A 60,948-nucleotide genomic window follows, 5' to 3' on the forward strand; every position below is an offset into this window, starting at 1 on the left:
ACCATATATATCAGTCTGATATTCTCACTTGCACTGGTTTTGTTAATCTCCTGGTTAAATAAAAGTTCGATTCATGCTAACATCTTGTATACAAATTACACTTATATTTTGAAATCATACATTAATGCCTGCATAACTTGTAGAAAATCATATCAAAGGACATATGCTTTCCATTTTTAGCCTGGTTGGTTACAGATTGAGTGGGAAAAAGGAGAAGGGCAAGAAGAAAACGTTTCAGGAAGTATATTTGTAGTTTGAAGAAGCAAACTTAATATTATAATATTTTAAATTTGACTGCCATGAATAAGCTTCATAAATTTACTGTAGCTGGTGGGAATATGTAGGTGATAGCAATGATTTTCAGTAGGAGCAGGAGAATTTTATGTTTATCAAAAAAGCAGTTTTGGATTCAAAAACAATACAAAACATTCCTTTAGGAAATTGTTCAGTATTGTAAACCTGAAAGCATGATGCAATGTTCTGTTTATATTTGCTTTATTTTTTAAATGTAAATTAAACAAAATATTGTGCTTGTCACAAATATACTTCAAGACTTTATCTTTTGGTGTACTGTAAATAAGAATTTTGTAGTTACTGTGGTGTGTGACCAATTAACTCAGCTTGTTAGTTACTGTGCTAATGAGGCCAAAGCCTTGGATCTGATCCCCAAATGATCAAGCCAGTCTTGCAAATTCATGCTGTGTCATTAGTCATAAGAGCAACCTGATGAAGTCAGAGAATCTCGATGAAGTAGCACAAATCCACTGGCCCCAAAGGAACTGCAGTTGTATATCCCAAAGTTCAGAGGTTGATCACATTCTTTATCATGGTATGGCAGCTACGGAAAAATGTTAAACCTGGAGCTGATGATAACCAATGATTCCTTTCTTGTGCTTTTTATCCTTTTTAAAAAAATGAATGAAAGATAAGAATGTTCATCATCAAATTTCATATAATGCTTTAGTGTTAATAATCCATTCATCAGGATACAAGGAATCAGAGGTGTGGGAAAATTTAAAATCAGATGATCAGGCCTGGCGCAGTGGCTCACGGCAGTAATCCCAGCACTTTGGAAGGCCAAAGGGGTGGGGGTGGATCACCTGAGGTCAGGAGTTAGAGCCCAGCCTGGCCAACATGGCGAAACCCTGCCTCTACTAAAAACACAAAATTAGCCGGGCATGGTGGCGAATGCCTGTAATTCCAGCTACTTGGGAGGCTGAGGCAAGAGAATTGCTTGAACCTGAGAGGCGGAGGTTGCAGTGAGCTGAGATCATGCTACTGCACTCCAGCCTGGAAGACAGAACAACACTCCATCTCAAAACAAACAAAGAAACAAACAAAAAAAACCAGAAATAGGATGGTCAGAGCAGACATTGCCAAGAAAGTGCCATTTAAAGAAAGCAAGTGAATTAGCCATACAAGTGTCTGGAGAAAGCACCAGACCAGAAGTGACCAGAATGGGCAGTCACTGTGTAGTTTTTAGGTGGGTGTGAGCACAGAGTCCATCTTTCTTTCCTTCCTTTGTTCTTCAACTTTGCTTTCTCTTTCTTTCTTCTTTCTCTTTCTTTCTTTCTTTCTTTCTTTCTTTCTTTCTTTCTTTCTTTCTTTTCTTTCTTTTCTTTTCTTTCTTTTTTTCACTCTTTCTCTCTTTCTTTTCTTTCTTCTTTTATTTCTTTCTTTCCTTCTTTCTCTTTCTGATGAAGTCTTGCTCTGTTGCTCACGCTAGACTGCACTGGCATGATCTCGGCTCACTGACCTCACTCCTAGCCTCAGGTTGTCCGCCCACCTCAGCCTCTCAAAGTGCTGGGATTACAGGTGTGAGCCACCATGCCTGGCCTATAAATCTTAAATTGTGCTTTTTGTTTTTACTCATCTTTAGGAAGGTATAATTGACAAATAAACATTATATATACTTGTGGTATAAAATAAGTAAATAAAATTTGAAAAACAATTCACCAAAATATTATTAATATCAGTTAAGCTAGATCTTCTCTTGTATAGAAGAATTGTGCTCTGTCACTTGTTATAAATTGTAGCTTTATCTGACACTGACCAACCCTCAGGCTTCTTTTTAACTCACTCTGACTTATTTGTCTTACCCAGAGATTGTGGATTCCCTGTCATCAAATCAGTCTAAAGGGTATTAAAACCCCTATAGCCCTTATTTCTTTGCCATAGGCTTTAGGTGACTAAAAAAAAATGTACTGTCCTCTCACTATCTAAGGACTACCTTCCTTAGTATCTTTACGTAAGGAAAAAACTGGTTTTTCTGTTTTATCTGACAAAAGGGAGACATGAGGGAGAGACTGAATTCTTTCTTGAAACAGAAATATTCCTATCTCTTATCAAGTATTTTTATTGTTTAATTTCCTACACTACGTACAACAGGATTTTATACCAAAAGCAGTAGCTTCCCTAAAGTGTACTTGGTACTTGTTTTTTGTCAAAGTCTATTCTGTCTTAAAGAGATCATATTTTTTCAAGCAACATTTTATACACATTCGAATGAGAGAAGCTTCTCTCGGAGGCTTTGTGCATATATCAGGCAATTTTCTCACTCATGATATGTGCTTCTGTGTGATACACGAAGCAAAATACTAATGTTATTCTTTTATTCTATTTTTTTGCAGTGCTTCCATGATTTTTATTTTTTTATTTCTTCTTTCTATAACTAGACTCAGATTCCAGAATGTCTATTTTTAAATTCATGCTTGCTACATGCTTTCATGGTAGATTATGTGCATATCCCCAAGAAGATTTTGTCAAGGGATAATTTCAGTAATTTGTTTTAGAAAACAATAGGAATACTGCATTTTAAAACATGTGTTGCCAAACTTCACCAACAATACACCCACAGGATAAACACACTCTGTGTGAACCGAACAATGCCCCTTGAAAACCTACACTCCAAACGTGTACATTACAACTATCGTGCAATAAGTAATTTTCCCAAGTTACCATGCTCATTGGTTTCCACAGGACAGGCAACCTAGCAAGGCATTCCCTCCATGAGGTTACGGAAACACATTGCGCTCCTGTAGACACACAGCACCCTCCCCCATTGTGCTTATTGCCAAACACTGGGCTTCCCAATCGCTTTGTGTTCAGTCAGAGAAACAGGAAATCCAAACCCGGCCAGAAAAATGCACAACAGCTCAGCAGAAGCAACTTTAATAGGAGCTTAGGGAACCTTCCATTGCTCCCATCCTGGAAAAGCATGTGTTGTGGCAGAAAGAGCACAAACTCTAGCAATGGACAGGCCTCAGGTCATATCCTGGATCTGGCTGGGTTGCTGGGTTACTGGCTGGGTTGTCTCAGATAAGGTCATCTCTGGGTTTCATTTCCATCTTTTCATCTCTTTGTAAAATGGAAATTATCATCATACTCCCTACAGTGGAACCCACTGGTCAAAAGCCATTGCCAGGTCTGCTGCTGTTAATTTCAAGTGGGAAGTCTGAAGGATTGCTGCGGACAGTTTATGTAGTGGAATCTTTCTGGCTTGAGCCACTTCCCCAGTGATTATTAACATTATGCCCTTTTTTCATCTCTAGATACAATCTAGAACCCAGGAACCTAGTTCTGCATCCTCTCCACTACAGCACGTTGGGAATCCTTTTGTATTTAGCTGCTTGGATACTAGAAGAGGATTGAAATTCCAGTCCAGTAATTCTCTTCCTAGTTCTTCCTTCAATATCATCAAAGCGGATTCAACATGTAACAGAATGTTCAACTCTGTTATTTTATTGGAGAAGATATAATAAGTTAAAATCACCTCACATATAAAATTTAGAGTATATTAGATGGTGATAAGGCTTTATATAGAGGAAATTGTGCAAGGAAGGGAAAGAAAATGCAGGAGAATGTGAAGCGGTTTTGCAAATACTTTAATAACTAACTCTCTTCTCCTTCAAGTCTTTCTTTAAATATCATCTTAATGAGGTCCCCTGATAACCAGATTTTTTTTTTTTTTTTTTTTTTTTTTTTTTGAGACGGAGTCCCTCGCTCTCAGGCTGGAGTGCGGTGGCGCGATCTCCGCTCACTGCAAGCTCCGCCTCTTGGGTTCACGCCATTCTCCTGCCTCAGCCTCCTGAGTAGCTGGGACTACAGGCGCCCGCCACCACGCCCAGCTAATTGTTTGTATTTTTAGTACAGTTGGGGTTTCACCGTGTTAGCCAGGATGATCTCAATCTCCTGACTTCGTGATCCACCCTCCTCAGCCTCCCAAAGTGCTGGGATTACAGGCGTGAGCCACCGCGCCCAGCCAACCAGATTCATATCAAAAACCTTTACTTGTGCGGTGTCTCACGCCTGTAATACCAGCACTTTGGGAGGCCGAGGTGGGTGAATCATTTGAGGTCAGGGGTTCGAGACCAGCCTGGCCAACATGGTGAAACCCCGTCTCTCCTAAAAATACAAAAATTAGCTAGGCATAGTGGCGAGTGCCTGCAATCCCAGCAACTTGGGAGGCTGAGGTGGAAGAATCGCTTGAACCTGGGAGGCGGGGTTGCAGTGAGCCAAGATCACGCCACTGCACTCCAGCCTGGGCAATTAAGAGAGACTCCATCCGTCTTAATAATAATAAAAGCATTACTTCTGGTCCTCCATAATGTGCTCTACTTTTTCTTTTCTCCTTATGATGATGCCTATTATCTGTCTCCACTTGCTCCACGAGGACAGGAATATTTGTTTATCCCTAAGTTTCTAGAATATCGCACGGCACAGAGTACTCAATAAATATATACGGAATGAGTGGAAAGTGTAGTAGAGGACAGCCTCTCTGAAAAGTTGACAGCGAGGAAACATGTGAAGTTGGTGAGGGAGTCAGCCCTGAAGGAGGAAGCATGGCCAGGCTGTGCAGGCAGCAGAGAGTCTACTATGGTGGCAGTGGGGCCAACAAGATGGTGAATCATAGAAGAGGGCAGCGAGGGACCAGAGGGCATCAGTTCTGTAGGTTATTATCAATACAAGTACTTTGGCTTTACTGAGAATGAGAGGGGAAGCCACTGGAAAGTTTTAGAGCAGAGTGTATTATGATGGAATATGTTTTTAAAAGGATCACACTGGCTTCTCTGCTTCAAAAAGACTATAGTGAGTAAGGATAGAAATAGAAAAGCCAGACTGGGCACAGTGGCTCACGCCTGTAATCCCAGCACTTTGGAAGCCCGAGGCAGGTGGACCACCTGAGGTGGGGAGTTAGACACTAGCCTGACCAACATGGAGAAATCCCGTCTCTATTAGAAATAGAAAATTAGCCGGGCATGGTGGTGCATGCCTATAATCCCAGCTACTAGGGAGGCTGAGGCAGGAGAATCGCTTGAACCCAAGAGGCAGAGGTTGTGATGAGCCTAGAACGCACCATTGCACTCCAGCCTGGGCAACAAGAGCAAAACTCCATCTTGAAAAAAAAGAAAAGAAAGAAAGAGAAAGAAAGAAAGAAGGAAGGAGGGAAGGAAGGGAAGGAAAGGAAAGGAAGGGAAGGGAAGGGAAGGGAAGGGAAGGGAGGGGAGGGGAGGGGAGGGGAGGGGAGGGGAGGCGAGGGGAGGGGAGGGAAGGGAAGGGAAGGGAAGGGAAGGGAAGGGAAGGGAAGGGAAAAAGCCATTTAAGAGGCCTTGCAATAACCCAGGAGGGAGATGCCAATTACTTGGCCAGGTTGATGGCAGTACATAGTGGCTAGAGTCTATATACCTGCTAAAGGTAGAGTTGATGAGATTTGCTGACAGATTAGACATGGGGTATGACAGAAAGATGTTTAGGGTGACTTCAAGGTATCTCACAGAAGCAGTGGTTGAATATAGGTCCCATCAACTAGATGTAATGGCTGTGGGAGGCATTCTTGAGGGAATAGAACTAAGTGTTGGGAATCAACACATCTCTTCCAAATTCCCCCATCTCACACACACACACACACACACACACACACACACACACACACACACACACACATCACCTCTGTTGACAAGTGAAGCTACAAAGGTAAGGATTAAATTCTAGACCCCAATGTTTAGCCATCCTTTGAACTCAGGCTGCTTGGCAACAGCATTTCTCCACTTTTTTCTATGTGCTTGTTTCCCTAGACTGATAACATTGAGGACTTCCAGCAGTAATAGATATTTAGAGCTAAATGGCCCTTCATAAATCATTCTAGCATGGTACTTACCACACAAAATTGAATTTCCACATCCAATCAAAGATGCCATTGATTGTAATATGCACCATTATTTTTTGCATTGCTAAGAAAGAAAAAGCAGCCATTTGAAATATGATTGATATTTTCTTATTTATCTATGACTTACTTGGACATAGATTTTTAAAAATTCATATACTCTTATGCATATGTAAAAAGGAAAATATAAGCAAAGTAAATTAAAGTATTTCTAAAATGTTTTCCTTTATTAGGTTATTAATTACATTTTATTCAATGTTATAAAGTCCTCACTTATGCAACTAGAGTTAGAACATTATGCCCCTAATTAGTATTAAGTTCATCAGTTTCATCAATAAATTACAAGAAACATGGATTAGACAAAATAGAAAATAGAAAGTAGAAAATAGACCAGAAATTAAGGAGAGAAAATAGAAAATAGGTTTTGCCTCTCCTGCTACCAAGTTATGTTTAAGTCTAACACCTATTTTAGATCCACCATTAAAACTAGATAGACTAACTTTAGTCAGTTTGGGCTGTAAATAAAGCATGCATAATTGTATGAATGCCTATGGGCCCTGCAACTTCCTTGTATTCAGAGTCCAACTCCTCTAAACACATTTCATTTCAAACCTATATTAGCTTTATAACAAAGTACTCTCAAGTTCAGAAGCTTAAAACCACAAACGTTGATTATCTATTTCTGTGGGTTCCAAGTCCAGGAGTGGTTTACCTGGCTGGTTCTGGCTGGGGGCCTCTCATGAGGTTGCGTCTCACTGTCAGCTGAGGGTGCAGTCTTCTGCAGGATTGACCAGGGCTGGGGAATTTCCTTCCCAGCTCATCCACATGGCTGTTGGCCAGCCTCACATCCTTGCTGGCTATTGGCTGGAAACCAGTTGCTGGCTACTCGGGCTTCTTCAGAGGGCTGTTCATAAAATGTCAGCTGGCTTCTCCTGAGCCAGTGATCCAAGAGAGAGGGAAAGCAAGTGACAGCCTGAGATGGAAGCTGCCCTGTCATTTTCACAGTATGTTACGGGGCCCACCAACCAACCCTGCTACAATATGAGATAGAACCACCCAAAGGTGAGAAGATGGAAGACGAGCATTACTGGGGACTATTTTGGAGGCTAGCTCCCACAAATTTAGTTTTTTCAATTTCCATGTTTCACTGCACAATAACTCCCAGTGTACCATGAAGATAATTGACAACATGGTGGGGCGCGGTAGCTCATACCTGTAATCCCAGCACTTTGGGAGGCCAAGGTGGGTAGATCATGAGGTCAGGAGCTCGAGACCAGCCTGGCCAACATGGTGAAACCCCATCTCTACTAAAAAAAAAAAAATTAGCTGGGCATGGTGGCACGCACCTGTAATCCCAGCTACTCAGGAGGCTGAGACAGGAGAATTGCTTGAATCCGGGAGACAGAGGTTGCAGTGAGCAGAGATCATGCCACTGCACTTTAGCCTGGGCGACAGAGCAAGTCTCCATATTGGGGGAAAAAAAAAAAGAGGGAGAGAACTGACAATGCAATATTTGCTAAAAGGTTGTTTCACTAATACTTCCTTCAATAAGGAAGCTGGGAGAAAGGACTTCTGCTAAGCTACTGACAGCCATTTTGCGTTCAATGTTGGCACTGTCTGGATCTTGGCAGGTATCATTGGAAAGCTTTTTTTTTTTTTTTTTGTGAAAACTACTTATTTACCTTAATGTTCCCAGAACCAATCTATGTGCAAGACACATGGTAGGTATTGTATAAATATTTGCCGAATGAATGAACTTTTCAGATGATCTAATCTAATTTCATTTCAATATTAGCCCATGGTTTCTCAGCCCTTCAAAAACCCTGGCTATCAAATCAATCATAATTCCTACTTACTAGAATTTCCTGGTCATCACTGGCAGAGGGAAAAATATGTAAGGCAAGAAAGAGGTAGGCGTAAGGATGCAACACAATAAGGGTGGAGAACATATCCACCCCCACAGCATTGTTGAAAGGTGTTGCAAAGTCCACCTCCACCAAAGTATCTTCTCTTTTGATACCAACTAGCACTATGACCTGATCTAAAAATGGGCATTGCCTTTTTAAAAGGAATAAGTACTTTTGAGAAGGGAAGGAAATGAAAGGATTCTACCCTAGCTTTGCTAATGAATCAGGACTGATCTGACAAGCATCACTTTGAAATTTCGAATGAGTATTGGCCTTAGGGCAATGAGATCAAAATGAACACATTTCAGTAAGAACCAAAAAGAGGGAGCATTAGGAAGACACGAGGCCAAGAATGACAAGAGCATAGACCCACTGTCCCGCTGTGCTGCTTTCTCCAAAAGATTGTCAACACACGCTAAAAAAGGATATTTGAATGGTTTATAGATACTCTATTCTGAAGTTTTAGCACATTTTTTATTTTTTATATTTCAATTTTCTAAAATTAGAATGCACCTTAATGTGGAATGTTATACGTCTCCTCAAAAATAAGAACAGAATACCTATTCTCAGCAACAACAAAGATAGAAAAGCAATGGCACACATTAGAATTCCAAAATTCAGTGGTTGCTCCTTTCCAGGCTGAAATTTATGCTCCAGGAAGGTGTCTTTTATTTATTTGTTTATTTAGTAACACAGTGTGGCTCTGTTACCCAGGCTGGAGTGTAGTGGTGCGACCTGGGCTCACTGCAACCTCCACCTTCCGGGTTAAAGTATTCTCATGCCTCAGCCTCCGAAATAGCTGAGATTACAGGCATGTGCCACCACTTCCAGCTAATTTTTGTATTTTTAGTAGATGTGGGGTTTTGCCACATTTGCCAGGCTGGTCTTGATCTCCTGAATTGAAGTGATCCTCCTGTCTTGGTCTCCCAAAATGCTGAGATTATGGGCATGAGCCACCGCGCCCAACCCAGGAGGGTGTCTTTTAATCATTAGTTCTCTGTACATAATTAGCCCAAGCGTCCAGACTTCAGAGTAAGAAAAGGCAGTTTCAACTCTACCATTTCCTGGTATTGTGACCTTAGAGCTTCTTCAGGTCTTCATTTTCTGCATCTCAAAAATAGGAGTAGGAAGAGAATGTCCATCTTTGGGTTGTAATGAAAATGATTGATAAGAGCACTTCATTAACTGGAAGTCATTGTGCAAATGTAGTTGGTTGTCCTTGTCTTTGAAATTCTGAGTTGCTACTGATGCCCCAGGGAACAACCTTTGCCACTCCCTAGTGGTGGTGTGTTCTTCTGGGAGCACAGCTCCTAGAAATAAATCAACCTCCTTCATTACCCTTTTTGGAGATGCTTCTCTGTGGATATGCTTAATATTTTGTGTGGAACAACTGCATGAACACATTGCATAAAGAATACGTGGAGAATAATCTAAGCAGGGAAAGGTTGAAGTGTTCTTCTGTGTTTGCACCTTCTTAACCTTCTCCATTTCTCCACCCTTGTTAAGCCTAAATGTCCTCAATGCCCTCCTTGCCTGCATTTCATTGCCTTGTCTTTAACATCTTTGCAAACATAAAGTTTTTGTGAGAAGGAGCAAGTCTATAAATGAATTTGTGTTATGGACACTTTGATAACTCACATTTATGTTCTGTTAACTGTAGATCCTCTCTCCTTTCTAGCTTGCACCATCCTTAAACATGAAAGTATTTTTTAAATAAAAAATGTTCATTTAAATGTAGCTATTTGTAGATTCCTTTCCCTTTAGTCTGCACAAAAGTTTTTCCTGAGGGCAAGAATCATGTTTATTCTCTTTCTCTCTCTCTCTTTTTTTCTTTTTTAGATACAGTCTTGCTCTCTAGTCCAGGCTGAAGTGCAGTGGCTTACTGCAGCCTCAACCTGGGCTCAAGCAATGTCCCCACCTCAGCCACCTGAGAAACTGGGATTACAGGCGTGTACCCACAAAGCCCAGGTAATTTTTTTTCCTAAGGGACAGGGTCTCACTGTGTTGCCCAGGCTGGTCTTGAACTCTTGGGCTCAAGGGATCCTCCCACCTCAGCTTCTCAAAGTACTAGGATTATAGGCCTGAGCCATGGCACCCTTCCTGTTTATTCTTTATTATGTTGATTTAAGAACCCAGTCCTTGCCCTTGTACTCTCCTGCTATTCATATCCATCTGCTATTCATATCCATGCTGAATCAACTCCAAAAGCAAATGAACACATTCTTAAATGCTGATTGAAAACCTGGCATTGGCCGTGCGCAGTGGCTCACGCCTGTAATCCCAGCACTTTGGGAGGCTGAGGTGGGTGGATCAACTGAGTTTGGGAGTTTGCGACCAGCCTGACAACATGGAGAAACTCCGTCTCTATTAAAAATACAAAACTAGCCAGGTGTGGTGGTGCATGCCTGTAATCCCAGCTACTCGGGAGGCTGAGGCAGGAGAATCACTTGAACCCAGGAGGTGGAGGTTTTGGTGAGCCAAGATCGCACCTTTGCACTTCAGCCTGGGCAACGAGATCGAAACTCTGTCTCAAAAAAAAAAAAAAAAAAAAAAAAAAAAAAAGAAAGAAAAGAAAACCTAGCATTAAAGAGCCAAAGTAAATTATGTTTTATTTAATGAGGGGAAATAAAAGAAAAAAATATATATTTTTTAAAAGCATAAAATTATGTTAGGGGTTTCACAATACTTGAACTTAAAATTTGTATTTATTTATGGTTGACATCCTTTAACATTTAACGATAAAAAATGTGATAATAAATTATACTGATGTTATTCCCAAGTTTTGCTTCTGCTTGAAAGGTCTTCTGACATCCAGGTTTGATAACAAATAGATGCAATGTGAGGTCTCTTGAGTCTGATATTTAATCTTAATCCTAAACTAGACTGTTTAAAGGAAAGAAGACATATGACAGATGACAACTGTGTTTCATCTTATAATTGAGCATATGGAGTCTTCCTTCTTACTCCTGAAGGGTGACACATTTCCTGCCCCAAGAAAACATCCAAGTATTTTATCATGCTCTTATTGTTCCAAGTGATCCAAAATATTTTTCTTTTGCTATTGATTTTTATATGGAGCTTTTCCAGATATTAGATTGAAGATTTTAGTTTAACCTTGTAGACTGAACTTTTCTTTTGAAATGCTTAGGATAGTGGTTCCAAGTTCTGAAAATATGATGCATTATTAAAGGTTTTATTTTTTATAAATAAATTCTAAGGAAGTACATCTGATTAAATGAATTCATTTGTGTAAAGTGTAGAGAACAGTGCGTGGCATGTAGTAGTGATATATAACTGTTAGCTATGTATTTATAATGAACATTGTCATAGCTATACATTTGTAATGGGCATATATACATTGCTAGACATCAGTATATTTTATTGAGTAAAGTTGTATAAATAAATCCATACAAATTATTTTCCTTAAAACTTAATGCAAATGAGATTTTTTGAAAATCCTTAAAATATGAAAATTCACTTTCCCTGGTATTCAGCCATGATATATACTTTTAAAATCTGTGTATATATTCAATTATTTTACTTTGAAAATTACAAAATCGACATATTGGCAAGCAACCCCAAGATAAAACAACACTTTCATATGGCGATCACTTTTCAGCCCTCAAGCATGATAGGCTGTATCAGGTTGGAGGTTACTAAGGCTTTACTGGGGCCGCCATAGTTTACTAGGGCTGCCATAATATAATACTATATACTGAATGGCTTAAACCAGAGAAGTGATTTTCTCACAGTTCTGGAGGCTAGAATTTCAAAATGAAGGAAGCTTTAGTTTCTTCTGGCTTCTCTCTCCTTGGCTGGCAGATGGCTGCCTTCCCCGCTGTGTCCTCACATAACCTTTCCCCTGTGGGGGCACATCCCCAATGGCTCTCCCTTTTCTCATAAGGACACCAGTCATTTTGAATTAGGGCCCACCCTCATGACCTCATTTAAACTTAAGTATCTCTTTAAAGTTCCTATCTCTAAATATTGTCACATTATCTCTCCACATAGTACTGGGGGTTAGTATTCAGCATGTGAATTTGGAGGGACACAATGTAGCCCATAACACAGGCCCTGTTCTACTTTTTTCTAATGTTAATTATACTTTTATTCTTTGGGGGTTTTTAAAATTACACTTTTTTCTTTTTTTTTTTTGAGACGGAGTCTCCCTCTGTTGCCCAAGCTGGAGTGCAGTGGCACAATCTCGGTTCACTGCAACCTCCACCTCCCAGGTTCAAGCGATTCTCCTGCCTCAGCCTCCCAAGTAGCTGGGATTACAGGTGCCTGTCACCATGTCCGGCTAATTTTTATTTTTAGTGGGGATGGGGTTTCACCATGTTGGGCAGGCTGGTCTCGAACTCTTGACCTTAGGTAATCTGCCCACCTCACCCTCCCAAAGTGCTGGGATTACAGGCGTGAGCCACTGTGCCCAGCCAAATTACACTTTTAAAATAAAGTTTTAATTTAGCTTTTCTTGTTATTAGAAACATAGCCAATCAGAGAACTCAAAATCTAGGATTTTAGAATCAAAGGAACTTACACTTCTGATCTAAAGATCGCTTTACATTACTTAATAATTTAGACACCAGAGTAAGACATGAAGAATACATCTATAAGGGTCTGGTACCAAAATCCTGAATTTATGCAAGCTAGATTCTACATAATCAGTTCTAAGTCTCTGGATTTTTTTTATGAATTCTGGCAAAACCAAGTATATATTGGTTACCACTTTTCTAATTTCAGATAATTCCCAAATTTGTAACTTATAGTTGAATCGTGCTGTATAAATAATATTTAAAAAGTGTTAATGTAAACCTTCTCAAGAAATTCTATGCGTTATCTCAGTTAGCAACTGACAGACAATTCTTAGATTCCATCTAGACCAGTGGTGTCCACTAGAAATATAATGCGGATGACATATGTAATTTCATTTTATTATTTATTTATTTGAGACAGAATCTACTCTGTCACCCAGGCTGGAGTGCAGTGGCACCATCTCAGCTCACTGCAACCTCCACCTTCTGGGTTCAAGTGATTCTCCTGTCTCAGCCTCCCGAGTAGCTGGGATTACAGGCATGTGCCACCATGCCCGGATAATTTTTGTATTTTTAATATAGATGGGGTTTTACCACGTTGACCAGGCTGGTCTTGAACTCCTGACCTCAGGTGATCCACCCCCCTCTGCTTCCCAAAGTACTGGGATTACAGGCATGAGCCACCACACCCAGGCAACACATGTAATATTAAATGTTCTAGTAGCCACATTTAAAAACTAAAGAGAAAAAAATAAATTACTTTTATTAATATATTACTTTTAACCCCATATATGCTAAATATTGTCACTTTAACATGTAATCAATTAAATTATTAGAAATATTTTATATTATTACTGTTCTTTTCTAAGTCTTCAGAATGTGGTATTTGTTTTATACTTACAGAACTTCTCAATTCAGGTTAGCCACGTTTCAAAGTGCTCAATAATCACACGTGGCTCATGGATACTATAATACAGTGCAGGTCTAGATAGATAGTTAGTTCAATGGTCAGCAACACATTGTATTAGGTGCAGGTCCATGCTATCCTTTGCTAGTGTGTTTCTGAAACAAGTATATTCATCTACTTTTAAAAATCTTTTAGGGTGTTTTAAGTTACTTCTATAGATTTCAAATCAACTGCCTTCCACAAAAATGACATTGCTTACTCAAATAATAATGTTTGAAAGTAGGATGGCCCGAGATTTGGTTAATTCAAAGCCTTCATAATGGGATAAAAAACCCCAGGCTCTTCTCTTCTTTCTTAAACCTCAAGATTCTCTCTCTTGAGGTCTCTACTAAACCCGTCTCTACTAAAAATACAAAAATAGTCAAAGGATGGCTGTGACGGTTACTATAAACATATCCATAGAGGAAAAGGCATTGCTTATGCTTCTTTCTAAGAGATAGGAAAAGTTTTCCCAAAATATCCACCTAATACAAAAAAAGACAGTAAAGAAGAAACAGAGGAACAAAACAAGTTAGACATATAGAAAACAGATAGCAAAATGGCATAATTAAATATAAAAATAATAACATTAAATGTGGGCCAGGTACAGTGGCTCATGCCTGTAATTCCAGCCCTTTGGAAGGCTGAGGTGGGAGGACTGCTTGAGCTCAGGAGTTTGAGAATTAGCCTGGTCAACATACCAAGACCTTGTCTGTACAAAGAATAAAAAATTTAAAAATTAGCTAGGTTGAGGTGGGAGGATTGCTTAAGCCTAGGAATTCAAGTGTGCAGTAAGTTATGACTGTGCCACTGCAGTCTAGCCTGAGTGACAGAGTAAGATCCTGTCTCAGAACACCACCACCACCAACAAAAAACATTAAATGTAAATGGACTAAACAATCAAACTAAGAGGCAGAGATTGTAAAATTTGTTCTGGTTTGGACAATAAATTATAGTTCACCTAAAACAATATATTTTTATTTGGTTTTAATGTCATTAATAGGTAAAAACTCATATTGAAACTCTAATTATAATAACATAATTGTAGGACTTTCTCAAGGATAGTTCTAAGGAATTAACACCCACACATTCTTGGAATCAGAAAATTGAAACGCAAGGATATTCAATGAGCCATTGATGGGGATATTGACCTTACCAAAATAACGTAGGAGTTGAGGTAGAACACAAAGACTGTGAACCAGGTCCCCAGATCTCTGTGAATGAATATCTGTGTCCATGAATTGGAGGTGACGGAGACTAAGAGTAGAGAGTAGTAGAGATAGATCTTTTAAGTGTCTATAGTTAGTGTGTTATCTACTAGTTATTGTATTAGGCACTCAGATAAGCACAGAGAAATAAAATGTAGTCCCTGCCCATAAAGAGGGGTTCAGCATGAAGGGGCAGACAGCTTGTAAAGAAATAAGTGTGATCCTTTTGCAGTTCATAAGCATGATGTTTGGGTTTTCAAATGCTTTGAAAACTTTGCTTTGGGTTTTCAGATGCTTCTGTGAGAAGTACCTTCCTCAAACCCTGTTACAATGGTGGCTCACATCTGTAATCCCAGCACTTTGGGAGGCCAAGATGGGTGGATTTCTTGAGGCCAGCAGTTCAAGACCAGCCTGGCCAACATGGCAAAACCTGTCTCTACTAAAAATACAAACATTAGCTAGCCATGGTGGCCTGCACCCACAATCCCAGCTATTTGGGAGGCTGAGGCACAAGAATCTCTTGAACCCAGGAGACTGAGGTTGCAGTGGGCCGAGATTGTGTCACTGCACTCCAGCCTGGCCAACATAGCAAGTCTCTATCTCAAAAACAACAAACAAACAAAAAACAACCTTGTTACAACATCAGTACATCAGCACATTACCTGTCTAACATTTAAAAAATAAAGAAAGGAAGAAAGGAAACAGACAAATGAGTGAAATTCAATGATACAGGTGTTACAATTAAATAAGCTCCTGGATCAAAAAAGGGGAAAGAATCAATCCACCACATGGAGGATACAGCAATCAAGAAAGCCTTTAGAGAGAGAGGTAACATAAGATCTATTTGTTCTTGGATTCATTCTGATATTTTATTTGTAGAAACATTGGTAGTAGGAGTCCAGGTGCTGAGAAAGCTATAACAACTATTAATGCTGATGGTGGCTATTCAGCCAAGTGTGAGATATGATAGAGACTGGAGTTAAGTGGTTGACATAAGTAATCTAGAATAAGAGGCAGAGGCTGGGGGCCGTGGCTCATGCCTGTAATCCCAGCACTTTGGGAGGCTGAGGTGGGTGGATCACTTGAGGCCAGGAGTTCAAGACCAGCCTGGCCAACATGGATAAACCCTGTCTCTACTAAAAGTACAAAAATTAGCTGGGTGTGATGGTGTACGTCTGTGGGAGAATCGCTTGAACCCGGCAGGCAGAGGTTGCAGTGAGCTGAGATCGTGCCACCGCACCCAGCCTGGGCAACAGAGTGAAACTTTGTCTAAAAAAAAGAAAAAATTATTTCCTTGTAGAAGCTTTTCACTCCCCGCTGACAGTCCCTAGGTAGATCCCTCTACAATAAGACTTGCATTTCTCTTGCATTATCACATTTCCCTCTTCCCTACTGAATCAGTCAGTGTTACAGACATACAAATGTGAGTATTTATTCTTTCAGATTAAGAAAAAACAAGGCTGAGTGTGGTGGCTCACACCTGCTATCCAAACATTTTGGGAGGCCAAAAGCAGGAGGCTCACTTAAGCCCAGAGTAACACAGTGAGACCTAGTCTTTACAAAAATTAGCCAGATGTGATGGCCTGCATCTGTAGTTCCAACTACTTGCTAAGCTGAGGCAGGAGGATCTTGAGTCCGGGGGGTCAAAGCTGCAGTGAGCTGTGATAGCACCACTGTACTCCAGCCTGGGCAACAGAGTGAGACCCTATGTCAAAAAAACAAAACCAAAATATCAATAAGCTCCCTGGACCCACTTGCACCACCAGCTACCATGCTACTCCTCTACACTCCTTTTAGAGTAGCGGTTCTCATCTGGGGGCAGTTTTTCCCACAGAAGACATTTGGTAACGTCGGAAGACATTTCCGGTTGTCACAACTGGAGTGGGGTGCTACTGGTATCTAGTGGTAGAAGCCTTGGATGCTGCTAAACATACTCAAATGTGCACGATGCACCCCCCCATCCCCCGCCACACACAACAAAGCATTATCTGCTCCAAAATGTCTATACTGCTGAGGTTGACAAACCCTGTTTAAGAGCAAAACTCCTTAAAAGTGTCATCTCTATTTCAAATCTCCAATTCCTTCCCTCATTCTGTCTCTCTTTTTTTTTTTCTGAGATGGAGTCTTACTCTGTTGCCCAGGCTGGAGTGCAACGGCTCACTGCAACCTCAGTCTCCCAGATGCAAGTGATTCTCATTCCTCAGTCTCCCAAGTAGCTGGGATTACAGGCACACCCCACCACACCCAGCTAATTTTTGCATTTTTAGTAGAGACGGGTTTCACCATATTGGCCAGGATGATCTCAAACTCCTGACCTCAATGATCTGCCCACCTCAGCCTCCCAAAGTGCTGGGATTACAGGTGTGAGCCACCATGCTCAGCCCCCTCATTCTCTCTTGAACCTACTCCAGCCAGATCCTCATCTGTACCACTTCCCCAAATGTGTCCTTGTCAGGATAATCCAACATCTAATGGTCACGCTCAGTCCTCATCAGACTTGACCTACTGGCAGTATTTGACACACAGTATCCTAGGTATCCAGTGTCCTACACTTAACTCTGTCTTCCCCCCAGGGCTACTACATTTGTATCCTTCCCATTTTCAGCTGATGTCAACTTTATTCTTCCGGTTCTACAAGAGGTCGTCCATGCTCCTTCTCTTCCCTTCACACTTGGCATCCAATTTGTTAACAAATCTTATTGGTCTTCCTTCAAAATGTATCTGGCATTTAATTACTTCCTCCAACGTCCACTGCTGCCACTCTGGGCCATGCCACCCTCATGTTTCACCTAGTTTTAAGGTTCTAGATTACTGTGAGAGCTTTCGTAACCAGAGTGAGTGTGTGAAAGAGGTAAATTAGATGTCACTCCTTCTCAAAACTCTCCAAGGGCTTCCTTTCTCATTCAGAATAAAAGCCAAAGTCTTTACGATGTGCCCATACAGCCTTATCCAACCTGATTGCTGACACTGTGTCCTCCTTCTCCTAGTGAAGTTCCCTCTGTTGCTACCATACTGCCCTTCCTGACATTCCTTAGACACTACAGCCACACTCGCTATGCATGGCCTTTGCACTTGTTGTTCCCACCGCCAGGAACTTTCTCCTTCAAATGCCCTGTGGCTTGTTATCCCCCACCCAGCCCTCCAGTCCTTACTCAAATGTACCTTGTCAGTAAGGAATTCTCTGCCAAGCCTTCTTAAAGGTGCAGCTACCTCTGCCCTGTCTCTCTTCTCTGCTCTATTTTATCCAAAAGGACAAAGTGTCTCCTCATCTGCTGGCTGCAGTGTCTCATGCCTGTAATACTCGTACTTTGGGAGGCCAAGATGGGCAGATCGCTTGAGGTCAGGAGTTCAAGACCAGCCTTGCCAACATGGTGAAACCCTGTCTCTACTAAAACTATAAAAATTAGCCAGGCGTGGTGGCATGTACCTGTAATCCCAGCTACTTGGCAGGAGAATTGCTTGAACCCAGAAGGCAGAGGTTGCAGTGAGCCAAGATCGCGTCACTGCGCTCCAGCCTGGGTGATAGAGCAAGACTTGGTCTCAAAAAACCGAAAAACATTAAATGCCTTCCTGAATGAATTTTCTTTCTTTTGCTTTTTTTCTCGCTCAGGTTATCTGTTAGACCTAATTAAGTAAGCTTATCTTCTTCTAGGCTTCAACCACTACTTGAATTTCATTAACTTTCCACATTTATTTATCTCTAACCTCACTTTTATTCCTGAATTTCATTTGTATTGCCAACAATTTGCTGTATGATTTTAACTGTGTCCACCAAGTATCTAGACTTTAAAATCAATATTTAGAAACGCAAACATATTTACCGAACCGCTGACACTGACCTTAAATTAAAATAAACACATGCCACAACTGTTCTTTCTCTTACATATATTTTTATATTTTAAAGCAAGAACTGATGGAGTCATCCTTACTTTTTTCTAATATTTCCTATATCTAATTTATCCCTTCATCCTGCTAATTGTACCTCTTTTGAGTTGTCTCACATAGATCACCTCTTTTCCACCTTCTTATGTGTGAGTGGATGCAAAACCTTCCTAACCAGTTTCTCTACTCCCTACTATTCCAATTCATTCTTTGTATTATTGTCAGCTTTATATTTCCAAACACTTCCAGGACCTTCAAGAAAAATGTTAGAATTTCATAATAGGTCATAAATTCGTTTAATCTTCTGAACCACAATAGAGAGGAATTTTGTACCAAGCTCCTGGGAATCACTTTATATGACAAACTACATCCACTTGAGTGGACAAACCCTTGGAGCAAGTCAGCCCAAGATGGCACAGCTTTATTAATCCTTAGAGTCCAATAGGAGATCCAAGATTTGGAAGGGAGATGGAGGTTTTTCAGAGAAAGTGATGAGTTTACACAAGAAACAAACAGCATAGGGGCAAAACCAGATTATAACACCTCCAAAGAACTGAAACAATTCATGTACATTAAATATTTTAAGGTATATTAATATGATTTCAGGGTCTTCAAGTTTCCTTTGGGAGGTATGTGAAGTAAGAAGAAAAGAAATGAAAATGTAATCATTATAGTGTATACACACCCTTTCTGTCTTTCTGAAACAATAATTCTGCAATAAACCATTGGTGAAAGATGCATTCTCATCTTTGTGAGAACATCTCCCTTTTCTAAAACACTAGCTTGCTGGTGACTAGATCTTTGAAGACATACTTTGGTGCCCCGAAAGATACCTGATTAGCCAGACCAAGGGAACCGAGAAGGAGATTACACCTCTATTTTACTCTTATTAGTCTCTTTGCAGTTTGTACTTTCAGTAGACTACCTGTACTTAAATTTGCTTCTTAAAAGATGATGAAGACTGCAGAAAAAATACTATGTCCATATTACAGGTAAAGCAACAAAGGTCCCCAAAAGATGGAGGGACTTGGCCAGGATCACAAAGCTAGTAAAAAACTCATTTACTCTTTTTGTCATTAACATATTAAGTCCTATCAAGTCGGGATTCTAAAACTATGGGAGAATTAATCAAAGTAAATATCTTTATTTTTATTTTTTGAGACAGAGTCTCGCTCTGTAGGTGCAGGCTTGAGTGCAGAGGCACTATCTCGGCTCATGGCAACCTCTACCTCCCAGTTCAAGCGATTCTCCCACCTCAGCCTCCTGAGTAGCTGGGTTTACAGGCACCGCCACCATGCCCGGCTAATTTTTTGTATGTTTTTAGTAGAGACGGTGTTTCACTATGTTGCCTAGGATGGTCTTGAACTCCTGAGCTCAGGCAATCCAACTGCCTTGGCCTCCCAAAGTGTTAGGATTACGGGTGTGAGCCACTGTGCCCGACCCACTTTTTGTATTTTATTAGAGACGGGGTTTCACCTGTTGGCCAGGCTGGTCTCGAACTCCTAACCTTAAGTGATCCACCTGCTTCAGCCTGCCAAAGTGCTGGGATTACAGACATGAGCCACCACTCCCAGCCTGTTATTTTTTAAAAAATTTTAAGAGACAGGGTCTTGCTCTGTAGCCCAGGCTGAAATGCAGCCCTGCAATCATAGCTCACTGTAACCTCAAACTCCTCCCACCTCAGCCTCTCAAGCAGTTAGGACTGCAGGCATGCACTATGTTGCCCAGGCTGGCCTCAAACTCCTGCCCTCAAGTGATTCTCCTATCTCTGCCTCCCAAAGCACTGGGATTACAGGCATGAGACACCGCATCAGGCCCCAGAATAAACATCTGTAAATGAAAGAGTCTGTAATGAAAGAAGCTCTACAAAATCAGTTTAGTGCCGTGTTTTCTCTATTAATTTTTTTTTTTTTTGAGACAAACTCTGGTTCTGTTGCCCAGACTGGAGTGCAGTGGTGCGATCTCGACTCACTGCAAGCTCCGACTCCTGTGTTCACGCCATTCTCCTGCCTCAGCCTCCAGAGTAGCTGGGACCACAGGCGCCCACCATCACGACCGGCTAATTTTTTTTGAGACGGAGTCTGGCTCTGTCGCCCAGGCTGGAGTGCAGTGGCGTGATCTCGGCTCACTGCAAGCTCCGCCTCCCGGGTTCCTGCCATTCTCCTGCCTCAGCCTCCCGAGTAGCTGGAACTACAGGCGCCCGCCACCACGTCCGGCTAATTTTTTTGTATTTTTTTTGCTTTTTTTTTTTTTTTTTGAGACGGAGTCTCACTCTGTCGCCCAGGCTAGACTGCAGTGGCCGGATCTCAGCTCACTGCAAGCTCCCCCTCCCGGGTTTACGCCATTCTCCTGCCTCAGCCTCCCGAGCAGCTGGGACTACAGGCGCCCACCACCTCGCCCGGCTAGTTTTTTGTATTTTCTAGTAGAGACGAGGTTTCACCGTGTTAGCCAGGATGGTCTCGATCTCCTGACCTCGTGATCCGCCCGTCTCGGCCTCCCAAAGTGCTGGGATTACAGGCGTGAGCCATCGCGCCCGGCCATTTTTTTGTATTTTTAGTAGAGACGGGGTTTCACCGTGTTAGCCAGGATGGTTTTGATCTCCTGACCTCATGATCCGCCCGCCTCCACCTCCCAAAGTGCTGGGATTACAAGCGTGAGCCACCGCGCCCGGCCTCTATTAATATTTTTTAGTTATACATCATGTGTCTACATTTTCATTCCATCGTGAGCTCCTCGAGGACAGTGCTTAGGTGATTAGGTCTTCTGACACTGTATTTCTGCCATCCAGGCAGAAACGGCTCAATAAAAATGTATTGAATCGAATAAGTATTTGTAATTCACACAACAGACAAATGCCTGATGCCTAAGCAACTGTTTATTTCCCCTTATCAATAAATGTCAGCATTGTTTTCTCCTTTCCCTGCTTTCAATTTCCTGTAAAAACCTAATAGTGACTGGCCAAGGAAATTTCCTTTTTAAATTCAAAGTTGGCGCACAGACTGAAGACACTGCGATAATCTTAATATATTCCTCGTAGGAATGTGAAAAGTGTTCAGAGCAAAGGGTTAACATATTTGGAGGTCAAAAAATTGATTCTAGGCTGGGCGTGGTGGCTTCCGCCTGCAATCCCAGCACTTTGAGAGGCCAAGGCGGGTGGATCACCTAAGGTCAGGAGTTCGAGACCAGTCTAGCCAAAATGGCGAAACCCCATCTCTACTAAAAATACAAAAATTAGCCAGGCGTGGTGGTGAGTGCCTGTAAGGCCAGATACTTGGGAGGCTGAGGCAGGAGAATCGCTTGAACCCGGGAGGCAGAGGTTGCAGTGAGCCAAGATCACGCCACTGCACTCCAGTCTGGGAGACAGAGCGAGACCCTGTCTCAAAACAAAGAAACAAGCAAGCAAACAAACAAAAAACAGGCTGGGCGTGGTGACTCACTCCTGTAATCCCAGCACTTTGGGAGGCTGAGGCAGGCGGATCACCTGAGGTCAGGAGTTTGAGACCAGCTTGGCCAACATGGTGAAACCCCATGTCTACTAAAAATTCAAAAATTAGCCAGGCATCGTGGCGCCTACCTATAATTCCAACTACTTGGGAGGCTGAGGCAGGAGAAGCTCTTAAATCCGGGAGGCTGAGGTTGCAGGTTGCATGTGACATAGCCGAGATCGCGCCATCGCACTCCAGCCAGGGCAACAAGAACGAAACTCCATCTCAAAACAAAACAAAACAAACAAACAAAAACCAACAAACAGCAACAAACAAAACGGAGGATGGTAAATAACTGTCCAGATACTTTCCAGCTTTGCCGCTATGTGAACTATTCCTTTTGTTTAGTTTGTTTTCAGCATGGGTGCTTTGGCACTTTTATGTACATTCCAGCCTCTGGGGACAGGCTTCCTAGAATAACAGGCGTTTGCCCCAGAGGCCGTGGGGTGGCCTCACTTTGGGGGCGTGGGTAGATCGCGGCTCCCAAGCCGGGACTTTGGGCTCGCAGGCAGGATCCCTTCCAGCCCAAGCACCCCGCCCAGGCGCGCCAGGCAGAGCCCCGCCCCACCCGGCCTTTCCCTTCCGCCCTGGGGCGCGGATCTTGCGTTTGAAACTAAGCAGCGCAGAGCGCTGAACCTGGCCGGCGGGCCACGTGACAAGCCCGGAGACAGCTCCGCCCACCCGTTTCCTGAGCCGCACATCCAGTCCTCCCTCCTCCCTTCGCACGTGGTGCAGTCGCTGCTGCCTCCAGCTCGCCCCGAACCCAGTTCCTGCAGCCATGGCTCCTGGCCAGCTCGGTGAGGCCCTAGTGGAGCGGCGCGGTTCGTGGCCCCCCAAGCTCCCGCCATCGGCGGCGGCGGCGGCGGGACCCGGCATGCAGGGGCGGCGCTGCGGCCCGAAAGCCAGCGTCCCCGCTCCCCAGCCGGGCCCCAGCCTGCGTGTGGCCCGCCTTAGAGCAGGTCGCGGGTGTAGGACCTGAGGAGGCCCGGGCCAGGCCTGCGAACGCTGGGTCCAGGTGCTGGCCCTGCGATTCGAGAGTCTCCTCCCCCAGACCCTCCCAAGGCCTTGCAGACCACAGTGCAAAGTGCTGCGAGTCATGAGAAAAAAATGCCTTCTCTTTCAGCCTTATTTAGTGTCTCTGACAAAACCGGCCTTGTGGAATTTGCAAGAAACCTGACCTCTCTTGGTTTGAATCTGGTCGCTTCCGGAGGGACTGCAAAAGCTCTCAGGGATGCTGGTCTGGCAGTCAGGTAAGGCACAGCTAGTTCATCAGAAAGGAGTGTGATCACATTAACCAGGAAGTATTGTATTCTAGGCACCAGGAGCTAAATAAATGCCTTACTTACTCCTCCCAGTAGCGCTGTGAGGTTGGTGCAATACTTCCCCACTTTATGGAAGACAAAAATGAGGCTCAGAGAGATTTACTAACTTTTAAGACCTTGGACGGCCGGGCGCGTTGGCTGACGCTTGTAATCCCAGCACTTTGGGAGGCCGAGGTGGGCGGATCACTTAGGGTCAGGAGTTCGAGATCAGCCTGGCCAACATGGTGAAACTCCTTCTCTACTTGAAATACAGAAATTAGCCGTTGTGGTGGGACACGCCTGTAATCGCAGCTACTGGGGAGGCTGAGGCAGGAGAATCGCTTGAACCTGAGAGGCAGAGGTTGTGGTGAGCCGAGATTGCACCATTGCACTCCATCCTGGGTGACAGAGAAAGACCCTGGACAACACACTGGAGAGATTTAACAACTTCTGCACAAGTTTAAAGAGTTGAGTAAGGGAGAACTAGGATTGGAACCCGTGCTGTTCCTGATTTTAGGGCCCTAGTCTTAGCCACTTCCTTAAACAGATTAACGTAGGTGGGCCACTTGTTATTCCAGGAAAACTTCAGTTACTTTGGTGAGTTAGTAAAACTTGACATCATGAAGATTCCAATCTACCTCCCTTCCCTTAGAATCTCCGGTAACCATATGAAGGTGCAAACCATTCATTCCCACGTTCACAAGCCCTTCATTAGCTGACTAGGCGGTGGAAAGAAGGGACTTAGAAGTGATTAAGCAGGATGCCGTTCCTGACGTCAAGGACTGGCATTCTGGTAGGAGAGGGAGTAAGTCTACTGAAAGGTAGAAAATGGAGAAGACTGTAGGATAGCTATTTAATAAACGACAGTGAGAGTTCGGAGGAACGAGATGCCCACCCCTGAAACATATTTTAGAATGAAAGAGGTGAAAGATGCCTGTCTGCTTTTTGTTGTCATGTGGAAAATTTGCTTCTTGGTTTCTAGATCCATGTAGAGGTAGGTTACTACCTTTTCTTTGTGCAGTTCTCAGCTATGTGAGCAGTACACAGCTTCCCTAAATTTAACAAGATGGTAAGCATGCCTTACTTTGTTAACAAACACATATTTTATATTATCCGATGCCTTTTTGTGTCTTGTCTCTGGTTTTCATGGGAAACCTGTGAGAATCATGGCAGGCAAGTTGGCTCTTTGCTCATCAGGAACCGAATGAGAATTCGAAGTCCAGACCTGTGTTCTTTCCATTGGGCCAAACTGGGTCCTCCTATGGTAATGGAACCTTCTTTAAGCAAAATCCTCATCTGTAGTCTCTTTTTTTTCCCACCAAACTTTGTATTATGGAAACATTTCAGACACAAAAGTAGAAAAATATAATGATCCCTTGTGTCCTGTATCTGTCTTCCACTTTAGGTACCTGTCAACTGATAAGTCTTATTTCTGTACCTCTACCCACTCCTCACTTACTTTCATTATGGTCATATCTTCTTTCAAAACTGGAAATGTAAATGTGTTTCTCTTCTATGAAAGGGTAAGAAGTTCACCATGAGTGATTTATTTAGAACCCAGCACAGTAAAGTTCATTGAATGAAGTGTAAACAACTTGGAGCATTTGTTTTTCTGCAACAAAGGCCACATTCAGTTGCAGTGGTATTTTATTCAGTTGCAGTGGTATTTTATTCAGTTGCAGTGGTATTTTACATATATAAACTCTTATAGTCCTTGTAACAACTTTTTAGTGTAGGTAGTGTTGTCCCCATTTTATAGGTAAAGAAACTAAGCACAACGTAGTTAAGTAACTTGCTTGAGATTACACAGCTAGTAAGAGGCCAAGTTTTTTTTTTTTTTGAGATGGAGTTTCGCTCTTGTTGCTCAGGCTGGAGTGCAATGGCACTGTCTCAGCTCACTGCAACCCCTGCCTCCCGGGTTCAAGCAGTTCTCCTGCCTCAGCCTCGCAAGTAGCTGGGATTACAGGTGCCCGCCACCATGCCCGGCTAATTTTTTTGTATTTTTGATAGAGACAGGGTTTCACCATGTTGGCCAGGCTGATATCGAACTCCTGACCTCAAGTGATCCGCCTGCCTTGGCCTGCTGGGATTACAGGTGTGAGCCACCACACCCGAGGCCAAGATTTTGTAGGGGTGGAAAGGTGTCACGACCAATATTTTTATAAGAGAAGATAGGTTATAAGAGAAAAGCATAACAAATTTATTTAACAAAGTTTTACATGACATGAGAGCCTTCAGAATGAAGACCCAGAGATAGAGGGAAAACCATCCATTTTTATGTTTAGGTTCAACAGCGAATACACAGAAAGGTAGAAGTATGATTGGACAGCAAGGATATGCTGTATGCTAGTAGACTGAGGTGGAGAAAGCCAGGAAAGCCTGTTTGTCCAGATTCTTCTTGGCATTTCTAAAATTCCTTCTCCACCCTGCCCTCCAACAGGGTCTCCTGTCCTACTATTGGGCAAGGAGATAAGAGGATTTCTTTATGGCCAGCTCCTAGACAGAAAGCCAGGGGTAAGTTAGAATCATAAGTTTAATTCTTATGACTGGCTTTAGGAAAAGGGGTTCTAGATTCTGTAACCTGCCCTGGGGAAGAGAAGTTCTGGTTTCTGTGACTTCAGGGAAGAATGAAGGGTGAGAGGCAAGAGGACAGGAGAAAGTTAGATTTTTGTTTGTTTGTTTGTTTTTGAGAGAGTCTTGCTCTGTCGCCCAGGCTGGAGTGCAGTGGCACAATCATGGCTCATTGCAGCCTCGAACTCCCAGGCTCAGGCAATCCTTCTACTTCAGCCTCCTGAGTAGCTGGGACTACAGGTGCACACCAGCATGCCTGACTAATTTTTGTATTTTTAATAGAGATGGTTTCACCATGTTTTCCCCCGGGCCTTGAACTTCTGGGCTTAAGCAATTATGCCTGCCTTGGCCTCCCTAAGTGCTGGGATTACAGGTGTGAGCCACGATGCCTGGACAAGATCTTGGTTCTGGCTGGGCGCAGTGGCTCATGCCTGTAATCCCAGCACTTTGGGAGGCTGAGGCTGGCGGATCATCTGAGGTCAGGAGTTTGAGCCCAGCCTGGCCAACATGGTGAAACCCCATCTCTGCTAAAAATACAGAAAAGAATCAGTCAGGTGTGGTGGTGCACACCTGTAATCCCAGCTACTCAGGAGGCTGAGGCAGGAGAATTGCTTGAACCCGGGAGGTGGAGGTTGCAGTGAGCTGAGATTCCGTCACTACACTCCAGCCTGGGTGACAGAAAGAAACACTGTCTCAAAAAAAAAAAAAAAAGATCTTGGTTCTGAGGCTGCTTCTGAGCATATTTTTGGGTATTGTTATCTACAATCATTTTATCCCAGGAAGTTAACCATTACCTCGCCATGAGGCAAACTGATGGATTTTAATTGGATTTTAATTAGTGAGTATACAGCAGTGAGCATACATAGAATTATTTCCCAAGACTACAGCGATTATGTATAAATTCTTCAGTTCAAAGGAGTAGCAAGCTTTTTAATTACCCCAAATGTTTAATTCTAGAAATAAATCTACCTTCTCTAAGTTTTAAGTGACTGTCTTCATTTGGAGGAAATGGATTTTATTTCCTGAACCCCAGGAAAAGAAATTTTGAATTTGAAAACATTTATGTCACCAGTTTGTGGATGTTGGAACTGTGTGTGTCATTGGTCAAACACCAGTCTTTTGCAAATGGCTCCCCTTAATAGGAGTATCTACCCAGGAAATTCCATATCTTACTGGCAGAACTTGCTGCTTTAAAGTGTTTATTATAGTCTCAGCTACTTGGAGGATTACTTAAGCCCAGGAGTTCTCGGCAGCCATGCACTATAGTTGTACCTGTGAATAACCACTGTACTCCAGTCTGGGCAACATAGTGAGATCCCATCTCAAAAAAAGCTATGTATGTTGATTGTAGAAAATTCAAAAGTGTGGAAAACTATAAAGAAGGTAGTAAAAATGGATTGTAATTCTTAACATGTTAATATATTTTTCTTCTAGCATTTTTATAAGCATGCACTTTATTTCATAGCTTACACAGAAAATAGATGCAGTTTTGCTTACTGCTTTATTTATGTTTGTTTATTTATTTATTTATTTTTTGAAATGGAGTTTCGCTGTTGTTGCCCAGGTTGAAATGCAGTGGCGTGATCTTGGCTCACTGCAACCTCCGCCTCCCGGGTTCAAGCGATTTTCCTGCCTCAGCCTCCCGAGTAGATGGGATTACAGGTGTGCACCACCATGCCTGCCTAATTTTGTATTTTTAGTAGAGGTGGGGTTTCACCATGTTGGCCAGGCTGGTCTCGAACTCCTGACCTCAGGTGATCCATTTGCCTTGGCCTCCCAAAGTGCTGGGATTACAGGTGTGAGCCACCCCATCCAGCCCCTGCTTTATTTTTTCTTACATATTGTGGACATTTTTACACACCATTACAACTTATAAAGTCTGCCAGAGTGTTCATGGTTACAACTTTCTAGGGGTCAGCTTGGTGATATAAATTAATATTTAAATACAGTCTTTCACTTGACCCTTTGTCACATTGTGTGATTATTTTTTCTAGTTTACTGTTTTTCCCCATGTAAAACTTTTTATTTGACATTTCTGTAATCAGACCTCTCAATCTTTGTTTAATAATTGCAAAGAATATTATACATATTTAATTTTGCTACATACATGATTTTTTAAATGCTTAAACCTTTGATTCATAAGGAATGTATTTTTGTGTGGTTTTAACCGGTTATTCCAATACCAACACCACTTTATTAAACAGTCTTTTATGTCTTCACTCACTTGATACGCTATCTTCATGTGGTGTCGTTGTTGCTTTTTGAGATTGGAGCCTTGCTCTGTCGCCTAGGCCGGAGTGCAGTGGCATGATCTCGGTTCACTGCAACCTGCATCTCCTGGGTTCAAGTGATTCTCCTGCTTCAGCCTCCAGAGTAGCTGGGATTATAGGTTCCAGCCACCACGCTCGGCTAATTTTTTGTATTTTTTTAGTAGCGATGGGGTTTCATCATGTTGGCCAGGCTGGCCTTGAACTCCCCAACTCAGGTGATCCATCTGCCTCGGCCTTCCAAAATACTGGGTTTACAGACATGAGCCACTGTGCCCAGCCAAGGATATTTTTAATGCTTTTTGTTACATACTGCCAACTTCTCAGTTGTATTTCTTAGTAATATTTAATGAGTGTGGCTTATGATTCAGTTTCTAAATTCTCTGAAAATTATAAAACCAATGCTGTGATAGTTACCAATTATCCCTGAACATACACAACAGTTAGGAAATATATTAAATAACCTTTTTTTTTAAAAGTAAATAGAATTTTACTTAAGAAATCAAGTATAGTGAAAGACTTAAAAAATCAGAATTTTCTTGTTGAATTCACGCTCAAAATCTCTTGAAATGAAAACAGTAGATGCTTTGAATAGTGTAAAATAACAGTTCATCCACACCAGTAGTACTATTCTGTTTATCTGTTTTTCAGAGATGTCTCCGAGTTGACGGGATTTCCCGAAATGTTGGGGGGACGTGTGAAAACTTTGCATCCTGCAGTGCATGCTGGTAAGTGGTTGGTATCTTTAGTGTAGAACAGTCAGTGGTTTCTAGGAATATTTTAGTTGATAACGTCCTAAAATAAAGGAAGAAAAAGGCTCAAGAGAAATTTACATATAAAGTTAATGTTATGAAGTTGCTGGCAAATTTCATAATATGTTAGAACTGGTTTAAAATCCGGCTTGTCTTACTACTTGATGAATTCAGATTGTTTTCCTCTGCTTGCTATTAGTCCTCACCTGATGCGTAATTTAGAGGCTGGTATTTCCTGCTCGAGTGGCTGAAGATATTTAGATTTCATAGTATGAAAAGACTTTTAAAATAGTTCAAACTTAGAATGAAGCATCACAATGTAACCGACTTGCCAAAGAATGTTTTTTCAAAGTGCTTTGCATTTGTTCATTCACCTGAGAATGAACTATATATAAACCAAAGTGACAAGAAACTGATATCCTAGTTTGTCAGTTGTGGTACAATTTGGTGAATAAAGCTGAATGGCTACAGATCATCAGACATCCATTGACTTACAGGAACGCATAGACTGTTCTGGAACTAGAAACAGTTTTGTAAAATTCTGTTTACCTTTTTTATATTTTATTGCTCAAGAAAAGGGGAGCAAGAACTGAAGAAAAGATTTTTAAATGTATCCTTTTTTTTTTTTTTTTTTGAGACAGGGTCCCACTCTTGCCCAGGCTGGAGTGCAGTGGTGCGATCACGGCTCGCTATAGCCTCTGCCTGCCTCCCAGGCTCAAGCAGTTCTCCCACCTTCGCCTCCCAAGTAGGTGGGACTAGAGGCATATGCCACCATGACCAACTAATTCTTGTATTTTTTTATAGGGAAGGGGTCTTACCTTGTTGCCCAGGCTGGTCTCAAACTCCTGGGCTCAAGCAATCCCCCACCTTAGCCTCCCAAAGTGCTGATATTACAGGCATGAGCCACTGTGGCCAGCCAAATATATCTGTTAATCCTGATTTTTTTGTTTGATAACTCCTCAACTATATGTTTGATATTCTTTAAGAATATTATGCTGGGCATGGTGGCTCTTGCCTGTAGTCCCAGCACTTTGAGAGCTGAGACAAGAGAATTGCTTGAGCCCAGGAGTTTAAGATTACCCTGGGCAATGCGGCAATACCCCCCTTCTCTTTAAAAAATTAAAAAGACCAGCTGGGTGTGGTGGTGCATGCCTGTAGTCCCAGCTACTTGGGAGGCTAAGGTAGGAGGATTGCTTGAGCCCTGGAGATTAGGGCTATAGTGAGTTGTGATTACGCCACTGCAATCCAGCCTGGGCAATAGAGCGAGACCATCTCAAAAAAAAAAAAAAAAATTTTGTTTTTAATCAAGAGGATTTAATTTGATTGAAGACACTATGTTGAAAGAAATTCCTTAATCTTACTTGTTTTTTGAACCTAATACTTTGTTTAACTTTGTTAAATTAGGAATCCTGGCTCGTAATATCCCAGAAGATAATGCTGACATGACCAGACTTGATTTCAATCTTATAAGGTAAAAACCTGAAATTGAACTTTGAACACATTATGACCAATGACAAAGACTGTGCCAGACCTGGTATCCCTGGTTTTTCTTACTCACTGTAGACATTTACTGCCTGCCTTCTGTGTGACTTTGTATGTGTGTAAGCATTTTGGTTTGGCCAGATTTATATAACCAAAATACATACTTAAGGTTTTTAGGAAGTTAGAGTCTAAATCTTAGTATGTATAGGTTGAGTATCCCCTATCCGAAATGCTTGGGACCCAGAAGTGTCTTGGATTTCAGATTTCTTCAGATTTTGGAATATTTGCGATAACATATCAGTTGAGCATCCCTCAGAAATCCGAAATGCCCCAGTGAGCATTTCCTCCGAGTGTCGTGTTGACATGCAAAAAGTTTCAGGTTCTGGAGCATTTCAGATTTTGGAGCGTTTCAGATTTCAGGTTTTCCTATTAGGGATTATCAACTTGCACAACTAACTGAGTTATTTGCATAAAGATACTGGCTGTTTCTCTTAAATATACATAACAGCTTTATTGAGATCTAATCCACATACCATACAACTCACCAATTTAAAATGTACAAAGCAGTGGTTCACAGAAGTTGTGCAACCATTACTGTGTTAGTCTATCCTGCATTGCTATAAAGGAATACTAGAAGCTGGGTAATTTATAAAAATAGGTTTATTTTGGCTCATGGTTCTACAGACGGTACAAGAAGCATGTTGCCAGCGTCAGCTTCTGGTAAGGGCTTTAGGAAGCTTACAGTCACAGTGGAAGGCAGAGGGGGAGCTGGCATATCACATGAGAAGAAGCAAGAGAGAGGGAGAGGAGGAGTTGCCCGGCTCTTTTACTTTTTAAATTTTATTCTTAATTTAATTTTATTTTATTTTGAGACAGGGTCTCACTCTGTTGCTCAGGTTGGAGTTCATTTGCACGACCTTGGCTCACTGCAACCTCTGCCTCTCGCATTCAAGTGATTCTCCTGCCTCAGCCTCCTGAGTAGCTGAGATTATAGGCATTTGTCACCACGCCCAGTTCATTTTTACTATTTTTAGTAGAGATGGGGTTTCACCATGTTGGTCAGGCTGGTCTCAGAACTCCTGACCTCAAATGATCCACCCACCTCGGCCTCCCAGAGTGCTGGAATTAGGTGTGAGCCACCACGCCTGGCCTTCCTGGCTCTTTTAAACAGCCAACTCTACATGAACTCAGAGTGAGGACTCATTATGGGGAGGGCACCAAGCCATTCATAAGGGATCTGCCCTTGTGACCCAGTCACCTCCCACCAGGCCATACCTCCAACATTGGGGATCACATTTCAAAATGAGATTTGGAGAGGACACACATCCCAAACCATATTAATTGCCACATCCCAGGCTGGTCTTGAACTCCTGACCTCAGGTGATCCGCCCATCTTGGCCTCCCAAAGTGCTGGGATTACAGGTGTGAGCCACCATGCTCAGCCCACAAAAGTTTTTAATTTTGATGATGTTGAATTTATTTATTTTTTTGTTGCTTGTGTTAATGGTGTCATATCTAAGAAACTATTGTCTAATCCTCAGTGATGAAGATTTTTGTGTATATTTTCTTTCTTTCTTTCTTCCTTTTTTTTTTTTTTTTTTTTTTGAGATGGAGTTTTGCTCTTGTTGCCCGGGCTGGAGTACAATGGTGTGATCTTGGCTCACTGCAACTTCTGCCTCCTAGGTTCAAGCGATTCTTATGCCTCAGCCTCTCAAGTAGCTGGGATTACAGGTGCCCGCTACCACGCCCAGCTAATTGTTTTGTGTTTTTAGTAGAGACGGGGTTTCTCCATGTTGACCAGGCTGGTCTCGAACTCCTGACCTCAGGTGATCTACCCGCCTCGGCCTCCCAAAGTGCTGGAATTACAAGCGTGAGCCACTGCACCCAGCCTGTGTACATTTCTTTTAAGAGTTATTTTAGTGTTAGTTATTATAGTGTTAGTCTTTGTTTCATTTTAAGTTAATTTTTATATACAGACATGAAATAGAAGTCTTACTTTGTTTGTGGCTGTCCAGTTGTCTCAGCAATGTTTGTTGAAAAGACTGTTCTTTGCCCAATCGAATGGTCTTGGCACCCTTGGTCTGCGTGCCTATTGTTATGCCAGTACCACACTATTACTACAGGTTGGTAATAAATTTTGAAATCAGCAAGTGTGAGTCCTCCAACTTCCTTTTTCTTATTCAAGAATGGCTTTGACTCTTCGGGGTCCCTTGTATTTCCACATGATTTTTAGAATCAGCTTGTCCATTTCTGCAAAACAACGCAGTTGGAATTTTCATAGGGATTGTGTTGAATCTGTAGATCAATTTGGGAAATGTTGCCATCCTAAGAATATTAAATTTTCCAGTCTGTGAACATGGGGTGTCTTTCTATTCATTTAGATTGTCTTTAATTTCTTTTAACATTGTCTTGTGAAGTAGAATTGTTTTCTTAATTTTTTTCTCATTCATTGCCAATGTATATTTTAATACAATTGAATTTTGTATATTGTTCATATATCCTGTGGCTTTGCTGCACTCATTTATTAGTGCTAAGAGGTTATTTTTGTGAATTTGGGATTTTCGGTATACTAGATGATATCATCTGCAAATGGAGATAACTTCACTGCTTTCTTTCCTGTCCTGATGCCTTTTATTTTCTTTTCTTTGCTAATTGCCCTGGCTAGAACTTCTAGTACAGTGTTCAGTAGAAGTGGTAAGAATGGATGTTATTGTTTTGTTCCTTTTCTTAAGACGGAGTTTTGCTCTTGTCACCCGAGTTGGAGTGCAGTTGCGTGATCTTGGCTCACTGACCTCCGCCTCCCGGGTTCAAGTGATTCTCCTGCTTCAGCCTCCCAAGTAACTGGGATTACAGGCGTGTGCCACCTTGCCCAGCTAATTTTGTATTGTTAGTAGAGACAGGGTTTCTCCATGTTGGTCAGGCTGGTCTTGAACTCCCAACCTCAGGTGATCTGCTCTCCTCAGCCTCCCAAAGTACTGGGATTACAGGTGTGTGCCACCTTGCCCGACTAATTTTTGTATTTTTAGTAGAGACAGGGTTTCACCATATTGACTAGGCTGGTCTCAGACTTCTGACCTCAGGTGATCCGCCTGGCTTGGCCTCCCAAAGTGCTGGGATTACATGCGTGAGCCACCGGCTTGGCCTCTTATCTTGTTTCTGAGTTTAGGGGAAAAGTATTTAGTCATTCACCATCAAGTATGATGTTAGCTGTGGGTTTTTCTTACACTTTGTCATGTTCAGTAAGTTCCCTTCTATTTTTAATTAGTTGAGTATTTTTATATGAATAGCTGAATTTTGTCATATCCTTTTTGTACATCTATTGAGATGATCAGGTGGTTTTTTGATTTTTCTAGATGCAGTTTGTTAGTGTTTTGTTGAGGGTTTTTGTGTGAAGGTACGTACCTAAGAGATACTGGTCTCTAGTTTTCTTGTGCCATTTGTCTGGTTTTAGTAGGAGGGCAGTAGACTTAATAAAGATGAGCTGCAAAGTGTTTCCCCTTCTCTTCTGTTCTTCTGTTTTTTGTTTTTTTGTTTTTAATTAGTTTTCAAGTTACGCTTGTTTCGCTAGGGAGCCTGCCCCCAGAGCTCCTCACACTACAGGTCTAGGAGTAGAACTGTACTTCACTGATTGTTAATTTTAGATTACTTCTGTATTTTAAATTATTCTTTTGGCATTCCTGTTACCATCATTTTTATGACCTCTCTGCACGCAAAACAAATGTTTCACCCTTAGAATGCTCTGATATTTTTCATCATTGTACCAATCCATTGGAAAAAGAATCTAAATTCTAATGTTCTGAATAATAGTGATCGCATTCCAAAATGTGGATGTTGTCTGTAATCTTGTACTTTATCCTTTTATTAAAATGTTTTATAAATGTTTGATGGCTTGGTGGTTCCGGGTAGCTAAGGTTACGCAAGCAGCAGCGTTGCAGTGTGACGTGGAGGGAGTACTGTGTATCCAGCACCTGCTGACTAAATTCCCTCTGCTCGACCCCAGCAGGACACCCTGACTTTTTAACACACTTGTTAGAACTCCAAAATGTCAGGCTCATAGTTTATATTTTAGTTCTGTATGGCTTTTGATAACGTTAATAGTACTGACTTGTCTTTTTCCTAGATAGCTGTAAACCACATGAGTGGAGTTTTTAATGACGCCAGATTCGTCTTTGTTTTAGAGTTGTTGCCTGCAATCTCTATCCCTTTGTGAAGACAGTGGCTTCTCCAGGTGTAACTGTTGAGGAGGCTGTGGAGCAAATTGACATTGGTAAGTCAGAAAAACCATTTTAGAAGACTGAGAGAGGAGAGAATTATTTAAATTTTAGTGAGATTTCATTTTGACTTTCATTACTGAGGAAATAGAAAATAACTGCTTCTGGATTGTGTTTTGGGATTACTATAATTCATTTATATTTTCTTTTTTCATTTATATTTTCTTTTTTTATTTTTTTTGAGACGGAGTCTGGCTCTGTTGCCCAAGCTGGAGGGCAGTGGCATGATCTCGGCTCACTGCAAGCTCCGCCTCCCGGGTTCACGCCATTCTCCTGCCTCAGTCCCCCGAGTAGCTGGAACTATAGGCGCCCGCCAGCATGCCCGGCTAATTTTTTGTAGTTTGTTTAGTAGAGATGGGGTTTCACCGTGTTAGCCAGGATGGTCTCTATCTCCTGACCTCGTGATCCGCCTGCCTTGGCCTCCCAAAGTGCTGGGATTACAGGCATGAGCCACTGCGCCCGGCCTCATTTATATTTTCTAAGCTATTTTTTGTGTGCAGAGATTCATCTGGGTAATTTTCCTGATTTTTTTTCTCTTTTTTTTTTTTTTTTTGAGACGGAGTCTTGCTTTGCCCCCCAGGCTGGAGTGCAGTGGTGCAATTTCGGCTCACTGCAACCTCTGCCTCCCAGGCTCAAGTGATTATCCTGCCTCAGCCTCCTGAGTAGCTGGGATTACAAGTGCACACCACCAAGCCCAGCTAATTTTTTTTTTTTATTTTTAGTAGAGACGGGGTTTTGCCATGTTGGCCAGGCTGGTCTCGAGCTCCTGACCTCAGGTGATCCATCTGCCTCAGCCTCCCAAAGTGCTGGGATTCCAGGCGTGAGCCACCGTGCCCAGCTTATTTTCCTGATTTTTAAGTCAAGAATTAAAATGGAAGTACATGCACAATGACTTTATTTCAAAGAGGTTCATAAGCTGATAGGGACATACAAAAATCATTATGTCTTTTGTTCTTCAAAGGTGGAGTAACCTTACTGAGAGCTGCAGCCAAAAACCATGCTCGAGTGACAGTAGTGTGTGAACCAGAGGACTATGTGGCAGTGTCCACGGAGATGCAGAGCTCCGAGAGTAAGGACACCTCCTTGGAGACTAGACGCCAGTTAGCTTTGAAGGTGGGATGCACTGTCATGATATTGTGAGTTATATCCATGGAGTGCAGCATTTGCCAGACCAGTCAGTATTCAATTCTTGGTAGATTGCATCACCTACCAAAGCTCTGCGTGGGGTTGCTGTCCTTTTGTTAAAAATTGAGAGACCAGCTATTACAGAGGTATTCTGTCACAAAGATTGAAAGAGGGCCGGCGCGGTGGTTCACACCTGCAATCCCAGCACTTTGGGAGGCCGAGGCTGGCAGATCACCTGAGATCAGGAGTTCGAGACCAGCCTGGCCAACGTGGTGAAACCCCGTCTCTACTAAAAATACAAAGATTAGCTGGGTGTGGTGGTGTATGCCTGTAATCCCAACTACTCGGGAGACTGAGGCAGGAGAATCGCTTGAACCCAGGAGGTGGAAGGTGCAGTGAGCCGAGATCACACCACTGCACTCTAGCCTGGGTGGCAGAGTGAGACTTTGTCTCAAAAAAAAAAAGATTGAAAGAGATTTGGAAAGGGGTAATTTGTTGGGCCATTCATTGCTTTGGTGTCATTCATGGTGTCATCATATCGTGCGGCCACCACATAGCACTGAATGGTGAGGAGATCTTGTTTGCCATGGACCTAGAAAACCATCTTGTCCCCGCTTTGGGAAGTGCTGCTAGTGTCTCACAAAACTTACGCTTTTTGTAGGCATTCACTCATACGGCACAATATGATGAAGCAATTTCAGATTATTTCAGGAGACAGTACAGCAAAGGCATATCTCAGATGCCCTTGCGCTATGGAATGAACCCTCATCAGACCCCTGCCCAGCTGTACACACTGAAGCCCAAGCTTCCCATCACAGGTAAAGCCTGAGCGTTCTGTGGCATGGTTTGCTGTGTCTGGAGAGTGTGTGTTTCTCTGTATTGCATCTGATGTGGTTCACATTCAGAAGATGATACATTCCATAATGCCTCTTGTAGCCATGTGATAACCATCTGGTTGGAGATGCCATTTGGACTGAAGAGCACAGAAGTTGAGTAGTCCGGAGTTCTGAAAAGGTGTCATGTGGAGATGGAGATTGGAATGTCTCCGCCGGGTAGATGTTTTTGAAGACAGGAGACAGGATGGGATGGCCTGGATTTTATAGAGAAGAGGGTCAAGAATGAGCTTTGGGGTAAAGGCTTGGTAGGTATACTGTGGAGGAACCAGCAGAAGAAAACTTGTGAAATTCCTGTTGCTGACTCTTGAGGAGCAAGTTTTCTAAGCCCTTTAGGTTTCCCCAGACATTACTGAAGCAATTGCAGCCTCTGGAAGAAGTCTGACTATTCTCCAAGGTCTGCTTTGTGGTGAGCCCGTCCTGGGGGTTGGTGCTGGGTATGTAAGGAGCCTGATGACCACTGGCAGGTTGGCTTCCAAGGAGCCATTTGCGGAGAGGGACAGCTGCAACACTGGATGCTGGCTTCTGCCCTGGCATTAGGATGTAGCCTCTCCTCTAGGAAGGACCCAGTATTTGATGAAGTAACATAAACCATCAAGTTCTCAGGAATTTGAATTGTTTTGGAGACCTAAATGTGTTGATGGTCTGGCACAGAGCAGTTGTGCATTTGAGAACAGAAAAGGGACTGTTTGTTTTGCAAATGTTGTAAGAAGCAGTTTCCTTGGAATGTCGGAGCTAGAAGCCCAATTGAAGTAGGCCAAAGGAGAAATGTGATGTTAAGAACTAACAATGTTAAAGAGGTTTCTTTGAACAGAGAAAGTAGGACTTCCCATGGGTTGGTAGAGTTTAGAGAGAGTTTTTAAATTTGTTCTGTTCCAAAGGTAGGCTGTGAGAGCCTGTCCTGCTCTGGTACAAGGGAGAGTGGGGGCAGGGACAGAGGTGAGAGTCCCAGGCATGGAGGCCTTGGAATCCCAAGCACTGCTGGGGTAGCTGGCCTTGGCTGAGAGCAAGGGCAGCCTCCTTCCTGCCTGGGGCGGTCAGCATTTGCTGGTGGGATGCAGCCTGGGCTTCCTTTCTCTGTCACCAGCTGAGAGAGCAATGGGGAGGGGAGCAGCGTGCCAGGTGGCAGGAGAATATGAAATAGTCTTCATGTTTGCTGCATTCTATTGTTCTGCCTCAGATAGATTTTTTTTCTTTTTTTAATTAAGATGATGGAGTCTCTCGCTCTATCACCCAGGCTGGAGTGCAGTGGTGCAATCTCTGGTTCAAGCGATACTCCTGCCTCAGCCTCCTGAGTAGCTGGGATTACAGGTGCGCACCACCATGCCTGGCTAGTTTTTCTATTTTTAGTACAGATGGGATTTCACCATGTTGGCCAGGCTGGTCTCAGACTCCTGACCTCAAGTAATCTGCCCGCCTCAGCCTCCCAGAGTGCTGGGATATTACAGGTGTGAGCCACCACACCTGGCCTCAGATACATTTTGACACTAACACTTCCCAAGTCCTCACAACACAGTAATCTTTTAAAAATGGAAATCGGATGATGTGAGACCCTACTGAAAACCATTCCTTGGCTTTTCTTAAGCACCTTGCCCTGCCCCACAAACCCTATGCTGCCTGCCTGCCACGTATCTGCCCCCTCTGCAGCTCTCCCTGCCCTGGCTCCTAGCCCCTCTGCCCTGTGCCTCCAGTGGGCCCAGCTCCTTCCACTCCAGAGCCTCTGGGGCCTTGTCCCCTTCACCCAGAATTCTTCCCTCTGCCCTTCACGATCCTGGTTTCTTGTTATTCAGTCCTCACCTCCTCAGAGAAGCCTTCCCTGACCACTCAGACCAAAGTAGCCGCCCATGATGCTTTCATCCCGTCACCCTGTTTTGCTGCACGTGTTTCTGTTTATTCCGTTCAAGTTGTCGTTCCCCATTAGGATGGCAGCTTCTTTTTTTTTTGAGATGAAGTTTCACTCTTTTTGCCCAGACTGGAACTCAGCGGTGCTGTCTTGGCTTACGGCAAACTCCACCTCCCAGGTTCAAATGATTCTCCTGCCTTAGCCTCCCGAATAGCTGGGAATACAGGCACCTGCCACCACAACCGGCTATTTTTGTATTTTAGTAGAGATAGGGTTTCACCATGTTGGCCGGCTGGTCCTGAGCTCCTGACCTCAGGTGATCTGCCTGCCTCGGCCTCCCAAAGTGCTGGGATTACAGGCATGAGCCACAGCGCCCGGCCAGGATGTCAGGTTCTGAGAGCAGAAGCTGCATCTGTTTTTGTTTGTTGCTGAATCCCCAGGGTTTAGAAGACTGCTTGGCACATTCCCTAAATGTTTACTGAATGAACAATTAGAAACCTGACATTTTGCACAAATTTTTCCTTCTAGGACTTCTTGAAACCGATTTGTCTGCTGTTATATCTGAGCTATTTCCTGCTTATAGTTTATATTCTCCATTAAGATTCTAAGGCAAAAAAAAAATCCCTATGTACTGTCAGTTCTTACACTTTTCATTTTCCAAAGCGTTTTCACTGGACTATATAAAAGCCTTCGTTGTTCCTTAGACTGTGTGTGTGTTTCTTTTGAAGTTTAAAGTATTATTTGTGGTAAACATGGCAGAGGTGGCCCTGGACACATAAATAAGCGTTTCTTGTGTGAGATTCCCAGGGTTTCTCCCCATCATGGACTTATTTCCACAACAGAAAAGGCAGTTTGCCTTTTCATATGGTTTGAGTATTTGGCAGCGATGTTATTACAAAGTGTACAGTTGTGTTTGTATCTAAAACAAAATTGAAGCAAGAACAAAGATGGGGTTGTATGAGTGTGTGTATGTGTCTGAGATTTTAATGACTGGTTTGCTTATGTTTGGAAACACGAAGATTCCTATTTATTTCAGCTATTTACTAGATTAAGCAACTTTCATCATTTCTCTGTTGCACTTTCTATTTCAGTTATTAATGTCTTTGAAAATTTGATATTTGAAGGGGAACCAGATACTCTTTTTTATTTTGAGGCAGAGTCTTGCTCTGTTGCCCAGGCTGGAGTGCGGTGGCGTGATCTCGGCTCACCACAAACTCTGCCTCCCAGGTTCAAGCGATTCTCCTGCCTCAGCCTCCTGAGTAGTTGGGATTACAGGCATGTACCACCACGCCTAGCTAATTTGTGTATTTTTAGTAGAGACGGAGTTTCACCATGTTGGCCAGGCCAGTCTAAAACTCCCAACCTCAGGTGATCCACCCGCCTTGGCCTCCCAAAGTGTTGGGATTACAGGCATGAGCCACCACACCCATCCAGATACTCTTAACTATGAGATGTTTCAGAAACCAAAAGTTTTCTCCCACTTACCAACCTTAGCCTAAACCATCTATGATGAGTGGGAGGGAGATGGGGTAGTCATACATATGGTGTTTTGTTTTATTATGCGTGTTGTATGCCTTAGGGGATATTTTACTTTTATTGTTTACTATTTATTGCCTAGTTTGTTTCTTCTGTGCCTCTTCCGTAAATTTCATGAGGACAGTGATTTTATTTGACTTGATTTTTGGTTGGGGGAATTATTTTTTCAAGTTCTTTTTAAAATGGGCTTTATTTTTTTAGAGTAGTTAACAGGTTTACAGAAAATACACAGTGATTATAGGGAATTTCCACATACCCCCTCTTCCCCATAGTTTCTTCTATTGACATCATGCATTAGCGTGGTTCATTTGTTACATTTGATGAACTGATTTTGATTTCATCATTATTAAGTAAGGTTCATAGTTTAACATTCGTTCTTTGTGTTGTACATTCTCTGTATTTGGAAAAATGCATAGTGGTATGTATCCCCCATTACAGTATCACGCACAGTCGTTTCAATGCCCTAAAACTCCCTTGTGCTCCTCCTCATCCCCTCTTTCCCTTCTCCCCAACCCTTTGCAACCACTGTCATCTTTTTCTCTTTTCTTTTTTTTTTGTTTTTTGAATGGAGTCTTGCTATGTTGTCTGAGCTGGTCTTGATCTCCTGGGACTCAAGCAATCCTCCTGCCTTGGCCTCTTAAGGTGCTGGGATTACAGGCATGCACCACCATGCCCAGCTATTTTTACTGACTCTGTACCAATTTCCAGAATGTCAAATAGTTGGGATCATACAGTATGGAGCCTTTTAGACACTTTCACTGAACAACATGCATTAAGTTTCTTCCATGTCTTTTTGTGGCTTGGTAGCTTAATGCTGTGTAATATTTCATTGTGTATGAATGCACCACATTTTATCCATGGACATATTGAAGGGCATCAAAACTTCCAAAACTACTAAAAAGGACAGTTTTGGTAGTTGATGAACAAAATTGCTATAATTGTTTGTGTGCAAGTTTTCAACTCATTTTGATAAATACCTAATATTTTCTTTTACTGTAGACTATTTATTGCCTATTTTTTATTTGCCTCCCAGTAAGCTCCGTAGGGACAGTGACTTTTTTTTTAAGAGGGTTGCAGGGACGGTTTTTTCCACTGATGTATCCTGAATACCTAGAACAGTGCTTAACATCGTAGTAGGCATTCAGTAAACATTTGGCAGGGTCTTTAAAAACTAGTAAATATTTGGCAAGGTCTTTAAAACTATCTTAACCCATGAAGGACATGAAATTATACTTTTTTTTTTTTTTGAGACGGAGTCTTGCTCTTGTTGCCCACGCTGGAGTACAATGGCGTGATTTTGGCTCACTACAACCTCTGCCTCCCAGGTTCAAGCGATTCTCCTGCCTCAGCCTCCCGAGTTGCTGGGATTACAGGCGCCTGCCACCAAACCCAGCTAATTTTTGTATTTTTAGTAGAGACGGGGTTTCACCGTGTTGGCCAGGCTGGTCTTGAACTCCTGACCTCGTGATCTGCCCATCTCGGCCTCCCAAAGTGCTGGGGTTATAGCCATGAGCCATTGTACTCGGTTCATTTTGTTTTTAATTAGTGCTGGCCCACCATTTCTTTCTGTGTGCTGAACTTCTTATGTTTATTCACAGGAGATACTAGCTCCTAAAAAAAATCTGCCAATGGTAAGACACTAGGTAATGGAAAACTCTGAAGTTGCAGTCTCCTTTTAACTACAGTTCCGCTTTAGGCAGAGTCTGCTGAGTTTGCCATCAAAGAAGGAAAAAAACCACATTATTTCTTCTCTTCTTCTTCCACCCACAGCTGTTGCTTTAGCTTGTAATATAATTTCTTAAATCTATAGGGTTTATGACTTAAATTTTGTACCGTCTCTGTAATTACGTCAATTGTTTAATCTTAGTTCTGTATTTACATGAATTCCTGACTGATCACTAGTCTTGTCATAGTTTCTCCCATCCCTAAATCTCTATTTAGGGATGGTTCTGGTCCTCCAGGCGTGTGTGTGTGTGTGTGTGTGTGTGTGTGTGTGTGTGTGTGTGTTCATGTACATGTGCATTTTTTTTTTTTTTTACAGATGGGCTCAGGCTCAGTTGCTTTGTTCTTTATCATCAAGATTTTATGCTTGTGTATATCTCTTTGGCTTTTAATTATACTTAAAACGTTTGTTTAGTCATGTTATTTTTTGAGAAGTGTGCATACATCTGACCTCACTGATCCTGCTTAGTAATGTGCATGTATATTTTTACATTCAGTTCTAAATGGAGCCCCTGGATTTATAAACTTGTGCGATGCTTTGAACGCCTGGCAACTGGTGAAGGAACTCAAGGAGGCGTTAGGTATTCCAGCCGCTGCCTCTTTCAAACATGTCAGTCCAGCAGGTAAAGCTCTGTGCTCTAGAACGTTCCAGAATTGTTCGAAAGGCATTTCTTCTTAAATTTTTTTGAATATTAACAAGTTCTAATGTGAATATAGACATTCTATGAAATCTGAAAGTCATCTGTTGATAGCAGTATCAGTGTAACAATCTAAAATCTGATACACACACACACACAGAAAATTGTGTAATATTGTCAGATAGGAAAATGAGGCAGGAATTCGCAGGGTAGAACCATAAAAGTTTAGAAAATAAAAGTGAAATATCCTAATGCAGTAGACTAAGTCTTTTCCCACATCTTTGAAAATGTAATGGAGTAAACATAAAGAAGAAGTTCTTAGGACTGTTTATCTGAAACTTCTTGTAGTCATTGTATGAGATACTTTGCTTCTGTGTTTAAATCATTATTTCTGCAATCGAGCTGTCTGTACACCACATCTTGCTGACAGTCCAGCACATGATTTGTTCTCAGATGTTTACTGGATGTTAAAGCGATGTGAGTGGGGAAGAAATAAATGATGTGTGATGTCAAAGTGACATCAAGCAGAACAGAGAAAGAGACAGTAATGAAGTAAACCAGCTTCACCTACACGCTGGGTACTGTCAGGCTTCAGTGGCTCTGTGGTTTCAGAGGGCAGAGAGGAGATTTCCCTCACAGTGCTCCCACAACCATATTTTTAGTGTTTAATTATCTGGCTAAATAGATTTCTGTTTAGTTTAGCATAGGCACTAGAAAATATGCTGTATAGACTGGATGTTAAGAAAAATGTCTTGATTTAAGTGTTGACAGGTAGTAACTTTAGCTTTCTTGGTTTATGATTTTACTATTTTCTAACCAGGTGCTGCGGTTGGAATTCCACTCAGTGAAGATGAGGCCAAAGTCTGCATGGTCTATGATCTCTATAAAACCCTCACACCCATCTCAACGGCATATGCAAGAGCAAGAGGTCAGACCCCTAGGGCTTTTTGATTTGGAGGAGAAAGAAAAAGCAATGTTTTATCCCGAATAGAATAAAAAGGATAGAATAAAGAAAAAATATATAGATATTCTATGTAATATATAGATGAAATTAAGGGCTTCTATCTCTATATAAATATGTGGTTATTTTATGTAATATAGTTTGATTAAAGTAAAATACCCTTTCATTATAGGATTTCCAATATTTAATATTGATTTAATATTAATATTTAAGAGTGATTATATGAGTGTCTCAAAGACATTTGTTTATAAAAGTATGTTAGTATTTTAAGATAATAAATGGAAACACAATTGGAATTTGGTGAATGTAATTTTGCTAATTTAGGCTATTGAATGTGTTATTGTTTAATATGTGACCAAAATTGAAATTATAAAAAGCTATTTTTTTTTTTTTTTGAGACCGATTCTTGCTCTGTTTCCCAGGCTGGAGTGCAGTGGCACGATCTTGGCTCACTGCAACCTCTGCCTCCTGGGTTCAAGCAATTCTCCTGCCTCAGCGTCCCAAGTAGCTGGGATTACAGGTGCATGCCACCACGCCCGGCTAATTTTTTTGTATTTTTAGTAGAGACATGATTTCACCATGTTGGCCAGGCTGGTCTCGAGCTCGTGACCTCAGGTGATTTACCTGCTTCAGCCTCCCAAAGTGCTGGGGTTACAGGCATGATGTATGGCTCTTCTAACTTTACTAAATTTGGTTAGAGTCATGTTTTATCAGAGACATTTACTTGTTGAATTTAATAACCTGTGAATATTTAATATTTGTGAAAGTTCTTGAGAAACTATTATCATAGTTTATCATCTACAGCAGCGGTCAGCAACTTCAGCTGAATCCAGCCTGCTACCTGTTTTTGTGAATATAGTATATATATTAACTGGTCCTTCACAGAAAAAGTTTTCTGAGTGTCACTCTAGAGGGTAAAATTAAAGAATACTTTCTTACTGGTTACTTCAGTTAAATGACTTATCGATCTGTTAAAATCTTATGTAAACAGTAAGGTTAGATTTAGAGAAATGAATTTTCTATGACAGTAGAGAATTTTATTTTTCTATGTCAGGATACTTTGTGATAAATACCTCATTTTAATTTTATTTACAGGGGCTGATAGGATGTCTTCATTTGGTGATTTTGTTGCACTGTCCGATGTTTGTGATGTACCAACTGCAAAAATTATTTCCAGAGAAGTTAGTGGATATTCATGTATCTTAATATGTGTGTAATTGAATAAAGCTTTATTTGTTCATATTGTTCACTGAAACCATACTATATTTATATTTATATCTTTAAATTAGTTAAGTTTATCATTTAATGTTCATATTTTAAATAGGACATGAATCTTAAATTGTTAATTTTGAAATGTAGTGAATTATTGTTTCAAATGGACATTTGGCTGTTACGATAATGTTTTTAACTTATATATTTATTTTAAATTCTTTTGTTGTCTTTATGCCAAAGTTATTGTTTCTGAAGAGCAGAAGTTGTAATCTTAGGTAGTGATGCGATAATGAATCTTATTGTACAATGGGGAAAAAATAGAAGCTACATTAATAAACTTACTCCATCAGTTGAATACCAAACAAGTATTCCAGACAGGTGGGGGTACTGATGGTAGTAGGAAGACAGGAAGAAAAGGAAAAAAGGTTGAATAGCTCAGAAAGGGAAAAAAATAGTCAGAAGTGAAGGCTGAAGGAGCATGTGGCTTGGCAGTATTTTGTTGCTTTAGGATTCTTTCCATGGCTACTGCCATCCCTGAGTTACAGGTTACAGGAGGGCTATGGCGTTTGTACCTTTCGTCATGTTGAATCTCTGATTTAATCTGGTCTTGCTGTTAAGGAAAACGCCTGCCAGAAGAGGTCATTTAACCATGTACTAGCAGAGTCAGGACTAGAATGTGCTCTTGTTCATTCAAAACACTCCCTGAAGAAATATTTCCTCCTGAGGTACGTGCGTTAGAGCACATCACTCATATTTTCTTAGTTTAAACTGAAACGAACAAAAACTTGGAAAAGACAGAAAGTTAGAATCTGCGATACAGAAAGCCGTATTCTACCATAGATTTCTCTTTTTCTTTTTTTTTTTTTTTTGAGACGGAGTCTCGCTCTGTCGCCCAGGCTGGAGTGCAGTGGCGCGATCTCGGCTCACTGCAAGCTCCGCCTCCCGGGTTCACGCCATTCTCCTGCCTCAGCCTCCTGAGTAGCTGGGACTACAGGCGCCCGCCACCGCGCCCGGCTAATTTTTTGTATTTTTAGTAGAGACGGGGTTTCACCGTGGTCTCGATCTCCTGACCTGGTGATCCGCCCGCCTCAGCCTCCCAAAGTGCTGGGATTACAGGCGTGATCCACCGCGCCCGGCTGATTTCTCTTTTTCAAGTATAGCATTAGCATTGTCTGTTGGAGGCAGAAACCAGAACATGCTGCCACATTATTTAAGACTGATAATTGCTGCTAGATTTTTTTAAGAGGTGTTCTCTGATTTTTAAAAATAGAAATTAAAATTTAATATTTTTGCAGGTATCTGATGGTATAATTGCCCCAGGATATGAAGAAGAAGCTTTGACAATACTTTCCAAAAAGAAAAATGGAAATTACTGTGTCCTTCAGGTGAGTGCAATTCATGTTTGAAGCAATAATTTGCACTTTTATTCTGTGTCTCTTCCCCCCTTGTTTAATCTTTCCTTTATACGCATACCCTTCTAGTTTATCCTTATCATCCTTTTCCCCTAATCCTGCATTAAAAAAAAATACTATTAACTTGGGGATTTGAGATGAGGGTAGCTTTCTTACCCTCAATTTTAACTTTTTGCTCATTGAAATGGCTCATGCCTGTAGTTTCAGCCACTTGAGAGGCTGATGTGGGAGGATGGCTTGAGGCCAAGAATTGGAGGCTGTATTGTGGTACCGTGATGCCTGTGAATAACAACTGCACTCCAGCCTTGGTAGTGTAGTAAGACCATGTCTCTAACATATAATAATAACAATATTTAATGGAAAGTCTGTCCATCCTTCTGTTACCTTTTGAAAAATAACTAATATTTTAAATTTCTGGATTATCTTTCCTGAAATAGTCTGTATATTCAGCAAATGTTTGCATGTGCATTTCTTTTTCTATTTTCCCATTGACACAAGTGCACCCTGCTTCACCTTCTTGGAAGTTTGTCCTGTATCTCTGTATTTAACTTACCTAGACAGTCACCAATCTTTAGCTGCTACAAATACCCCCACAGTGAATGACCTAGAAAAGTCCTAAGGGTGAAATTAAGGCTTTAAAACAAGCTATATGTGTATTGATAAGCCTGATTGATACTGCCCCTTTCAGATGTTGTAGGCAAATTCATTGTCCTAACTGAAATATATAAGGATGCCTGTTTCCCAACACTTTTGCCAGCATTGTGGTTTTATACTTTTAAAAAGTCTCTGCAATTAGAAAATGGCATCTCAATGTAGTTTTAACATTGTGTGTGGTATAAGCATCTTTTCATGTTTGAATGTTTTTATTCTTTTTATGAACTGTCTTTCCATATTCTTTGATTTTTCTACCAAGCTGTTGAGGTGTTGTGTTTGTTTTTTTTTTTTTTTTAACTGATTTTTATGAGCTCTTCTGTATTGGGAAAACTAACTCATGGTCTAAGATTATGCATTGATAAAGCGAAGAGTTATTTCAATTTAAAGTAAAAATTCCTAATGCTGCTTTTCACATAGTATTTGATATCACAACTCTGTGGAATCCTAATTCCATATAAGGAAAGTTATTAAGTATATTCCTTTGATTGTAAGATACCAATAATTTTATAGTTCACGATAGATTCCATGTCAGCTATTCAAGGAAAGAAGAAAATACCACATTCAAGATACATATTTTTTTTTTTTAGCCACTTGACAGTCTGTTGGCCAGGCTAGAGTACAGTGGCGCTATCTTAGCTCACTGCAACCTCTGCCTCCTGGGTTCAAGCAATTCTCCTGCTTCAGCCTCCTGAGTACCTGGGACTACAGGCATGCACTACCAGGCCTGGCTGATTTTTGTATTTTTAGTAGAGACCGGGTTTCACCATGTTGGTCCGGCTGGTCTCGAACTCCTGACCTCAAGGGATCCACCCGCCTCGGTCTCCCAAAGTGTTGGGATTACAGGCGTGAGCCATCACGCCTGGCCTCCAGTTTCTTAATCAAGTTTTTTTGTTGTTGTTGTTACTAAGAGTATTATGTACTTAACAACTATTAGCATTTTCTTGTAGCATCATGGAAAATATTTTCCAAAACCTGAATCATTGTCTTGATCTCTTTAACACCTGATAGTACCATGTTGGGGAGTGTCAAAGGAATATGAGGACTTCATTGCTATTTTACTTATTTGAGTATTTGGCTTAGTTTGCACATTGGATACATGATGATAAGCATGAGACAACTTATCCCTCTACCTGACTTATGATAAGTTTCTCCTAGCATCAGTTAATAGGAGAGCATATCAACTTTAGAAATTTTGTCATGCGTAATACAAAGGAACATTTTAGAATTCAAGAAAATGTAGATTAAGTAGAACTAGTATGTATGGGGTCTTGCTTATAAATTATAGATGTCAGTGCTTTCTAAATCAAAGATCATCCAAAGCATAAAGAAGAAATAGTGTCAAGTTTAAAAAAAAATCCAGGGAGAGAGTAGTGTTACACATATTGTTCCACATACCTCAATGTTTTTTTGGTTCAAAATTTGGGAGAGGAAGATGACAGTAACTCATACAGATTCCTTCCAAATAACAAAGACCCGGGTTACAAATCCTGTTTTCTCACTTTTAGCTTTTAATTCATGGGTTAGCTGGGTATTTTGTAACAGATTTTTAGAAAGGAAAATTAGAATTTAATGTTTGTGTCACGGCTTATTTAATTAGCACATCTGTTTTATCTGCCGACCTTTCAAAAGAACCATACACATAGTAACTTAGCCAAAAACACACTCACTGGAATCATTGGTTTTTAACATGTTGTATATAGGTTGTAAAATCTATAAAATGCTATTGGGTAGTAAAACCTATAAAAGACTTTGGAGAAAAATATTAGTGCCTGGCTATCGTATTGTATCATGTCAGAACAATTTAACACATCATTTGGTGTGTGAGAAAAATTAGAAAATTAGAAAAATGTGTAACAGAATTAGAAACATGCATGTAACTTTACTTATAATGAAATCTTTTGTACATAAAGTAAATGAAAATTTCAGGGAAGTGGGTAGATCACCTTTAACTTTTACAATTTGTATTTTAGATGGACCAGTCTTACAAACCAGATGAAAATGAAGTTCGAACTCTCTTCGGTCTTCATTTAAGCCAGAAGAGAAATAATGGTGTCGTCGACAAGTCATTATTTAGCAATGTTGTTACCAAGAATAAAGATGTAAGTTGGGAAGTATCTGAACTGACTGCTAGTAACTTCAGTTGGTCTATTTTCAATACTTATGAGCTTTACATTTATTAAGATCTGGATTTAGAACTGCTTTATATGCACACAGCTGTCTCATCTTTGAGTCATCAAATAAGCTTTGGAGTTTAAGAAATGAATCAAAGGCCATGTTAGATGCTTCTGTGCATATGTGCATAGAGAGCTATGTAGCTTCAATCGTACATAAATGGGATCATGTGTTCCATAATCTGTCTCCTGTAACTTGCCTTTTTTCCATGTACTAGATGAGGCTACAAATGTGTTTTTGTATCAATAAATACAGATGCTGGGTGCGGTAGCTGACATCTGTAATCCCAACACTTTTGTAGGCCAAGGGGCAGATCTCTTGAGCTCAGGAGTTCAAGACCAGCCTAGCCAATGTGGTGAAACCCTGTCTCTAGAAAAAGTACAAAAATTAGCCTGGCGTGGTATCTGCACCCATAGGCCCAGCTACTCGAGAGGCTGAGGTGGGAGGATTGAATGAGCCTGGGAGATTGAGGCTGCAGTGAGCCGTGTTTGTGCCACTGCACTCCAGTCTGGGTGACAGAACAATACCCTGTCTCAAAAATAAATGCGTAAGTATTCATATCTTTATCTGAAAGTCCATATGGCAATCAGTCCATGTGTAGATGTACTATGATGGATGTTTTTCTTATTTTTACTTTTATTATTTTTGTTTTAAGAGACTGGGTCTCGCTCTGTTGCCCAGGCTGGAGTGCAGTGGTGCGATCATAGCTCACTGCAACGTGGATCTTACGATGGATAATTAGATTGCTTACATTTTCAGTGCTATGATCAATGTTTTTATATAGACAAGTTTTTGGACTTGTGCTCTTTGTTATCTTGTAGTAGGTACATGTTCCTAGGATAATAATGGTGATTTTTGTGTTTTGGATATATTATCTCATTTAACACTTAGATCACTCTTTAGGGCTGACTACCATTGTGTCTGTTATGAAGATCACAAAATTGTACCATAGAGGACAGTTAAGAAATTTGCCCAGAGTTGTACAATAAAGAATGGACAAGCTGACATTTATTTTCTGGAGTATCTTAACTGGGCCTTAAGTTCAAAGGATGTTTTTCCTAGGTCTAAAGTAGGCTGTGCTTGTTTTTCAGTACTTTGAAGGAATCATTCCATTGCTCTCTGGTCTGTCTGGCTGATAGCCTGGAATTTTTTTATTGAGTGCTAGGCACTGGGTATGAAAAAACTGTAGCGATATTTGGAGGGCTGGATGATGTTATTTTTTTCTCCGGTGTTGACTTGTGCTTCGGTTGGGCAGATAAGGTGTAGGAGATATCTTCATTCTGTGAGGAATTGTTGAGCTGATAGGAGTTTAGCCTTCAGTCTTTGTGAGGACTGGTCTGTTTATGGTTCACTCCTGCTCTCTAAATATCTACTGCTGTACGCTGAACTCAGCTTTTGTCCCTTAGTCCTCTAAGACTGCCAAAAGTTGTGCTCAGCCAATTTACCTTTCAGTTTATTGCATGCCACTTGGAAAATACCTTGAGGAGAAAAGCAGACTGTCAGGCCCATTTCTTCCTGCTTCCATTTTCTCTGTGATCTTTGCCTGTTAGTACTTGCTGTCTATCCTCTCTGCCCAGCTTTTTTGTTTGTTACTAAAAGAGGATTGGTCTCTTAGCAGGCTATTTGCTGTAACAGAAGAAGATGGGGGGCTTGCTCCCAGGTCTGACTCCTGAGGCCTTTTCAGTAGAATTGCTGGAAATGAACCTTAAAATCTTTATCCAGAGAGTTCTGTCTGTTGATAAGCATACGATGATTAACACATCTTTTTTTGTTTGTTGATTTAATGTCTATTCTTTTATTTCTGTCTTTGACAATTAATGGTGTCCTGACGTAAAGAAACATGTAGGCATACATAGAAATATCTTTCAGCCCTTTGGAATCCACTCTGGTTGGTTCATGTACTTTGAAAAATACTGAATGGATATTGACCTAGATTCCATGGTACCATGTTGAGAATTGTGCCTACCTATTGAGAGTCTTTTTTCCTAAGGTTTGTAGATATTGGATTCATTAATAATTTAGCGATCTTGATAGGTTTTGTGCCTCTGGATATTTTTTTACAAGGGTGGTGGGTGTGATCTTAATCGTTTATCTAAACTCTCTCCTTGCTTCATGTGAATTCTTAGTAGAAATTTGGAAACTTAAGGATGAGAGAATGATAGCTTTATTCTCCTTTCTATTTTACCCCTGTCTTTTTAAGTGGATTTTTGTTAACATTCCAGCCTCAGAATTATTAGTCTGGAACCATTTCAGTCCTGAGAGAACCAGACAGGTGGACAGAATGTTTATTAATACTGAACATGTTTGAATTGTTTCCTCTTCTCCCATTTTTCTTGAATAGTGCTTTAATTGTTTTAACTATTTGTAGCATGTCTCTAAGACTGGATTCCCTTACTCCCAGTCCACTGGCATTTCTCGTATTCCTTGATCCCAACCCAGGATGTCAAGTATATTAGTTTTTATCACGCTGCTGTGAAGAAATTCCTGAGACTGGGTAATTTATAAAGAAAAGAGGTTTAATTGACTCACAGTTCCACACGGTTGGGGAGGCCTCAGGAATTGTACAATCATGGCAGAAGGCACCTCTTCACAGGGCGGCAGGAGAGGGAATGAGTGGAAGCAAGAGAAATGCCATACGCTTACTGTCAGATCTCATGAGACTCACTCATTATCACGAGAACTGCACGGGGGAAACTGCCTCCATGATCCAGTTACCTCCACCTAGTCCCACCTGTGGACACGTGGGGATATTATAATTCAGGGTGACATTTAGGTGGGGACACAGCCAAACTACATCACCAAGATTATCTTTGGAGGTCTAGACATCTATGAAGCTGGCTTTTGCTAATAAGTTTTCTGGGAACCAAAGGAATCAGATTTATAGTTAGTGACTCAAATAGCAGATAAAGATAAAAGATATGTAACAATAATAATACCTTAGAGTAAATTCTTAAGAAATCCTAATAGCTTTTTTAAATTCAACTTTTAATTTTGAGGTGAAAGTTGTAGGTTCACATGCAGTTGTAAGAGTTCCCATGTAACCGTTACCCTATTTCTCCTAATGCTAGCATTTGTCACACTACAGTACAATTCCACAACCATGCCATTGACATTGATAACAGTTGAAGATACAGGACACTTTCTGGCCGGGTGCGGTGGCTCACGTCTGTAATCCCAGCACTTTGGGAGGCCGAGACGGGTGGATCACGAGGTCAGGAGATGGAGACCATCCTGGCTAACATGGATTGGGAAACCCCGTCTCTACTAAAAATACAAAAAATTAGCCGGCCTGGTGGTGGGCACCTATAGTCCCAGCTACTTGGAAGGCTGAGGCGGAAGAATGGTGTGAGCCCTGGAGGCGGAGCTTGCAGTGAGCCCAGATCACACCACTGTACTCCAACCTGGGCGATAGAGCGAGACTCCGTCTCAAAACATAAAGAAAAATTAAAAAACATAAAGATACAGGACATTTCCAACACTGCAGTGATCCCTCATGTTCTTCTGTAGCCAGGCTCACTTGATACTGCTTCCACCCCTTCCTTACCCTTGGGCAACCACAAATCTATTTTTCCTTTTTATAATTTTCATTCATCGTGCATTCATACACAGTTTTTTTTGTTTGTGAACATAAGGTTTTGTTTTTGTTTTTGTTTTTTGGGGAAACAGGTTCTAACTCTGTTGCCCAGGCTGGAGTGCAATGGCATGATCTTGGCTCACTGCAATCTCCGCCTCCCTGGTTCAAGTGATTCTCCTGCCTCAGCCTCCCAAGTAGCTGGGATTACAGGCATGCACCACCACACCTGGCTAATCTTTGTATTTTCAGTAAAGACTGGGTTTCACCATGTTGACCACCAGTTCAGGCTGGTCTTGAACTCCTAACTCAGGTGATCCACCTGCCTTGGCCTCCCAAAATGTTGGGATTACAGGTGTGAGCCACTGTGCCCAGCCTAAACATAAGTTTTTATTTCTCTTTGGTAAATGCCCAGGGTTGTTAATTGCTTTGTGGTATGGTAGTTGCATGTTTACTAAGAAACTGCTGAATTGTTTGCTAGAATGGCTTGTACCATTTTGTATTCCCCCCAGCAGTGGATGAGTGATCCAGTGTTTCTGCATCCTTACTAGCTTTTGGTATTGCCACCTTTTGTTTTGTTTTGTTTTTTAAATACATTCTGATACGTGTGTATCAATATCTCACTGATTTTAATTTGCGTAATGGCTCATGATGTTGAACATTTTTTTGTGTACTTATTTGCTACCTGTGTATCCTTTTTGGTGAAATGTCTCTATGTCTTTTGCTCATTTTCTAATTAAATTTTTGACTTAACTGAGTTGTTTTGTTTTGTTTTGAGATGAAGTCTCGCTCAGTCACCTAGACTGGAGTACAGTGGCACGATCTTGTTTCACTGCAGCCTCCACCTCCCAGGTTCAAGTGATTCTCCTACCTCAGCCTCCTGAGTAGCTGGGATTACAGGAATGCGCCACCACACCTGGCTAATTTTTATATTTTTAGTAGAGACGGGGTTTCACCATGTTGGCCAGGCTGGCCTGGAACTCCTGACCTCAGGTGGTCCACCTGCCTTGGCCTCCCGAAGTGCTAGGATTACAGGCGTGAGCCACTGCGCCTGGCCTGTTACTGAGCTTTTAAAGTGTTTTTGTGTTTTAGGGGCTAGTTTGTTGTTGGATATGAGGTTTGTTAATAATTTTCTCCTAGTCTGTAGCTTGTCTTTTCATCCGCTTTAATGAGGAATCTTTTACAGAGTAAAAGTTCTTAATTTTACTGAAGTCAAATTTATCAACTTATCCATTGGCTGCAGCGAATATTCTCTGTCCCCTTAGCATACAGAGGTGGACTGTCATCCTTCTTTTCCATTTGTATTCATGCTTTATACTAAAGATAGTGATATTTTTGGGTGTTACTCTTGTTGTTCTGTTTGGTCCGGTAACTCCTAATGGTTTTTGAACGGTTTCTACTTAAGTTATTCTAAACAAAAGAGAAAATGATCCTAATTTGATTTTTCCAAACAGTCTTGGCTGTCCGTGTGCATCATAATGATTTTTGATGTCTATGAAACAATTCTCCGCATTGGTTCTGAACACAAATTTTACCATGTCTCCAGATTGTTAAAACTACTCTGGTCAAGAAAATATTGTTTGTCAGTTTTGGAATGGGTATGGTAGTTCTTACCTCGTGTGATATAAAAAGATTGAATCCACAATTGCTGCAAAATAACATTAGTTTGTTTCTATGGATGCATTGTGCTAAGTTCCACCACAAATGTGTTAAATATTTAAGTAAATCATGGTAGTGTGTAGCAGGAACAGTTAATTTCCCTCTGTCATTTGAGAGGTATAACTATGTCGTAGGTCTTTTATATTAAATAGAACTAAGAAGCTTGAAGTTGGCTGGGCGTGCTGGCTCACACCTGTTGTAATCCTGGCTCTCTGGGAGGCTGAGGCAAGTGGATGACTTGAGCTCAGGAGTTCGAGACTGGCCTGGCCAACATGGTGAAACCCCATCTCTACTAAAAATACAAAAATTAGCCAGGCATGGTAGTGTGCATCTGTAACTGAAGCGTGAGAATCTCCTGAACCCGGGAGGTGGAGGTTGCAGTGAGCCGAGATAGTGCCGTTGGAGATGTCCCATTGTGTCTAGGAGACAGAGTGAGATTCTGATTCCAAAAAAACACAAAAAATAACATTTGAAAAAAGAAGCTTAAAATTAAATGAGTTTAAAAGGCCCCATGCGATTTACCATTGTGTATGTGTTTCAGTTGCCAGAGTCAGCCGTCCGAGACCTCATCGTAGCCACCATTGCTGTCAAGTACACTCAGTCTAACTCCGTGTGCTACGCCAAGAATGGGCAGGTAAATGGGCTGTTGGACTTGCCTTCAGGGGACTGTTGTTTTACGAAATTATATTTAAGCATCCGTCTGCCTTAGATATTGGACAGCCTAAAAGGGAATACGTGCCAAGTGTTTCTCTTTTGGGTTTGTTAGTGTTTTCCTCAGTACCCTGGTGGGCTGTTAAAACTAATGATGATCAGAAAATATCTTTGGCACCAGGTACTTGGAACCAGGTACTCAAATTAGTTGTGCCGCTTCTTGCCTGGAGTAGCTTGGCACATTTTGGATTAGTGAGACTCTAATAGCTGTTACAAAACTGGATTATTTACTCTTCTTTTCCCCCATTGCTAGTATTTCCAGGGAAGAGGAGGTAAGTTATGGTACTGCCACCTGCCAGCCTATATTTTTGCGGCCTGCAGAGTATTTTCACATTATTTTTTACATTGTCTTATCAAGAATCTGCTGAGTAGAAAGACTGCTAGACTAGGAGTTAACCTGATCTTTAAAAAATCATGTTTATTGAGGCATAATTTGTATACAGTAGAATTCACCTTTTTAAATGTACAGTTTGACCAGCTTTCACAAATTTCACAGGATGTGACCGCTGCTGCAATAAAATACTGAACATTTCTCACTGTGTAATGTTAAGCAAGACATTGAACTTCTTTCCTAGTGTCCCAAGCCTCAAAATACAAGATCGAACTGATTCATCTCTGAGGTCTCTGCTAGCCTTTTCTTCACATGGTGTCCTGAGCTTATCTCTTTGGCATTTGTTAAATTATTTGGCCCACACGTGATGGGGAGGCAGATGGATATGAATTAGCCTATGGCCTGGAAGACCCAAGATTGCCAGTCTCTGTAGTAACAAACTCCTGGGACATTGTGTCTACTGACGTCAGGTTCTAGGAAGTTCTGTAAGTCCATGTAGAGTGAGTCCTTCTTTCCTGATGTCCAGGTGGAGGCGGCTGCATAGGTGTTTGTGATCTCTTTTGTCCTCTTGTAGCTGTGGGCAGGGTTGCCAGCAGCTTGCTCAGAAAGAGATAGACTGTTGGGCAGACAGCTGAGGGGGCTGTTCATTGTAGTAACTAAAACCAGAAAACACACCTGTGCATTTAAGTCCTTAGTGCTTAGAATTCAACCCATAGAAATAGAGGAAGGAAGGAAGAACATTTGTACCTGGTGGAATTGTTTCTACTTTTAAGCTACCCGCGTCAGATCCTTATCTCAATTTCTGAGAGTTGATATTTTAACTATAATTTATACACTGGGGCAAAGACTTTCAAATAACCGTAGTTATTTTTGTGGTCATTGGTTTTATTTATTAGTTAATTATAGAGACAAGGTCTTGCTCCGTTGCCCAGGCCAGAGTACAGTGACATGATCATAGCTCACTGTAGCCTTGGACTCCTGGGCTCAAGCGATCCTCCCACTTCAGCCTCCTGAGTAGCTGGACTACAGGTGTGCGCCACCACCCCCAGCTATTTTTTTATGTTTATTTTTTATAGAGATGAGATGTTGCCATCTTGCCCAGGCTGGTCTCCTGGGCTCAAGTGATCCTTCTGTCCTGGCCTCCCAAAGTGCTGGGATTACACTGGCATGAGCCAGTGTGCCCAGCATTGGTCATTAATTTTAACTTTTTTTTTTTTTTTTTGGCCTCAAGCCATCAATTTTATTGAATTGTAGAATATTAATAGTCATGTCACATATCACTGAAGAGCTATAAATAGTAGTTATAAACCTCTTATTACCCCCCCTTTTAATGACTTAAAAATTATTTATATTTCTCTTGGCCTGATATGTTCCTCCACAAAACTAATAAATAGGTTTTAGAGAATGTGCACAAAAGATCCTTTTGAGAAGAAAGTGTTGTTGGAAGAGGTGTTCACTTTAATGTCTGTGTTCCTCAGGTTATCGGCATTGGAGCAGGACAGCAGTCTCGTATACACTGCACTCGACTTGCAGGAGATAAGGCAAACTATTGGTGGCTTAGACACCATCCACAAGTGCTTTCGATGAAGTTTAAAACAGGAGTGAAGAGAGCAGAAATCTCCAATGCCATCGATCAATACGTGACTGGAACCATTGGCGAGGTGAAAGACTTGTCATTGGGTTCTGGGCTGTATTAATATTCAGTTCACTCCTTTATGTGTAACAGATTTTAGCTTCATCACTACACAGAGAAAAAGATACTTTCCTTGAAATTCTATGTTGTCTAAAATTGAGCATTGAAACTTCTTACACATTTCTCCTTTTCTTCTGTCTCATGTAACTTTCTTCATTGTTTTTGACCCCTTTCTGAAGCCACAGACCTCTGTCTTTTTAAGTTGCAGCCTTGGTGTAGGTTTGTATATTGTACTTCCCCTGTTGTTTATAAGCTTTTGATGACAAGGACTGCTTTTCACCTATGTCGAGATGTCTGCCATCGTGTCAGGCATGGTGCTTGCTGTCTGACGGGTCTATATTCAACATTAAATACAAATTGCTTGACGGCAGGTAACTGTAGAGTCTTCTCCCACCATATTTTCTACATGTGCCATTAATAACTTGATATATTTTATTACATTTCATGTTCTTCTGTTTGAAGAAGGTATGTGGGAACATGACAATCGCAAACTTTAGGTAGGTAGCCTGCCAGAAGAAAAGATCTAGCCTAGTTTCTGGACATATTGCATGCCTAACAAAATGCTGGATGGAAAACAGAAGCCTGCTTAATCAAATAGTAGATGGTCTTCTGAAGAGCCAATTGACTACCCTCAGTTTTTTATTCAGAAGCAGGAATCAACATCAGTGTCATTGAAGAATGAGGCTGCAGAATGTAACTGAAGTACTTAAAATATCTTTTTTTTTTTTAACTTTGATACTTGGATTTTTCTGTTTGATATTATCAGTCAACCCCTGCTACTAGTCCTGGAAGAGTCCTGGAAGTGAACAAGAGTAAAAGTACATCAAAGCTAAAACATCACCCAAGATAGAAGCACCTTGTAAAATATGATTTACTGTCTTAGTCTGTTTGTGCTGCTATGACACAATCCTGCAGGCTGGGTAACTTATAAACCATAGATACTTATTTTTCATAGTTCCGGAGGCTGTGAAGTCTCAGATCAAGGTACTGGTGGGCTGAGAGTCTGGGGAGGCCTACCCTCTGCTTCCAAGATGGCACAGCCCTCTCTGGAGAGGACAGACACCATGTCCTTACTTCACAGAAGGGGCAAACTTCCTCTGAAGCCCTTTTATAAGTCCATAATCCATTCATGAGGGCCCCACTCTCATCGCCTAATAACCTTCTAAAGGCCTTACTTTTTAATACTGTTGCATTGAGGATTAAGTTTCAACATGAATTTTGGAGGAGATACACACTCAAACCATAGCAAATATGAATTGTGTTTTGTCTACAACTGATTTTAGATTTAAAATAATTTTTGTATAAACATAGTTATAGAACATTCATCCTCATCTCTTTCCTAGATTGGATATGAAGGGGTTTTATTTGAAAACTGAAAACCCTTGGAATACAATTTTTTATTTGCCTTCTTTGCTACAGTACTATCAAAGCAGTAGGTCTAAATTAGACAGTAGTCTAATTAATAGACATAAAGTACTAGATACGAAGCAGATTTAAATTAGAGATTTTTAAAACTGTGTATTTTTATGTAAGTAGCTTAGCCAAAAATAGAAAAATTATATATATACTTGGAATAAACTGATTTAGAAAGTAAAATGGTATTATCTTTATTTGGTAAACTTAGAATCACTTTTTTTCCTTAATGAAAATGTTTCTAAAAGCATCAGAGAGATTCTAGATATGTGAACTTCTATGTAAATAATGGTCATTATTTACAGTTAAGAAGTACTGGCTGGGCGCAGTGGCTCATGCCTGTAATCCCAGCACTTTGGGAGGCCAAGGTGGGCGGGTCACAAGGTCAAGAGATTGAGACCCTCCTGGCCAACGTGGTGAAACTCTGTCTACACAAATACAAAAATTAGCTGGGTGTGGTGGTATGCTCTTGTAGTGCCAGGTATTTGGGAGGCTGAGGCAGGAGAATTGCTTGAACCTGGGAGGTAGAGGTTGCAGGGAGCCGAGATCGTGCCATTGCACTCCAGCCTGGTAACAGTGCAAGACTCCGTCTAAAATAAATAAATAATAATAATAAAAAGAAATCCTAGGAAAAATGCCCAGGTGCTTTCTGGCATTGGTGCTTTGCACCAGATGGGACTAAAGACAATGTCAGACTAAGCTTCTTCCTTTCTCTCTCCCCACATAGGATGAAGATTTGATCAAGTGGAAGGCATTGTTTGAGGAAGTCCCTGAGTTACTCACTGAGGCAGAGAAGAAGGAATGGGTTGAGAAACTGACTGAAGTTTCTATCAGCTCTGATGCCTTCTTCCCTTTTAGAGATAACGTAGACAGAGCTAAAAGGGTAAGTATGGAATTGGGTGCGTTTGCCTAGAGTTGAGCATTATGTAGAAACTGTTTCAGAAATTCTGCTTTTGATTTTTTAAAGGTGTGGTAAAGTGATACAGATTGGTAATATTCAGAGAACCATTTGGCTTATCCATTGGGTGGATGGAGAGCCCAAATCTGTTGTTATTCTGCCTGTTTGAGTGGATCTTTGTTAGCATATGCTTTTTAGAGGGGGATTTTGAGTTTTGCAGGTTTTTGCATAAAGTTGCGTTTTGAAAATCAATTCCCCCAGAGTGGTGTGGCGTACATTGCGGCTCCCGCCGGTTCTGCTGCTGACAAAATTGTGATTGAAGCCTGCGATGAACTGGGAATCATCCTCGCTCATACGAACCTTCGGCTCTTCCACCACTGATTCACACGCTGCTTTTTGGCTTGCTTATGTGTAGGTGAACAGTCACGCCTGAAACTTTATGAGAATAACTTTTTAAAAAAATAAAACAGCACCTCTTAATCACTGGATCCATAGTTTTTGGTAGTTGTGTTTTATGTTAAAGATACAGGCTCTTTCAACTGACACATGACACATAAATGAGGAATTCCAGAGCACCCCCGCCTGCCGGAGCTCAGCCCGTCCCACAGCACTGCCTGTGTGAAACATAAACATTCACGGGAACCAAACGGACTGAGCAGCCAGAGGACATGGCACAAGTGTCTTAAAGCTCCATGTTTCCTCCCAGGGGAGTCTTCTCATGCTGTTTTTTTTTTTTTTTTAATGTATTTTTTTGAGATGGAGTCTCGCTCTGTTGCCCAGGCTAGTCAGTGATGTGATCTCAGCTCACTGTAACCTCCGCCTCCCAGGTTCAAGTGATTCTTCCGCCTTAGCCTCCCAAGTAGCTAGGATTACAGGCATGTACCGCCAAGCCTGGCTAATTTTTGTATTTTTAGTAGAGACAGGGTTTCACCATGTTGGTTAGGCTGGTCTCGAACTCCTGACCTCGTGATCCACCTGCCTCGGCCTCCCAAAGTGCTGGGATTACAGGCGTGAGCCACTGCGCCCGGGCCTCATGCCATTTATTTTTAATCACACTTCTGAGAAGCTTCGTTGTCTACTTTTCAAACACAGCAGATTGACACCTGTGAACTGGAACCTTAGAGGGGATTAGTAAGTCTTGCTGACACCCTGTATGGATAATCTAATGCATCTTTTTCTTAGTGCTAAGTGAAATGTTTCCCAGAATTTCAGCAGCCATGGATTCACTCTCTGGAGCTACATAAAAATGTCGTCGATGTTCAGTGCTCAGAAATTGTACCCAATATTCCAGTTACAGGCTTATCACTGCAGTGGGCACAGTGGGAGGGCAGTGCCTTCCTTCGTCAGGACAGCCCTGTGCATCTGTGTGTCCTGCCTGTGTGCTTCTGACCATTCCTGTGCATTGCACCTGTGTTCAACTAAAACCCTTTGCCATTGTTCACCTTGACTGATGAGTCCTACCCTCTTCCCAAGTCTTTAACCTACCGCCCCTTGCTAAATAAAAATTTCTGAAGTTTTTTTCTTAATGGTCATGTTTCTAATTTATTTCTGCATCAGCTAGTCTTCCAGCCCCTGCATAGTACCTGCCCACATTGAAACAAGGCTGACTTGTGTGATCAGTAAAACACTGCAGAAAAAATATGACTTTTGAGGCTAGGTCCTAATGCATTGCAACTTTAACCTTGTTTTTTTGGATTACTTCCTCTGGGATAAGCCAAGGCCACGTTGTAAGAT

General features: G+C 41.4%; 1 protein-coding gene and 1 pseudogene across 1 annotated transcript; both read left to right on the forward strand.

Annotated features, from left to right (window-relative positions):
* Positions 1 to 14,979: 14,979 nt before the first annotated feature.
* Positions 14,980 to 15,109, forward strand: LOC114671658 (small nucleolar RNA U13; annotated as a pseudogene).
* Positions 15,110 to 22,844: 7,735 nt separating this feature from the next.
* On the forward strand, positions 22,845 to 60,740 carry ATIC (5-aminoimidazole-4-carboxamide ribonucleotide formyltransferase/IMP cyclohydrolase). The gene is made up of 16 exons (XM_002808023.4): positions 22,845 to 22,923; positions 23,250 to 23,376; positions 28,917 to 28,993; positions 30,422 to 30,488; positions 34,678 to 34,766; positions 35,732 to 35,883; positions 36,557 to 36,713; positions 42,387 to 42,512; positions 43,348 to 43,455; positions 44,584 to 44,669; positions 45,996 to 46,085; positions 48,737 to 48,865; positions 54,710 to 54,802; positions 56,689 to 56,871; positions 59,044 to 59,199; positions 59,476 to 60,740. Exons 1-16 carry the CDS (start codon positions 22,905 to 22,907, stop codon positions 59,593 to 59,595), a joined length of 1,779 nt encoding a protein of 592 aa, XP_002808069.4. The 5' UTR covers positions 22,845 to 22,904; the 3' UTR covers positions 59,596 to 60,740.
* The last annotated feature ends 208 nt before the right edge of the window (positions 60,741 to 60,948 follow it).

Source organism: Macaca mulatta, chromosome 12 (genome assembly GCF_049350105.2).
Source record: "Macaca mulatta isolate MMU2019108-1 chromosome 12, T2T-MMU8v2.0, whole genome shotgun sequence".
NCBI lineage: Eukaryota > Metazoa > Chordata > Mammalia > Primates > Cercopithecidae > Macaca > Macaca mulatta.

Coding starts and splice junctions, on each gene's coding strand:
- ATIC (XM_002808023.4), top strand. Junction 30,489..34,677: donor CTTGATTTCAATCTTATAAG/GTAAAAACCTGA, acceptor TCTTTGTTTTAG/AGTTGTTGCCTGCAATCTCT. Junction 36,714..42,386: donor GCCCAAGCTTCCCATCACAG/GTAAAGCCTGAG, acceptor TTTTACATTCAG/TTCTAAATGGAGCCCCTGGA.